The 72,089-nt window shown below is 37.5% G+C and overlaps 1 protein-coding gene and 1 non-coding gene across 2 annotated transcripts in view; both read right to left on the bottom strand.

Moving 5' to 3' along the window:
• GPR174 (G protein-coupled receptor 174) overlaps positions 1-3,782 on the bottom strand; it is a 4,662-nt gene extending 880 nt beyond the window's left edge. Inside the window, exon 1 of the mRNA XM_018044025.1 lies at positions 1-3,782. This exon is cut by the window's left edge and continues 880 nt beyond it. Within this exon, the coding sequence (XP_017899514.1) occupies positions 2,242-3,243 (1,002 nt within the window). The 5' untranslated portion in view covers positions 3,244-3,782 and the 3' untranslated portion in view covers positions 1-2,241.
• A 17,531-nt stretch (positions 3,783-21,313) lies between these two features.
• Positions 21,314-45,512, bottom strand: LOC102184043. The gene is made up of 3 exons (XR_001917579.1): positions 45,125-45,512; positions 29,748-29,840; positions 21,314-21,404 (listed from the first exon to the last, which is right to left on the bottom strand). It is a non-coding gene; the product is annotated as an uncharacterized LOC102184043 (transcript).
• Between the last annotated feature and the right edge of the window lie 26,577 nt (positions 45,513-72,089).

Raw genomic sequence — 72,089 nt, 5'->3', positions numbered from 1 at the left:
AGGGAATAGAAGACAAAGTATATTCATGGTGAAAACGGGTTAATAAAGTAAATCACAACATTAAATACAAACTTAGATGGGCAAACCTGAAGAGAAAGGGTGGTTCTTAGCTAAGCAGCATAAGAATACTGGACACTTGTTCTCTCTGTACTTTTCTCAAATGACATAAATAATTTTCAAGGACTCCTGGACTGCTTCATAAATGGGCTCTAACCTCAACATTTCCTCTAAGAAGTTCAGTAATCTCCTGGAAATATTTTTTTCCTCTTTAAGATAACAGGTATGTTTAAAGTGAAATTAATACATTAATGAAATTAAATCACAGGCCTCCCCCAAATGATCCTAAAAGTGTAGTTTATGATAATATAGAAACTAGTAAACATATATTATGTAGACAAGTCTCTCATTACAAGTATACACAAAATTATTACTTCTGATCCCATTACAATACTAAATTATGGTCAAACACAAATCACTTTAAAGCAAATAGACTAGACATAGTTACAGTTACTCATTTTAAAGCACAATTTACCACTCTTTTAGAACTCATTTAACACATCAAAATATGTACCTTACCATGAACAATTAGGAGATAGACACATACATTATTGCTATCCGTAAAAAGTCAGTCTTCTAACAGGATAATATTTTAATAACAAAATTCAAGGAAATCAACACTAGTCTAGAGAAAACATTAGAAAGTTTTCCATTCATCTAAGATATTAAAATTCATTTTGATTTTGCTAATCCCCCCAAAAGTATTAATATCAGAACTGTGTGTCTAAAATAACTCCTTTCCTGTAAATATGATGGAGCTCTTCTTTGATTTTCACGTTCCTTCCAGGCCAGAATTATCTGTGTGTTTTATACCTCACAGATTTTAGTTAAAGCATGTTTTAAAAGTTAGAGCTGTTTGCCAAAATATTTTTCAATGTATTCTAATATTTATGACCTCAGGTTTAATTGTTACTCATATTCTGGGTCTGTTTCTTGCATACTAGATCTAAACAGGTATTAGTAGGCAAAGGGTTTCAATAGGTGCCCAATGTTGCCAGTGTTAATCTTCTGCACTTTTCTCAACAGGGGAAAAGTTGACTCTCCCAGCTGCCTTGGAAGATGCTGTATTGGCCTTAGAATAGTATGACTGGAGCAAAGCTGGATCAAAAATGTTACTGAGGACTCTAGAGTCTACATGCCTGGCTGCCTCTAGACCTTACTCTGGCTTGTGAATGCAGCCTGATAGTTGCCACTTAAAAGTAAAAAATAACTTTTATCTTTTTGCTCTTGTCTAAATTTAGTTCACTGCTTCTTGTATAGGCTCAGAAAGTGCAGTAACCTCTCAGGTACCTCAGTGTCACTCTAGAAGCATAGTGGACACTTTCTTTCTTTGAAAGATATATACATCTTCAAAGGTGCTGTCTGGAAATAGTTTAAGAGAATCAGAACTGTGGTTATCACATATCTGCTTTCTCCTGGACCTTTAAAGACAATGTGGGTCACATTATATGAACTTTGACAAGCTACCTGTCCTGGATAGATTAAATATGGCAATTTATACAGTCATAGACAGTATGTGAATTAGTTTCTTGTTCTTATTTTAAACATATCAGAGGCCTGAGTTCAGATTTTCATTCTATTAATAGATGTGATAGATGCTTTTTCATACTGATACTTAAATGAAGGAAATAGCTATTTGAGTCTTCAAACTCATGAGTATAATCACATATAGGAGATCAAAATGGTCTGTGTTTATAACACTGTTTCACAAAATAATATATTACCTATCCTACTTAAAGACAACTAAAACATGATATTGGGATATAAACTGTGATTACTAGTATAAATAGACAACTATATTGTTTCTAAATACAAAGAAATTCAGTATCCATTGTAACAAAACCAAGTGCTTAAAATGAGTTCAAGTTAATTGTCTCTCTGTGTCTTAGGTTCATAGATAAAACTACTGACTCCTGCTGAAAGCATGTGAATATAGTATGTCACTGAAATTTTAGAGCTTAAATCTTAAAGACTTGATGATAAATTACTACAAGGACATCTCAACATTGATGATAGTGGAATATAATGCTCTAAATAGATTGTGTTATGAAAACGTGAAATCTTCATATAGATAAGATAGAGCATAACTGAAAAGCTTTGAGTGCTTGCTGTGATTACTTCCCAGTAGCTAGGAGTATTACAAATATGTAATAATATACTTCAGTCCACATCCATTTTTTTAATTTAACATAATTCAGTTGACAAGATAGATGTGGTATGGTTGCTCACAAGTGATTTTGCATGGAGTTTTACATTATCATGCAAATCTTGCCTTGAAAGCCGTCTTCTGAACTCATCAGTGGTAAAGTAGTATATGATTGGGTCAAGGCAGGAATTCAGACTAGCAAGACACAAGGCAACAGAATGAAATATTAGAATCACCCTTCTGGCTAGGCAGCTTTTAATTTCATTGGACTTGACCAGGAAATCTAAAGGAAAACTGAAGTGATAAGGTGCAAAGCAAATTAGGAAAACTCCTGCACAGGTTAGAATCATCTTCAAGGCTTTCTTTTTCTCTCCAAGGTCTTGTGCAACAGGATATTTATCTTGCAATGATAAAACTGTTTTCCAGGTGCAAAACAGGACGATCAGAAGAGGAGTGATAAACCCAATCAACTCGCCAATGGTCATCATGACAACAGACTGAGCTAGATTGACATTCCTGGTAGGAAGATCCACAAAGCATTTGGTTCTGTGGCTAGGGGTGTCATCATTTCTTCTGAGGAGAGGAAATAGCAGACAGGCAAGGCAGATTATCAACCAGCCAGAAATGCTGATGTATAGGTCATACTTCTGTTTGCAGTCATGGAAGCGAAAGGGGTACAGGAGAAACCAAAATCTTCGCACACTGATGCAGACCAAGAAGTAGATGCTTGCATACATGTTGACATACTTCAGATAGAAACAAAACATGCAGAGGCCAGACCCGAATGGCCAGTCATGATTCAAATAGTAAAAGATCCTCAGGGGCAAGGAGAGGACTTGTAGTAAGTCAGCAATGGCCAGGTTTATCATGAATATCACAGCCCGTTTGGTTTCTTTCATATAACCATAAAATACCCACAAGGCTAATATGTTCCCTATGAGACCTGGCACAAGAATGACAGTGTATGTCACAGCATAGATGAAGTATCGGAAATCTGTATTGTCTCTATTGATCTCATAACATGTGTCATTAGCAGTCATGCTTGTTTCTAGAGAAGCTGCCTTTGCTAAATGGTGGTTAAAAATCTAAATTTGCAATCTACTGCTGCTCTTTCTGAAAGATTGATCATCGATGGGCTGGAGAAACTGAATATAGAATAACCTCCTTTTTATTGCATTGGTCAGAGCTTCTAGACATGATTTGGGGGCTTTTCAAAGAACTATCTGCATGTTTGCTTTGAATTTATCTACATTAACTACATGGAAGTCTAATGTGCAAGCACAGATGACAAGCTGTTATAATTTCCCCTTCTTGTTACTCAGTCAAAAGGCCTTCTGAGACATCATGATGACTGATCCTCTCCCATTTGGATCATGAATGTGCCATATAGAAGCTCTTCAAATTCCCATACGATGGTAGTCATCTCTTTACTGGTGTTTGGCAGGTTGTTTTTCTCTTTTTTGGCTCACGTAGAGGAAAGGTTGACTCTAGTACTCAGTGTGTCTACACTCTTCAGAGATGATTGACTTGGATGGGTCAGCTTCCTGGGATTTTCTCAGTTATGTGTTGAAAACAAAGTCAGAACTGCAAATAAAAAAAAAAAAGTAAGCCAATTATTGTCTTGCAAAAATAATAAATTTTAAAAAATTAATTAATTTTTTAATTTAATTAAAATTAAAATTAAATTTTAAAAATCTTGTTTTTGCAAAAACAAAAAAAGCTTATGTGTAGAAAAATATATTACCATTAATGGAAAGTTCTGACATGAGTAAGGGTAATAGATACAAGTTCCATAAGGCACTTTAGAATCACAAGAGAGTATAGCTAGAAGGAATCTGAAATGTAATCTAGCTCCTTACTACTCAAAATATGATATATGAATCAGCATTAATTAAAAGTTTATTAGAAATGCAGAAGAATCTCAAGTCGCACCTGGAACCTGCTGCATAACAATCCGCAATTTAAGAACCACAAGTGATTCTTAGGCATGTTAACATTTGAGAGGCTCTGATGTAGACCACATTCAGTGGTCCACATTCAGTCTGATTGTCAGACTCACCTGGGGAAGTTTAAAAAGAAAAAATATATATAGCTTTCCTTAGACTTCCCGGTGTTTCCCCCAGAAATTCTGAGTCAGTATTTAATGCCTGGAATTTGTATTTTTAAAAGGTCTCTATATGATTAAGATATAGCCAACCCAGCATTTGTCCTTAAGCCATCATTTAGAGGCCACTGATTTGGTTCAAATATTTCCCAGATGTCTGAAAATAAGTGGGCAGCTAGCCTCTCTTTAAATACTTCCATTAACATGGGTTATTAAGACACTTTTCAATTATGCAATATAACACCAGTACAAAGATTCAAAATTTCCAGAAAGTTGACCCAGTTAGGTCCACGATCTTTGTTCTAAAACAAAATTTAGCTTAGGGGCATGGATAGTTACCTCAAGGCTGCTGAAATCCAGGAGGATGTAACTGAATTTAAAGATATGAGGGAAGAACAGAAATGAAATAGGAATTATAAAACATCCTGCTTTGGATTATCAGATCCATGTGGCTTGAAGTAGGTTTGATTCAGCCCCTGAAGGAGTTATTATTGTTATTATTTGCCTCAATTGCCTGGTAAGTAGAACAGCACATTTTGTTCAAGATATGGTGCATACTTTAATTAAACATCCTGATGAATTATATGAACTAGGCATGCAGATTGATGAGGTTAAATACGTCAGATGTCTCATAGAAGGAAATAGAGAGATGATGTTATAAAACACAGAGAAGCATGACTGTAAGAATAAAAGTTGATGCTGAAAGAGTGGTTAAAATTAGATTGTTTAGCCCCCAAACTGAAATATATCTTTGAAATATTTTCACAGGTAGTAACTTTGATTATGTGGCAGGCAAAAATAGGTGGAAGACCAAAAAATCACAAACCTTGGTTTTTCAACCTCCTTTTAACTATTTATGTATAAAAGTCATGTGTGCATGTATGCTTAATTGTGTCCAACTCTTCAACCCTATGGATTGTATCCCATCAGGCTCCTCTGTCCATGGGATTCTCCAGACAAGAATACTGGAGTGGGTTGCCATGCCCTTCTCCAGGGGATCTTCACAACCCAGGAGTTGAACTTGCATCTCCTGTGTCAAATGCATTGAAAGTGGGTTCTTTATTCACTGAGCCACTGGAGAAGCCCATATATAGAAATCATCACCTGCTAATGTCACTGATTAGAAATCAGAAGTTAAAAATATATATCTAGTAACCTCTGATGAACATTCACCTCTCCTATCACAGTCAATGGCTTTTAAATCTACATGTCAATCCTGAGCAGTAGCTCTCTTCCCAAATATATAACACCTCTTCTTTTAGACATTTTGTCATCATCTCAGAATTCAACTTAAGAAAATGAAGCAATATTTATTTATCCAAAATCCATTTCCTTCAAAGATGTGTACAAATGCACTATTTTATACATTCCTAGTGAATATTTTAGTTTCCAAGATTGACTAAAGAGCAGTCTAATTATACTTACCATCTTAAAATATTGACAGATTTTTGCTTTTGAAGCTCTTATTTCTGGGAATTGATCCTGTATGAGGACATAAATATAGGTCCTATTATAGGACCTATAGGTATTATTATAGACTGTTGTATAATGGTTCCAAATAGGAAAAGGAGTACGTCAAGGCTCTATATTGTCACCCTGCTTATTTAAGATATATGCAGAGCACATCATGAGAAACGCTGGACTGGAAGAAACACAAGCTGGAATCAAGACTGCCGGGAGAAATATCAATCACCTCAGATATGCAGATGACACCCCCTTATGGCAGAAAGTGAAGAGGAACTAAAGAGCCTCTTGATGAAAGTGAAAGTGGAGAGTGGAAAAGTTGGCTTAAAGCCCAACATTCAGAAAACTAAGATCATGGCATCCGGTCCCATCACTCCATGGGAAATTGATGGGGAAACAGTGGAAACAGTGTCAGACTTTACTTTGGGGGGCTCCAAAATCACTGCAGATAGTGACTGCAGCCATGAAATTAAAAGATGTTTGCTCTTTGGAAGAAAAGTTATGACCACCTGGATAGCATATTCAAAAGCAGAGATATTACTTTGCCGACTAAAATCCGTCTAGTCAAGGCTATGGTTTTTCCAGTAGTCATGTATGGATGTGAGAGTTGGACTTTGAAGAAGCCTGAGCGCTGAAGAATTGATGCTTTTGAACTGTGGTGTTGGAGAAAACTCTTGAGAATCCCTTGGACTACAAGGAGATCTAACCAGTCCATTCTGAAAGAGATCAGCCCTGGGATTTCTTTGGAAGGAATGATGCTAAAGCTGAAACTCCAGTCCTTTGGCCACCTCATGCTAAGAGTTGACTTATTGGAAAAGACTCTGATGCTGGGAGGGATTGAGGGCAGGAGGAGAAGGGGATGACAGAGGATGAGATGGCTGGATGGCATCACTGACTTGATAGACGTGAGTCTGAGTGAACTCTGGGAGTTGGTGATGGACAGGGAGGCCTAGCGTGCTGCGATTCATGGGGTCACAGAGTCAGAGACGACTGAGTGTCTAAACTGAACTGGTAATGTCTACAATAAACATTATATATGTAGTAAAATAAAATGAAATATGGCATATTTTGTCAGATTATGTTGTGTCTTTGATAAAAAAAAAAAAATCTTCTAATGTATTTTCATCTCACTCTGAGAAAAAAATAAAAGTCCTTACAACAAACAGCCTATTTCACCTATAGAATCTGGGCCCTGGTTACTCTTCTGACCTCACCTTCTATGATTCTCCCCTTTGAACCCTGCTCCAGCAACTCTATCATTCTCGCTGTGAGGTAAACAGACCGATAATATTTTCATCTCAAAGCATTTGAATTGGCAGTTTCCTGTGCCTGAAATGCTTTAACATAGTTATGTATGTGCTTTACTTCCTTGCCTCCTTCAGATCTTTACCCAAGTGAAACCTTTTCATGAGGCTTTCTTTCCCTTATTTTCCTATTTAAAACTGCAGCTCGGCCCCTGGCGATTATGGACCCGGCCGAGGCGGTGCTGCAAGAAAAAGCGCTCAAGTTTATGAGTGTAAAATTTTTTAAAATCTGAAGTCCATGGCCTCCATTCAATATAAACACATGGGGGAGAGTCTAGTCCTGAGCTCCGAGGCCTGATAAGGTGAGACACGGTGGGTGAAAGGCAAGGGCAGTGGTGGCTACTCATCCTCAGCAGGACTTTTCTCGCAGCGGATGGCATCAGTCCCTTGGCTCCCGTGGGGTACAGACTTGGGAAGAGCACCATCTTCGGAGTTTCTCCAGGTTTATATTTCACTCTGACTCAACAGCTGTGGGCTGTGAGTCACCCAGCATGTCCGGGTCCCAGTTTCCTCGACCATAGATCGGAGGGGAAATCAAGGTCACTCCATTGCACCCCAGAGAGAAGAAACCCAGCTCCACCCACCAAAACTCCAACACAAGCCTCCCTAACCAGGAAACCTTGACAAGCCACTGATAGAACCCCACCCAAAGTGAGGAAGCTCCATAATAAAGAGAACTCCACAAATTCCCAGAATATAAAAAGGCCACCCCAAACGCAGCAATATAACCAAGATGAAGAGACAGAGGAATACACAGCAGGTAAAGGAACAGGAGAGTTGCCCACCAAACCAAACAAAAGTGGAAGAAGTAGGGAATCTACCGGAGAAGGAATTCCGAATATTGATAGTGAAAATGATCCAAAATCTTGAAATCAAAATGGAATCACAGATAAATAGCCTAGAGACAAGGATTGAGAAGATGCAAGAAAGGTTTAACAAGGACCTAGAAGAAATAAAAAAGAGTCAAAATATAATGAATAATGCAATAAATGAGATCAGAAACACTCTGGAGGCAACAATTAGCAGAATAACGGAGGCAGAAGATAGGATTAGTGAAATAGAAGATAGAATGGTAGAAATAAATGAATCAGAGAGGAAACAAGAACAACGAATTAAAAGAAATGAGGACAATCTCAGAGACCTCCAGGACAATATGAAACGCTCCAACATTCGAATTATAGGAGTCCCAGAAGAAGAAGACAGAAAGAAAGATCATGAGAAAATCCTTGAGGAGATAATAGTTGAAAACTTCCCTAAAATGGGGAAGGAAATAATCACCCAAGTCCAAGAAACACAGAGAGTTCCAAATAGGATAAACCCAAGGCGAAACACCCCAAGACACATATTAATCAAATTAACAAAGATCAAATACAAAGAACAAATATTAAAAGCAGCAAGGGAAAAACAACAAATAACACACAAGGGGATTCCCATTAGGATAACAGCTGATCTTTCAATAGAAACTCTTCAGGCCAGGAGGGAATGGCAAGACATACTTAAAGTGATGAAAGACAATAACCTACAGCCCAGAATACTGTACCCAGCAAGGATCTCATTCAAATATGAAGGAGAAATCAAAAGCTTTACAGACAAGCAAAAGCTGAGAGAATTCAGCACCACCAAACCAGCTCTCCAACAAATTCTAAAGGATATTCTCTAGACAGGAAACACGAAAAGGGTGTATAAACTCGAACCCAAAACAATAAAGTAAATGGTAACGGGATCACACTTATCAATAATTACCTTAAACGTAAATGGGTTGAACGCCCCAACCAAAAGACAGAGACTGGCCGAATGGATACAAAAACAAGACCCCTCTATATGCTGCTTACAAGAGACCCACCTCAAAACAAGGGACACATACAGACTGAAAGTGAAGGGCTGGAAAAAGATATACCACGCAAATAGAGACCAAAAGAAAGCAGGAGTGGCAATACTCATATCCGATAAAATAGACTTTAAAACAAAGGCTGTGAAAAGAGACAAAGAAGGCCACTACATAATGATCAAAGGAACAATCCAAGAAGAAGATATAACAATTATAAATATATATGCCCCCAATATAGGAGCCCCGCAATATGTAAGACAAATGCTAACAAGTATGAAAGGGGAAATCAACAATAACACAATAATAGTGGGAGACTTTAATACCCCACTCACACCTATGGACAGATCAACTAAAGAGAAAATTAACAAAGAAACGCAAACTTTAAATGATACATTAGATCAGTTAGACCTAATTGATATCTATAGGACATTTCACCCCAAAACAATGAATTTCACTTTTTTTTCAAGTGCTCATGGAACCTTCTCCAGGATAGATCACATCCTGGGCCATAAATCTAAACTTGATAAATTCAAAAAAATCGAAATCATTCCAAGCATCTTTTCTGACCATAATGCATTAAGATTAGATCTCAATTACAGGAGAAAAACTATTAAAAATTCCAACATATGGAGGTTGAACAACACACTTCTGAATAACCAACAAATCACAGAAGAAATCAAAAAAGAAATCAAAATATGCATAGAAACTAATGAAAATGAAAACACAACAACCCAAAACCTGTGGGACACTATAAAAGCAGTGCTAAGAGGAAAGTTCATAGCAATACAGGCATACCTCAAGAAACAAGAAAAAAGTCAAATAAATAACCTAACTCCGCAACTAAAGCAACTAGAAAAGGAAGAGTTGGAGAACCCCAGAGTTAGTAGAAGGAAAGAAATCTTAAAAATTAGGGCAGAAATAAATGCAAAAGAAACAAAAGAGACCATAGCAAAAATCAACAAAGCCAAAAGCTGGTTCTTTGAAAGGATAAATAAAATTGACAAACCATTAGCCAGACTCATCAAGAAGCAAAGAGAGAAAAATCAAATCAATAAAATTAGAAATGAAAATGGAGAGATCACAACAGACAACACAGAAATACAAAGGATCATAAGAGACTACTATCAGCAGTTGTATGCCAATAAAATGGACAACGTGGAAGAAATGGACAAATTCTTAGAAAAGTACAATTTTCCAAAACTGAACCAGGAAGAAATAGAAAATCTTAACAGACCCATCACAAGCACAGAAATTGAAATGGTAATCAGAAATCTTCCAGCAAACAAAAGCCCAGGTCCAGACGGCTTCACAGCTGAATTCTACCAAAAATTTCGAGAAGAGCTAACACCTATCCTCCTCAAACTCTTCCAGAAAATTGCAGAGGAAGGTAAACTTCCAAACTCATTCTATGAGGCCACCATCACCCTAATACCAAAACCTGACAAAGATGTCACAAAAAAGGAAAACTACAGGCCAATATCACTGATGAACATAGATGCAAAAATTCTCAACAAAATTCTAGCAATCAGAATCCAACAACACATTAAAAAGATCATACACCATGACCAAGTGGGCTTTATCCCAGGGATGCAAGGATTCTTCAATATCCGCAAATCAATCAATGTAATTCACCACATTAACAAATTGAAAAATAAAAACCATATGATTATCTCAATAGATGCAGAGAAGGCTTTTGACAAAATTCAACATCCATTTATGATAAAAACTCTCCAGAAAGCAGGAATAGAAGGAATATACCTCAACATAATAAAAGCTATATATGACAAACCCACAGCAAACATTATCCTCAATGGTGAAAAATTGAAAGCATTTCCCCTAAAGTCAGGAACAAGACAAGGGTGTCCACTTTCACCGCTACTATTCAACATAGTTCTGGAAGTTTTGGCCACAGCAATCAGAGCAGAAAAAGAAATAAAAGGAATCCAAATTGGAAAAGAAGAAGTAAAACTCTCACTGTTTGCAGATGACATGATCCTCTACATGGAAAACCCTAAAGACTCCACCAGAAAATTACTAGAGCTCATCAATGAATATAGTAAAGTTGCAGGATATAAAATCAACACACAGAAATCCCTTGCATTCCTATACACGAATAATGAGAAAGTAGAAAAAGAAATTAAGGAAACAATTCCATTCACCATTGCAACGAAAAGAATAAAATACTTAGGAATATATCTACCTAAAGAAACTAAAGACCTATATATAGAAAACTATAAAACACTGATGAAAGAAATCAAAGAGGACACTAATAGATGGAGAAATATACCATGTTCATGGATTGGAAGAATCAATATAGTGAAAATGAGTATACTACCCAAAGCAATTTACAAATTCAATGCAATACCTATCAAGCTACCAGCCACATTTTTCACAGAACTAGAACAAATAATTTCAAGATTTGTATGGAAATACAAAAAACCTCGAATAGCCAAAGCAATCTTGAGAAAGAAGAATGGAACTGGAGGAATAAACTTGCCTGACTTCAGGCTCTACTACAAAGCCACAGTCATCAAGACAGTATGGTACTGGCACAAAGACAGACATATAGATCAATGGAACAAAATAGAAAGCCCAGAGATAAATCCACACACATATGGACACCTTATCTTTGACAAAGGAGGCAAGAATATACAATGGAGTAAAGACAATCTCTTTAACAAGTGGTGCTGGGAAAACTGGTCAACCACTTGTAAAAGAATGAAACTAGATCACTTTCTATCACCGTACACAAAAATAAACTCAAAATGGATTAAAGATCTAAATGTAAGATCAGAAACTATAAAACTCCTAGAGGAGAACATAGGCAAAACACTCTCAGACATAAATCACAGCAGGATCCTCTATGATCCACCTCCCAGAATTCTGGAAATAAAAGCAAAAATAAACAAATGGGATCTAATTAAAATTAAAAGCTTCTGTACAACAAAGGAAAATATAAGCAAGGTGAAAAGACAGCCTTCTGAATGGGAGAAAATAATAGCAACTGAAACAACTGACAAACAACTAATCTCAAAAATATACAAGCAACTTCTGCAGCTCAATTCCAGAAAAATAAACGACCCAATCAAAAAATGGGCCAAAGAACTAAATAGACATTTCTCCAAAGAAGACATACGGATGGCTAACAAACACATGAAAAGATGCTCAACATCACTCATTATTAGAGAAATGCAAATCAAAACCACAATGAGGTACCACTTCACACCAGTCAGAATGGCTGCGATCCAAAAATCTGCAAGCAATAAATGCTGGAGAGGGTGTGGAGAAAAGGGAACCCTCCTACACTGTTGGTGGGAATGCAAACTAGTACAGCCACTATGGAGAACAGTGTGGAGATTCCTTAAAAAATTGCAAATAGAACTACCTTATGACCCAGCAATCCCACTTCTGGGCATACACACCGAGGAAACCAGAATTGAAAGAGACACATGTACCCCAATGTTCATCGCAGCACTGTTTATAATAGCCAGGACATGGAAACAACCTAGATGTCCATCAGCAGATGAATGGATAAGAAAGCTGTGGTACATATACACAATGGAGTATTACTCAGCCGTTAAAAAGAATTCATTTGAATCAGTTCTGATGAGATGGGTGAAACTGGAGCCAATTATACAGAGTGAAGTAAGCCAGAAAGAAAAACACCAATACAGTATACTAACACATATATATGGAATTTAGGAAGATGGCAATGACAACCCTGTATGCAAGACAGGAAAAAAGACACAGATGTGTATACCAGACTTTCGGACTCAGAGGGAGAGGGAGAGGGTGGGATGATTTGGGAGAATGGGAATTATAACATGTATACTGTCATGTAAGAATTGAATCGCCAGTCCATGTCTGACGTAGGGTGCAGCTTGCTTGGGGCAGGTGCATGGGGATGACCCAGAGAGATGTTGTGGGGAGGGAGGTGGGAGGGGGGTTCATGTTTGGGAACGCATGTAAGAATTAAAGATTTTAAAATTTAAAAATAAAAATAAAAAATTAAAAAAAAAAATAAAAATAAAAAAAAATAAAAAAAATAAAAAAAAAAAAAAAAAAAAAACTGCAGCTCACCTCTAACACTTCCTATCTCCCTTTAGTATTTATTTTACTCATTTCCAGTTATAACTAACATACTCTTTGATTATTACTTATTTTCTTTTCATATATTTTCCCTACTAGAATGCAAAGTCCAAGAGAACAAGGATTCTTGTATGTTTTGTTATATATTTTGTTATATATATATATTTATATATATATTTTTTTCTTATATATTTTGTTACTTGCCTTAAAACAGCACCAAGGACTGTGGAAAACACAAGTAAGTGCTCAGTATTTATTCAATGAAATACTTTCAGTAAATAAAATCATTTGACTATAAACATCAATGTATCTTATACAAAAATCATCATCCCTCAAAACTTCAAACCAGTTTTTACTCCTGACTTCTTCATTGCTGTTAAGCTCATCTATGTTTCCCAGGTTGTCTCAAAGTCTTGGAGGCATTGACTCTTTGTCATTTATTTTCCACTTCCAAACTGACTCCTAAGGGGAAGATAGTGTACTATGAGGGAAATAACATATGTATAGGAGTCAGAATTACTTGAGTTTAAATTCTTGCTCTTTTACTTAATAGCTGTGCAACTTTGGGTGTATCATTAATCTTCCCCAATTCTTTAATTTCTCATTGATAAATGAGAATAATCATAGTACCTAACTTAGAGAGTCAATGTGAGAATTGAGCCACCTTATATAATTTATTTAGCATGGTGTATAGTACATAAGTGCTTAATAACTAACATTCTTATTATTACTACCTTCTGCAACTGCATTATTTTTCATAATCATATTATTCTTTAAATTGCATTGTTTTTACTCTAGTTCAGGGAATTATTGCTTAATTTATCTCTCTATTTCTTCCTTTATCTTTTTCCTTTAAATGAGATCTTTAAAAAGCAGTAATGGCTTCCTTTTGCCCAACAAATTACAAAATACATAGTCTGGCAATCAATGGCTTCCTTAAATAGAGTGCCATCATCATTTAAAATTTTGTCTTCCAGTGTTCTCATGTGCCAAGAACTCCGGCCAAACTGAGCTCCATACCATTCAGATTGACTTTTTCTTCCTCAACAAATAGCTTTTGCTCACTTTGTTGCCCAGCTTAGAATATCTTTTTGTTTGTTTGTTTTGCATAGCAGTCTTACATATTTATGAAGACCTCTCTCAAATTTCCAGTTCTTCATGGAAACTTTAGTGTTTAACTCAACAATGTTGTCCTAACTCCTTTAAAAATCCCCATTTATACTTCCATTCAAGCACATACTTCTGCTTTTTGGTTAGTAACTTGTTTTATTTATGTCTCTGCCTCTTTTCACCCCACTCTACCACAACAACGTCAGAAAATTCTTGAAGTCTGGGGTTTAGTCTTATGTACTTCTATATCCTCTGGAACACTTAGAACTATGTCTTGAATGTATTGAGTTCATCCAATATTTATTAAGCAAGTAGTTATTCAGCATTTATCATTTGCCAGGCAATGTGCTTGCTACTTTCACTTTTGAAAATCTTCAGAGTCAAATAGCTTACAATATTTCCAGGAAACCTGTCCAACAACAGTATCTAAGAGCTGACTACAGTTCAGTAATCAAATACTTTTAGAAAGTCTTTACCTGGTTAATTCTTCTAGAGAGAATGTTCCATCAGAATTTTTATTTTAGAAAGAGGTATTCTGTATACATACCATATCTAATCATGTTCCCAGTGTCCCTTATCTCTGTCATCTATGACTCCCCAATAGGCCAGATGTATGAAAGGAGGAACTATCTTTGTGTGGACAGACAAAGCAGTTATCTACAGTTATTATTTTACTGGAAAGTTTCACTTAGCCAAGTCTAAATGTTTCTTTTGAGGTCTGAAGCATAGTTCCTCTTCAGTAGATTTTGCATCTTGTTCCTCTGCTCTGAGTAGTGCACTTTTAATTATTTGGAGAAAGAAGGAAGGTCATCACTCAATTTCACATCACCAGTGATAATGCCCAGTCATGTTGCTTTTTCTCAGATATCCTAGTTCACAATCACTTCTCATCCAAGAGACCAGGGCATACCAACTGATATTTGGATTGGGGGACTGCAGAAGGTTTTGAAATCTGTACTGATAATTAAAAGTTAGTTTAGCCACTATCCACTTTCTTGTTTCTACCATTCATTAAAAAATTTAGTTTTTTTCTTACACAGCTCTCATGTCTCAGGGTCTTGCTCTTATCAACATGATTTATAGGTGTCTATGTTTAGTCTTTCCTTTTTTCTTAAGCAAAGCTTCTCAAAATATGGTCCCTGGGCAAACATGGTATATATGACTTTTTATTTAAAATACAAATAATCATTTTACAAAGTTCAATTCTACACATTACATTTAAAATATTTTCAGTTTTATAGAAGTGATGAGAAGATCACAAGCTGTTATGGTGGGAAAACTGTACATATTTCCTGTTCTCAGTTCTGACAGGGCTGTGGGGATTTTCCTCGGCTGTTTTGAATGTTCACCTTGTGTCTGAGGCCAGACATGAGCATTTGGGCAAGAAGTTTTTTGTTTTTTCTTTTTAAAAAGTAAAGTTATAAGCTTCCGAGCTTCCACAAAATAAACTAAGGTCCAAGATAATCAAGTCTTTCAGCAAGCCCCCCTCTTTTTTTTTTTTTTTTTTTTGTAGCTCTTTCTTGCAATTTTCTGTTTGAGAGTGTATCCAAACAAAGTATCCAATGCTTCACATGATTAATAGTCTGTGAAAGTGGATGAGTAAACAAACCTTATGAGTTCTAGTAAAAAAGGCAAGCATGAAGTGGAAAATTAAACCAGTCTCCTGGACCTCACTCCAGGGTTGGCCTTGCTTTGAGATGTAGGTAACTACCTACTGTGATGTAAATTCATGAATTGCTCAAACTCCTTGCTTTAAGAAAGAAGAAAGAAAAAGTCCTTTCCCACTTGTTGGCTGGGGTCCAAACTCCTTTTTCTTAAGGATAAGCCTTTTGCCTATACAGAGAGTTTTGGCTTGGGATATCAGCCTCCCATCTTTAAAGATCAATTCAGTTCAGTCACTCAGTCCTGTCTGACTCTTTGCGACCCCATGAATTGCAGCAGGCCAGGCCTCCCTGTCCATCACCAATCCCCAGAGTTCACTCAGATTCACATCCATCGAGTCAGTGATGCCATCCAGCCATCTCATCCTCTGCCGTTCCCTTCTTAAAGACAGAGTCCTGTAATTTAAAACTAGTAACTTTTCTTGAGGAATATCGCTACTTCATAAAAACTCAGAATTTCTGGATCATGTTGTAATAGACCTCAGAACTTTTGCATCCTTTGCCTTTCTGCTCAGTGTATCTGATGTTTCTGGTCTTGGTACTTAGTAATTTCAACTTTCCACCATTACTTGTGTTTTACTTGTAATTTGGAGCCATTTCTCCACACTCTATTATTCAAAGTGCATAGCATTTTGTTTATTAAAAGGAAAGCAAATGTGGAAGCTTCTCAGAAGACACTGGGGTCTTCAGAAACTTTACAAAAGATCCTGATGGAAAATTATTCAGAATTAAATTTTAAATACTAAAGTACAAATGACAAAAAAGGAATTAGTTAGCCCTCAGTAAAAAGCCTTAAAAGGTACTCATAGAGACTTCAGTAACTACTCTGAAAAATTACCAGGGAGCATTTGATATCCCAAGAACAAGGCAATTAATCTGACAAAGGGCAATCTTAATTTTGAATTTTAAATGGTAGATAATGTATATTGTCCAAGAAGTGACCACATACCAGGAACAATTACTGTGGTCCTACACTTCTTTCAGCAGCCAGAAACTGAGTCTTCTGGAAACTCTTGGCTCTTAGAGATATTTTTCTAATTATTGACACTGAAGTGTCACTGAAAAAGATTATTGGATTCCTTGACTAATTTTCTAACAGTGACAGAAATGTTATGACAAGTACATGTCCCTTGGCTTTAGATGGAAGTAGAGAGGGTGGCACATAACTGCTAACACATCTTCTTCCCATCTTCTTCTTTTATAAGCCACCACATTTGAGAAAAGGGTTATGAATATAAAATATTAGTAGAGTAAGTATATGTTTCCTTGGCTCTGTCTCCAAAAGGAGGAGTATGGGGGTGTTAAGTCGGGCAAGTCCCAGACTAAACTCACAGACTAAACTCATAGACTCTTGTGTCAAATCTATTCTACTCATGATCTAAGAACAAGGTAATGACATATTCACCTGGATGTCACTCTAGCCCAAATCTGGAATAAGGATGCCCCAGGTACGAAATATCAAACATCAAATTATTCTGTAGGTCCTCACCAGAACTGTTGTCATATATGTTGGAGATGGCATCATATATATGTTGATTGAAAAGAGATAGTGAAAATTGAATAATATAGGACCCTTTCATATGACACTCTTTTCATCCTACACCAGTCTTTAAAGTACTAAATTCACAAATATCCAGACATTTTACTCTTCTCTAAGACAGGGCTGAGGTGTCTTAAAAGAATCACAGACTCCATCTGAAGTTAAGCCTGGGATTATGTCAACCCCTGGAGCTTGATGCATGGCCAAGAGTTTATTGGAATTTTGTATATTTGTTTTCATCTCATAATGCTCTGTTAGTAATAAGGTAGTTTTTCAGTGAGTGGCAATATTTGTAAGATTGGTATATAATGAAGTACAAGTCAATGTCCTTCACTAATCTTATTCTTTGGTTTTAAAAGCAGATCTAGTAAGCCAGAGAGAAAAACACCAATACAGTATACTAATGCATATTTATGGAATTTAGAAAGATCGTAACGATAGCCCTGTATGTGAGACAGCAAAAGAGACACAGATGAAAAGAACAGTCTTTTGGACTCTGTGGGAGAGGGAGAGGGTGGGATGATATGGGAAAATGGCATTGAAAAATGTATAATATCATATATGAAATGAATCGCCAGTCCAGTTTAGATGCATAATACTGGATGCTTGGTGCTGGTGCACTGGGACGACCCAGAGGGATGGTACAGGGAGGGAGGAGGGAGGGGGTTTCAGGATGGGGAACATGTGTATACCTGTGGCAGATTCATGTTGATGTATGACAACCAATAATCAACCTTCAATTAAAATAAATAAATTTATATTAAAAAATAAAAATAAAAAAAGCAGATCTATATCATTCACTGTTTTCTAGCAGTCTGTAGTATGAGTTGAAAACCACAAAAAGGAAACCCTGAAAATCCCTTCTTCCAAAGTCTTTTGCAGATGTTATTACAGAAAGATAATGAGATTCTATTCTGTCTTGACTCAAAACATAGTGTTCATACCTAAAATGAATAGGTAAGCAAATAAAGAATACCCACCAACACAACAGCTGCAAACTTTTTTTACCTTTCTAGCATAGTATCAGTAGCACTTAGCAATATTTCAGGAGGAGCAAACACTCAGATTTTATCTCTGCTTACAACATTTTAGCATAAGCAATAACCCAATTTCCTTTTTATTATGTTAAATAGCACACCTTTCTTATTTTAGATGAAAATATTTCTACAGATATCTTTATCAGATTCAGGATAAAGCAAATCATGAACTTATCCAAAATCTTTCAAATATTCACACTGTGATGGTTTAAAATATCTGATATTCAAAGCTTTATTTTGTCTCTTTAGCATGAGCTTTCATTAGACTCTTCCAAATGCCTAGGCTTCCACCATGCCAGGCTGACCTTAAATATAGTGTGTACCTTTGAATGTTTTTCTCTCTCTTTCTTTTAATTTAGTCTGAAAGTTTTTTAAGGTCCAGTCCCCCATCCTCACTTTTCCACTTTGATAAAAAATCTTGATAGAAAAGAGAATTTTGATAATTTAATTTCTTCTTCCAATACTCTGAGTCATTCAGACTGGAATTAGCTCTCCTTCCCAGGTGGCGCCAGTGTCTCCTGCCAGACACAGGAGGCTCGAGTTTGACCCCATTTCTGGATTGGGAAGATCCCTGGAGTAGCAAATGGCAACTCATACCAGTATTCTTGCCTGGAGAATCCCATGGACAGAGGAGCCTGGTGAGCTCTGGTGAGTCCATAGGGTCACAAAGAGTTGGACATGACTGAAGTGACTTAGCATGCATACAAACCTTCCTTTGACTTCCCATAGCATACTGCTTGTACTTCTATTATAGTCTGATGGGGCCTGACTAATAGTATAGTTAGTTGTCTATAACTGTTAAATTGTAAGCTTTTTGAGAACAGGAACTCTGTCCTAATCATCCACATATCTCTCACAACACTTCAGTCAGTTCAGTCACTCAGTCGTGTCTGACTCTTTGAAACCCCATGAACTGCAGCATGGCAGGCTTCCCTGTCATCACCAACTCCGGGAACTTGCTCAAACTCATGTTCATCGAGTCTGTGATGCCATCCAACCATCTCACCATCTGTCGCCCCCTTCTCCTCCTGCCTTCAATATTTCTCAGCATCAGGATCTTTTCAAATGAGTCAATTCTTCACATACGGTGGCCAAAGTATTGGCGTTTCAGCTTCAGTATCAGTCCTTCCAATGAATATTCAGGACTGATTTCCTTTCGGATTGACTGGTTTTGATTTCCTTGCAGTCCAAGGGACTCTCAAGAGTCTTCTCCAACACCACAGTCCAAAAGCATCAATTCTTTGGCACTCAGCTTTCGTTATGGTCCAACTCTCACAACACTTAGACCAGTACTAAATGCTCATTGGCAGACCTTTAGTACATGCCTACTAAATTTGAATGCAAATTCCCCTGCATGGCTGTAGGATATTTTTTCCAATTATCCATTTTTGTATAATTTGTGAAGTATGTCACTTAAAGACTCTTGAAATTATAAAATCTAAAACATATTTAGTAATTTCTAGCTATTGTTTTAATAATTGATAGTGGCTACTGCAAAGCATTTGAAGATTACCAAGCCTCTTTTTAAAGAATTTCCTTTTTTTATTTACTGAGGATCACATCTGAATCTTTTAATAGCAGGAAAATTTGCTCTTCTTTCTTAGTCATCTCTCAGTGGATAAAATAAGTGCTCTGGATGCCATACCATTGAACTGACTATGATTTCATCCACGGTTTCCTCAAAACAATCAAATATATTCATATAAGTGTTTGGAAATCAGGTTGAAGAAATTTCAAAAACAATCAAAAAGAAACTCCCTCCTTCATGGCAACAGTGACCCCAATAGTCTTCCATGCTCACCTAACATTTAAAAAATAATTCAGCTGTGATGTTACCATATTTACCTGCAAGCTCTGAACTAGGGCAGAATTGTTGTTGTTATGTAGTCACTAAGTCACATCTGACTCTTTTACTACCCCATGGACTGTAGCCCACCAGGCTCCTCTGTCCATGGGATTTCCCAGGCAAGAATATTGGAGTTGGATTGGCATTCCCTAAGAAGGGAGGGGGGTTCAGGATGGGGAACACGTGTATACCTGTGGCGGATTCATGTTGATGTATGGCAAAACCAATACAATATTGAAAGTAATTAACCTCCAATTAAAATAAATAAATTTATATTTTAAAAAAAGAAAGCACATCTCCTGCATTAGCAGGCAGATTCTTTACTGCGGAGCCACAAGGGAAGCCCTGAGGCAGAGTATAGAACTCAAAACAAACTTATTGCCTTTTTAAAAAATCTCAACTTGCAGTATACATTTAAACAGCTGAATTGTATTACAATTAAAGGAAGTGCAAATAAAAGTAACTCAAGTTTAAAAAAGTATTATCCTCCTACCACACACACACACACACACACACACACACACACACACACACACACACACACACACACACACACCAGAATGGAAGAGCATACTTTTTTGTGGTAATGTGGTGCTATTTTTAATTTTTTTAAACCACCACCTGCTCAGCCATTAAAAAGAACACATATGAATCAGTTCTAATGAGGTGGATGAAACTGGAGCCTATTTTACAGAGTGAAGTAAGCCAGAAACAAAAACACCAATACAGTATACTAATGCATATATATGGAATTTAGAAAGATGGTAAGGATAACCCTGTATGAGAGAGAGCAAAAGAGACACAGATGAAAAGAACAGTCTTTTGGACTCTGTGGGAGAGGGAGAGGGTGGGGTGATTTGGAAAATGCCATTAAAACATGTATAATATCATATATGAAACGAATCTTCTGTCCAGGTTCGATGCGTGTTACTGGATGCTGGTGCACTGGGATGACCCAGAGGGATGGTATGGGGAGGGAGGAGGGAGGGGGGTTCTCATGGGGAACACGTGTATACCTGTGGTGGATTCATGTTGATGTATGGCAAAACCAATGCAATATTGTAAAGTAATTAACCTCCAATTAAAACAAATTTATATTTAAAAAAACTCACCACCTGCTGCTTTCTTTTGGCAGGAAATGACAACTCCCTCCCCCATCATACCCAGGGGACTTACCAAGTACTGAAACTGTGTTGAACAAGCACTTGTTCCCAAAACCTGCAGTTGAGAAAAGATTATATTTTTCCCTGTTACATTTACCTGCTGGCTTGCTCACTTTTATTTCTGACATGTCAATTGCTTACATTTCTGTCATTATCTAATCAGAGTACAGCTGGATTTTTGGATACCTATAGGCCTAGGGAATTAATTTAGCCTGGAGTGAGTTTAGAAGCAATTTAGACAGAAGCTTGCTATTTATTTATTTCTTATATCTTTCCCTTAAATATTTCTTATGGAAGGCTAAAGAAAGAAGGTACTTCTAATCCAAAACTGGTGACAGTAAATAAAAGGATTATTTCCAGTGAATGGTATTATTTGCAGTGCTTGGTTGGTTTGAGATGACTCTTTATATCACTGGATTGAAAACTAAGTGACTGGTCACTTCTTGATATTCATTTAAATTTAATCATTTCATTTTCTTCCTGTTTTCTTTGCAACATTTTAACAATTATGTTTCAGTGATTGACTTCAGTGACAGAGAACTGCAAATATGGGAAGTATGATTCTTTTCATTTTAAGATGTTCATCAAGTGGTAATGTGCTTCCATCATTAGTTCTATGACTGGCCTCTTATCTAACTGTGCATCAATTATTTCTACAAGACTTCACAGATAGGCTAGGAGGAAGGTTGAAACAAATGGCTAGCAAACCTAAATAGCAAATTTATCTAAAACTGGGACCCTTCTTTTTCCTTGTCCTTCTCAATACTGGGTAGATCATTGATATCATTAATAAGGCAAAATTTAAACTTTAAAGTTTTCTTTAATCCCCTTCTTCACTCTGTCCTATTTCTCTTCTCTGCCCCCTGTTTAGACTGCAAATTACTTCATCTGACCTTCTCTGTCACATTGTTATTTTGTTTTTTCTTATTTCTAGTTCTATCTGACTTTCTCATTACTTTCACATCTTCAACTGTGTTATCAACATATCCTACATACCACACACAAATATATTCATCTCTAGTAAATTTCCTTTGCCTGGGAGCATGAATGATATTCTCCATTTGATTTTATTTATCTGGGAAAAGTAACCCAAGAAACACATGCATGCTTTTAACATTTAAGACTTAGGATTCCTTGCAGTGGAAATATATTTTAAAAATAAAGTTATCACAAACAACAAAGTGTAACTATATTCAATAATTTATAATAATCTATAATAGAAAATAATTTGAAAACACACACACATGCACACACACACAGTCATTTTGCTTTACACCAGAAACTAACACAGCATTGTAAACCAATTATACTTTAATAAAAATAAAAAGTAAAGGACATCTAGGAACATCCTACAGCTAAAATTCTTATTTAATGGTGAAAGACTGAATTATTTCCTCCTAAGATTGAGAGTAAGTAAATAATGTCTGCTCTCTTTCCTTCTATACAACATTGTACAACTTGCGAATGCAACCAGGGAAGATAAATGAAAATAATGCATTCAGACTAGAATGGAAGAATCAAAATAATCTTTGTTTTTAAATGACATGATTGTCTATTTAAAAATACAGTAAAAAAAAAGAACTGCCAGTTTAAAAAAATGAATAAAGCAAGGTTTCCAGAAAACATGTCAATAAAGAGATATCCATTTATATTTTGTACTATTAATGAACAGTTGGACATTGAAACTTAGAAAATAACACTTATAATACCATCAAATTATGAAATACTTAGAAATATATCTGGCAAGTGATGTGAAAATAGCTGTACACTAATATTTACAAAATGTTGCTGAGAAATTAAAATGCTTAAATAGATGGAACAATATGTTTCAAAACAAATTTATCAGTAAGCAAGCAGCCAATTGAATTTGTCTTTCCTAGGCTGTCACTTTGAAAGGTTATATGCTTATTCCAATTACATTCCTAGTGCTCAGGAAATTTTTGGAACTCTTCCTTAGAATTACACTCGGCGTTTGCCCCACATACTTTGGAGTAATTCCTGTGGTGAAAAGTCTTTGTCTTTTAACGGTAGTTGAATTTTGGAAACAGTTAAAAGTTATTCAGAAATAAGTCTGAAGAATGAACTTTAAGGATCAAGTTAAAAGTTCCTTTTTGTGGCCAAAAACAAGATATGATCATAGTGTATTAAGACTCAGTTTTCTTAATTAGCTCAACTCAGTCTCAAAGATAATTTCAAAGAATAAGTTATAAGACTATTTGGTGAAACAGCATCATTATTAGGACTTCCCTGTTGGCTCAGACGGTTAAGCGTCTGTCTACAATGCGGGAGACCCGGATTCGATCCCTGGGTCGGGAAGATCCCCTGGAGAAGGAAAAGGCAATCCACTCCAGTATTTTTGCCTGGAAAATCCCATGGACAGAGGAGCCTGGTAGGCAACAGTCCATGGGGTCGCAAAGATTATAAGCATATAGCTTTGAAAAATGAACATCTGGAGGTGATATTCATTAAAAATATAAACAATGATATACTTCCTTAAGTTAATAATAGCAAAGGTAACTTAGTGAAATGAAAATAATATCAGATTGAGAGTGAGAAAACATCAGTTCTTGTTTCACTTCTGCCATTGAATATCTGTGTGACCTTGAGCAAGTCAATTTATCTGGGCCTCCATTTTTTTCTTTGAAATATGTAGATTAGGCCAAATAATGTTTAACAGCACTTCTAGCACTAGTATTTTGTTCTTTTAGTTCTGAATTTTATTTTATTATTATTAATTTTGGCTGCACCACATGGTTTTTGGGATTTTAGTTCCCTGAAAATGGCTTGAACTCATGCCTGTTGCATTGGAAGCACAGTATCCTAACCAGTGGACCACCAGAGAATTCCCTTACTTCTGAGTTTTAAATAGCTCTGGCATTCTATGCCATATATATACATGTTTTCATGTTAGTGTTAGTCATACCACTCAGTCATGCCTGACTCTTAGTGACCCCATGGACTGTAGCCTGCCAGGCTCCTCTGTCCATGGAATTCTCCAGGCCAGAATATTGGAGTCAGTATCCATCCCCTTTTCCAGGGGATCTTCCCAACCCAGGATTGAACCCATGTCTCCTGCATTGCAGGCAGACTCTTTACCATCTGAGCCACCAAGAAAGCTCAAGAATACTGGAGTGGATAGCCTATCCCTTCTCCAGCAGATCTTCCCAATCCAGGAATTTAACTGGGATCTTCTGCATTGCAGGCAGATTCTTTACCTGCTGAGTTATGTTTTCATGTGCATGCATATAAAATTATGGCACAATATGTAAATATTTTACAAATAATGAGGCATCATTTGTAGTTGACAAGGAAATGGACTCTGGAGCCAGTCTTCGTGTTTCCAAAATAAGGCTCTGCAACTGACTAGCTGTTGAATTTGGGCAAGTAACACAAACATTTCTACATTTCAATTGCCTCATGTGTACAATGAGATGATAACAGTGCCTTTCTCTATGGTTATGAGGACTTGATATTTCTAAGATTCTATACCAAGTGCTATATAAATATATTAAATAAAATGAACAAATTCTTAGTATTATACATGTAAAATAATTATAAATATGCATAAATGTGTGGCCAAAAACCAAATGCTAGCTAATGTCTCCAGGAGGATATCATTTAAACCAATTACATTAATTACAAGTTGCATACCTATTAATATTGCATACCTATTAATACAAATTGCAAACTACATGCCTATTAATACAAAGAATTTATTGTTATTTGTTTTGTTTAGCTTTTTGTTTGTTTGTTTGCTAATTGTGGTAGTTGAGTATTTCTCTTTTTTCTCTCTTGAGCCTGAGGTTGTATCTTGATTATGGACTTTTATGGTTATTAAGAAACGAAAATGCATTTGAATTGTCTCTAGTTAATTTGAATTTTACATCGTGACTGGAATTCAGGCTAAACCAGCACTTTCATTTTTAATACTTATGATGGAAGTATGGTCCATTAATTGAGCCAGCACATATTTATTTCACAAAAGACAATAGAAATATATCAGTAGTGGTGTAACCTACTCAACCTATCACTAGTTACCAATTTATGACTGTTACAAACATTATACATTTTGGACAGTTGCCTAAATTTTTCTCTTTGTCTTACTGAGCTCTCCAGTTATGCTCATCACCTCAGGGGGAAAGTCTCAAGTAATCTTGAGAAGAGGCTCTTCCACCTTTTATGAGAAAGTGCAAGAAGAAAGCAAGGATGGAGTGGCTTCAGGTTGGCCTTCACATATCCATAAACCCATACACTAAATACTTAAGCTAGCCATGCACACGTTAACATATAAATGATATGTTCACTACAAAGTATTATATTATTTATTAAAACACTGACCTCATGGTTAGGAATATAACTGAAAGTGACCATATTTAGGGGCTTTTTTATCCATGTTTAAGTGATCTGTGTAGTCATTTTGCTCATGATTTTGTATTATATAAGTTTCAGGTATATGGCGTTATAATCAAACATTTGGATAACTCCAAAATGTTCACCACTACAAATCTAGTTACCTTCCTTCACAATAAAGTTGACCTTCATCCATTTCAATCACTCTCCCACCCTCCTTCCCTTCTTATAACCACTAATGTTTGCTATATCTACAAGGTACAAGAATTGAACATAGACCATAGGAGCATGTGTACAAAGCCACTTCAGTCATGCCCAACTTTTTGTGACCCTATGGACTATAGCCCACCAAGCTCCTCTGTCCACGGACTTCTCCAGTCAAGAACACTGGAGTGGGTTGCCATGTCCTCCTCCAGGGGATCTTCGTGACCCAGGGATTGAAACCACATCTCTTATGTCTTTTGTATTGGCAAGCAAGTTCTTTACCACTAGGGCCACCTAGGAAGCCCATATATTTTGGATTTATTTCAGTTCAGTCACTCAGTCGTGTCTGACTCTTTGCAACTCCATGGACTGCAGCACACCAGCCTTCCCTGTCATCACCAAATCCCAGAGCTTGCTCAAACTCATGTCCATCAAACTGGTGATACCATCCAACCATCTCAACCTGTCATCCCCTTCTCCTCCTACCTTTAATCTTTCCCAGCATCAGAGTCTTTTCCTATGAGTCAGTTCTTTGCATCATGTGGCGAAAGTATGGAGCTTCAGCTTCAGCTTTAGTCCTTTCAATGAATATTCAGGACTGATTTCCTTTAGGATTGGCTGGTTTGATCTCCTTGCTATCCAAGGGACTCTCAAGAGTCTTCTCCAACACCACAATTCAAAAGCATCAGTTCTTCAGTGATCAGCCTTCTTTATGGTCCAACTCTCACATCCATACATGACAGTGGGAAAACCATAGCTTTAACTATATGGATCTTTGTCAGCAAAATATTTTGGATATTAACCCCTTATAAGATATACTGTTTGAGAATATATTCCCTCATATAGTAGGCTACATTTTTGTTTTGAGAATGGTTTCTTTAGCTGTACAGAAGCTTGTAAGCTTGATGTAGTTTCATTTGTTTACTTTTGCTTTTGTTTCCTTTGGCTTTTGGTGTCAGATCAACAAAAACACTGCTAAGACTGATGTAAATGAGATTACCACTTATGTTTTCTTCCAGGAATTTAATGATTTTAGATCTTATATTCAAGTTTTTAATTCATTTAGGGTTAATTTTGCATGTTGTGTAAGCTGGTTTCATTTGTTTGCATGTGAAAATCCAATTTTCCTACCACCATTTATTGAAGAGACTGTCATTTCTCCATTGTTTTGTTCATTTGTTGTGAATTAATTGTCCATATGTGTTAGCTTATATCTGAGCTCTCAGTTCTGTTTCATTAATCTGTGTGGCTGTTTTTACACCAGTACCATACAGTTTCAATCACTATAAATTTGTAGTACCGTTTGAAATTAGGGAGCATGATGCCTCCAGTTTTCTTCTTTCTCAAGGTTATTTTGGCTATTCAGAATCTTCTGTTATTTGATACAATTTTTAGTATTAGTTGTTGTAGTTATGTATTGTACTGCATTATTTTAGTTCTATGAGATATGCCATTGAAATTTCAACAGGAATTCCATTGAAGCTGTAGACTGCTTTGGGCAGTATGCACATTTTAACAATATTAATTCCTCCATTCCATAAGCATAGAATAACTTTTCACTTGTTTATGTCTTCTTCCACTTCTTTCATCAGTATCTTATAATTTTCAGTGTATGGATCTTTTAAGCCCTTGGTTAATTTTATTCCTAGTTTTTTTATGCATTAATAAATGAGATTGTTTTCTTAATTTATCTAGCTCATTAATAGTATATAGAAATACCACAGATTTCTATATATTGATTTTGTATCCTGTGACATTTGTGAATTCACTTATTTCCAAGAATTTTGGGGTGCAGTCTCTAGTGTTTTCTATATACAGTATAATTTCTTCTGAAAATATTAACAGCTCTAATTCTTCTTTTCCAATTTGGTTGTATTTAATTTATTTCTGTTGCCTAATTGATGTGGCTAGGACTTCTAATACTATGTAGAATAAAAGTGATGAGAATGGAATCTTGTTCCTAATCTTAGAATAAAAGCTTTCAACATTGAATATGATTTTACTTGTGGGTTTGTCATATATGGCCTTCATTGTGTTGCATTATATTCCCTTTTTTAACTATATTGTTGAGATTTTGATCACAAGTGTATGTGGATTTTTTTTTCAAATGACTCATATATCTATTGAGCTCATCATATGATTTTTATCCTTCATTTTGTTAATGTGATGTATTGCATTGATTGATTTGTATGTGTTGAGATATCCCTTAATCTCTTACATAAATCCTAATCAATCATGGTATGTAATCCTTTTAGTATATTATTGAATTAGATTCACCAATATTTTATTGAGTTTTGCATCTATGTTTATTAAAGATATTTTCCTGTAGTTTTCTTTTTCTGTTGTATCCTTGTCTGGTTGTCATATCAGGGTAATGTTCAGTTCATTAAATACATTTGGAAGGATTTCTTCCTCTTCAGTTTGTTGAAAAAGTTTGAGAAGGATAGGTATTAAATCTTCTTTTCATGCTTTGTAGAATTCATGATTAAAGGTATCTAATCTTAGACCTTTGTTTGTTGGGAATTTTTTTTAACTTTTTATTTTATGTTGGAGTATAGTTGATTAACAATGTCATGTTAATTTCAAGTGTGCAGCACAGTGATTCTGTTATACATATACATGCATCCATTCTTTTTCAAATTATTTTCCCATTTAGATTGTTACATATATTGAGCAGAGTTCTCTCTGCTATACAGTAGGTCTTTGTCAGTTATCCATTTTAATATAGCCGTGTGTACATGTCAATTCCAAAGTCCCTAACTAACCCTTCCTTTTCAGAGATTTTTTAATAATCTTTCAATTCCTTATTAGTAATATGTCTATACAGATTTTCTGTTTTCTCATGATTCAGTCTTGAAAGATGATATTTTTTCTAGGAATTTGCTATTTGTTCTCAGTTGTCCGATATTTTGAGATGCAATTTTTCATAGTAATCTCTTATGGTACTTTGTTTTTCTGTGCCATATGTTATAACTTCTCTTTCATATATTTTGAGTCCTCTCCCTTTTTTCTTGATATGTCTAGTTTAAGGTTTTATCAATTTGGTTTATACTTATGACAAACCACACCAGTATTCTTGCCTGGAGAATCCCATGGATGGAGAAGCTTGGTGGGCTACAGTCCACGGGGTCGCAAAGAGTCGGACACGACTGAGCGACTTAACTAACTTTCATGATATTTTAGAGTAATCTTAAGTATTAGATATTTTCACTTCTGATTATTAGATATCTAGGCTGATTTTTCAGTAATACTCTTAAGAATAGACATCAAGACAAAGAAGCCAATAGAAGCATACCAAACACCCCCCATCTCCAAAATCTGTTATTAGCCTAAGATTTATTGATTTTTAAGCTTACCAATCAGTGAATAGATACTTGCCTAATATGTATGTGAGTCACCTATAGCTACTATAATCTTCCTTTCCAGCAAATGGCATACCCTTTCTCAACACACACATATTATCCTCTATTGTATGACTAGTGTGGCCAATGTGTGCTGAGTAATACTATATATATATATATATATATATATATATATATATATATATATAAAATTTAAACTTATTCTTCCCTTTGTCTCAGATTCCAATATGACTCAATGGGACACTATTAATAAAAATAATATCCTACAAAATACTCTATAAACTGTGGCCTTTCATGTACTATAAAATTACATTTATTGTCTAAGATAAATGTAATTTACCTGGTCATCACCTGGTAATCTGTCAAGTGGACCAGAAAATGTGGGACAGACACTTAGTACGTTTCCAGGGCCCACAGAGTGAAAGCACACTCTTTTAAGGATGATGAAACAAGAGAAGTCAAGGTAAGGTATGAATACCTACTGTTTTCTCCAGTGTCATGAAAATTATTTAATCAGAGCAACAGGGTCTCTTGAGGAAGCCATGGGGAATCCAGCTGCTTTAATTCATTCATGCCTGAAAGAACATAGAAGAACCATGATCAAGAACAGTGGGAACAGCATTCCCACAGAAGGCTGGTAAATATCAGAAAGTGGATGCTTAGACAGAGAAGGCGATGGCACCCCACTCCAGTACTCTTGCCTGGAAAATCCCACGGATGGAGGAGCCTGGTGGGCTTCAGTCCATGGGGTTGCGAAGAATCGGACCCGACTGAGCGACTTCACTTTCACTTTTCACGCATTGGAGAAGGAAATGGCTACCCACTCCAGTGTTCTTGCCTGGAGAATCCCAGGGACGGGGGAGCCTGGTGGGCTGCTGTCTATGCGGTTGCACAGAGTCGGACACAACTGAAAGGACTTAGCAGCAGCAGCAGGATGCTTAGAACCCAGAAATAGATTGCTGTGGGCAAGTAAGAGCATGAAAAGAGTTACCTTAGCCCTTAGTGATAGCAAAGTAGAGTGAGCAGGAATCCATTTTCTACCATCTGACATCTCTTTTGGACTTAGTAGCTTTTTGAAAGGGTATAAGTGGATAAGGATGTCAGTGCTAGGTTCACAGTCCTTCCTTGGTCAAGGAGCTCTTCATTTTGATGAGCTCCCTAGGAAAATCTCAACAACTTGTAGTCAAACTCACAACACACTTGGAATGTAGAAACTGACTTTTTCTCAGTTAGTGATTTTTCTGAGTTCTCATGACCACAACTGTTTAATTAGTGAATACATATATAAGGAAACCAAACTGGCCACTGGCTGTTATTCCAGATGGTGCTAAGAAGAAAGACTAACTTGTGTGTAAAACTACCTTACGGGTATCCTTACAATGATTATAGATGACTTCCTACGTGGGGTGATTTAGGGACATCAAAAAACCACACTCCACATCTGCTCCTCTCTGCTCCACTTTACCCAGTGATCTCTTGCCCAGACTTGACACTTTGCCTTAAATACACCATTATAGATTCAATCATTTAGGGCACTTTGTCTCCAACAACCTCCTATTAAAGATGCTACAAGGAGGATTTTCACATTAACCTATTAACTATAATCAATCAGATAAGCTAGTTTTCACCATAAAAGGTGAATTGGATGAAATACAATGATATATAATTTTTTACTTGGTAGAGGAAGGAAAGTAAATGAATGCAGAGGCAGATAGCCTTACATGGTGTGATATAGTAGAATCACCTGAGAAGCCAGAATGCAGAAGTTTTAGCAGAGATTTCTACAATAGGAAAGAGAGAGCAGGAAAGACAAGAGGTAGGCAATAAACATAGCAGCTGCCACCTAAACAAGTTTGATTCAAGCTAGTTTTTTTTTCTCATCAGATTGCCAGTTCCTTCAGGAAGGGGATCCTTTCAAAGAGACTAGATATTAGAGTTCAAACACCAGGATCAGTTGGGGAATCTCTCTCTCTCTCTCTCTCTCTCTCTCTCTCTCTCTCTCTCTCTCTCTGTCTCCTTCTCTTTCTCTCTTGCCCTCTTTCTCCCTTCTATAAAATGAGTATAATAAATAATCCCTGTTCCTGGAGTATATTATTAAGATTACATGAGGTATACCAAGTAAAAGTCAGTAAGAGTATGCTTGACACACAATAGGTAGCCGATGCATGTTGTTTGTCCTTTTCTTCTTGCCTTTAAGACATAGTAATTAGGATGCTAGGCACACAGAAACTCCTCAATATAGGCCTTACAATGGCCTGATGAAGAAAATTAATAGTGTAGATAAAGTAGACTAAAGTTCTTTCTGAACTGCTTTGTGTTTAAAATAAGGTAACAATGTGAAAGAAATAGACATGAGAAGACAATGAGTAAGCTGAATGCATTCTCAGATGTCCCAGAATCCACAGAAGTCTGTCAGGTGGCTATGAACCAAAGCCCAGATAGGAAGTTACAAAGTTATGATCTCTACTGGTACTTTGTTAGAAGGTAAAACAAAAGCTCTCCAAGTTCAACTATACCACCAAAGTGGGGCAGATATCTGAGGACAAACTATAGGGACAGAATTCAGTGACTGAGCAGAGTCACAGATTAATCATAAAATCTACCAAGCAAATCTGGCTGGCTAGAAGAAGATTCTAAGATGGTAAATATTCTCAAGAACTATTTTTTTAATTCATTTAACTTATTGTATCTCATGGACAGGAGTCAGGCATGATATCAACAAGTGGATTTTGACTTTGGAGTCACTTCATCAATTACTTCTAAAAGAGCCATATACTACAGAAGTATTCTACTTTACTTGATGGCTTTTTCAACTCCAAGAACAGGTTACTTGAGCTGAAAGAAAGCAGGATGTAGGAGAATGAACACTGGCCAGGCACTGGATTCCTGATTTCTAGTTTTGGCTGTATCAGTAGTTGATGGTATAATCTTAGGAAAGTTCCTTTCATCTCTGGGACTCATCTTTTTTTGTGTGTAAAATGAAAGACTGAATTATCCCTAAGATTCTGATATTATAAGTCTAGTAGAAAATTGGATTTGGCAGATAGGCTCAATTCTAAATAAAAATTGGAAAAATATGAAGAACACTTGTGTTCTTTCTTTCCAGTACTTCATCACCTTAGTTCTGATCAAGAGGCTTCATATCACAAGCCTACCTGCCTGGATTCCACATCCAATCCTAGATATACAATCTTAGGCAGACTTTCCTGATTTGAACAAACTTATTCCCATCAAGGGGCTTCCCTGGTGGCTCAGTGATAAAAATGCACCTGTCGATGCAAGATATGAGGGTTCAATTCCTGGGTTGGGAAGATCCCCTGGAGAAGGAAATGACAACCCCTCCAGTATTCTTGATTGAGAAACCCCACTGGCAGAGGAGACTGGTGGGCTACAGTCTATGGGGTCACAAATAGGGTCACTATCTCTGCTTGTAAGCTGAGAAAGTAAGATTTAAGCTAGTGCATTAATGACAGAGAACTAGAAGACATTATCCAAGACCTTCACAAAAAGCATGCAGACAATTTCCTAGCAGTTTATTATTAAATAATTCATGGAAATTATGGCAGACCTAAGCAAAAAGAGGAGAAGGGTATGACACCCTGCTCCAGCACTCTTGCCTGGAAAAACCCATGGATGGAGGAGCCTGGTAGGCTGCAGTCCCTGGGGTCGCTAAGAGTCGGACACGACTGAGCGACTTCACTTTCGCTTTTCACTTTCATGCACTGGAGAAGGAAATGGCAGCCCACTCCAGTGTTCTTGCCTGGAGAATCCCAGAGATGGAGGAGCCTGGTGGGCTGCCGTCTGTGGGGTCGCACAGAGTCGGACACGACTGAAGCGACTTAGCAGCAGCAGCAGCAGCAAGCAAAAAGAGCGTGGTACCATAGGTGGAGAGTAAGGGAGAAATTTTAATTAGACTGTTTTTTTTGTTTAGTAGCTAAGTCGTGTCCAATTCTTTGTGCACCCATGGACAGTAGCCCACCAGGCTCCTCTTCTACACTGGCAGGCAGATTCTTAACCACTGAGACAACAGGGAAGCCTGTTAACCAGGTTAAAGCCCTTATTTCCTACACTAACACCTGTTCAGTAGCCTATACATGGAGACAACAGGGAAGCCTGTTAACCAGGTTAAAGCCCTTATTTCCTACACTAACACCTGTTCAGTAGCCTATACAAGTATTTCAGACAGCAAATACTTATTGAGCACTTGGAGCGACATGCTGTTTACATCAATACACCCAACGATGACCTAATGATTCAGTGAGCCATATTATAATTTTTAAATTGCTGGCAGGCTGAACATTTAAAATAAAGATTAGACTACTAACCTTTATTAAATATCTATTAATAACCTAATAATCCCTATTGATGATTTAGCTATTACAAACAAGGTAACTGAGGGCTAGGGAAAGTAGGGGATTCTTCCTGAGTTACATAGGAAGTTAATAACTAAGCCAAGACTAGAGCTTAAGTTTTAATTCAAAATCCGTGTGTGTGTGTGTGTGTGTGTGTGTGTGTGTTTTATCCACATCACATTTTCTCCCAACTGTGTATTCTCTAATATGTGTGTATCCACACATATTTCTCTTCCCTTCATACAGTCCAATCATTTGAATGAAAACTTTGTGTATATTATTAAGATTGCCAACTTACTAATGGTGAGTGTAAAGATCAACAGAAATAAATATCTCTCATTTTTCTTTCTGCAATGACATGGAAACCAGCGATCTTTACTATGTGCAAAAACTCAACATCTATTCTTTCCTCTCTCTCATCTCTCTCCCTATCCCACCCCTCACAAATACAGAAACACAGACATTCAGATATCCATTTCTGCTGACATACAAGACTGGAAGAAATTAACCAAAATGAGACAATTGTTCTTTTTTTCCTCTTTAGTGCCTTTCTTGATGCTATAATTTGTTAAATTATCAGTCTAAGAAAAAGGAGTTAAGTGATGAGATGAGCAATACCATAAATTAAATCAAGTCACCATGCAAGATGTCACTGGAAATAAAAAGAAACACAGTCTCTCTTCTCAAAACCTTGTAGACTGGTAGCAGTGATATGATAAACAAAACAAGAGAAATTGAGCAATTCAAATGTCAAATTATGTAAAATCTGCCGTATATTTAGGGTACAAACCCGCAATAGTTTTTAGCATGGTTAGGCCATTCCATAAGGTATTCTTCTACATCCGTGTCTCTATTTCTGATAACACAAGTAAGTAAGTAAGTGTTAGTCACTCAGTTGTGCCTAACTTTGCGACACCATGGACTGCAGCCCTCCAGGGTCCTCTATCCATGAGATTTTCCAGGTAAGGATACTGGATTGGGTTGCCATTTCCTTCTCCAGGGGATCTTCCCAACCCAGGGATCAAACCTGGATCTCCTGCACTGCAGGCAAATTCTTTACCGGCTGAGCCACAAGGGAAGCCCAAGGCATTTCTAAAAGCAGTGATTTCACCAATCCATAAAACTCATACAGTAAGTTTCCTACATATGAATCTTCAAGTTGTGAACTTTCAAAGATGCAAACATGTGTTCCAACAACATCAGGCATGAGTGAAATTGTGGTTTACCCTCCATCTTCTATTGCTGAAGATCTTTCAGCTCTGTCATATTCCACATTCTCTCCCTCCTCCAGTCAGTAACTCTTCTTAACTGTTTTCTTGATGGCAGCCCCTGTATGACAGTTACTGTACTGTCCTACTGTTCTTTCCAAGGTGCTGTATTGTAAGTCGAAAATGTCTTCTCTATCTTTTGTGTTTGTTTTTTATGTATTATTTGTGGGAAAAGTATTATAAACCTATTACAGTAAAGTACTATATAGCTAGCTGATTCTGTTAGTTGGATACCTAGGTTAACTTTGTTGAATGTATGAACAAATTGGACTTACAAACGTGCTCTCAGAAAATAACTCATTGGTATACAGGGGACTTACTACACTTCTCTTTCTCGTTTATTCTGCTCTAATGTGTATAGCTATTATCCTTCTTATAAGCATTTCAAACTGCAAACTTAACCAAATGGCTCTCATGTGCTGAAGGAAATCTGTCAGATGAAAGACAGATGCAACCTAATTTTCTCAGTGTGATTTCAATCCAAGTACACATGGCATTCTTACAAATTGTGTAGAGGAACTCTGACAAGAGGAATGCAAAGTATCTATTAAGCATTAGCATGATGATTCATACACTATAGAAAGAGATACCCTTAATCACACTGCTTTTACAGACAGAGAAACTGAAAACAGGAAATCTTGCTGCCTTGTTCAGGTTATATCCCAAACCAGTCCCAAAGGAGCACATCTTGAAGCTTATGCCTGTAAATGGTGCCTGCAGAAAGTATGATTTAGAGTTATAAATCAGGGGTAGATGTCTCAAGTTCTTTCTTTTGTTTCTTCTTGGATAAAAAAACATAGACATGGGTGGGGGATGAGGGGGCATTGCAGAGATAAGGAAGACATGAGGGGATAACCAACATTATCAGGAGATGAACTATCTTAAAACTTTGTTCCTCTGATTTTGTTTGTTTGTTTGTTTTAAACTTTTTACACAGAGTTCTGTGACCAGGTGGGTCAGATATTATACCACTGAGCTTCTAAACATATATATGTTAGATTACAACTAATTTTTTCTGTAATATAGCCATAGATTGTGCTCTGAATCTGGAACATACATCCTGTAACACCAAAGCCTTGGTCTTAAGGGAAAAAATGATTCACTAATATAAATATAGCTCTACTTTCTCTTCTGATCGTTGGTGCATGCATGTACAGTTGCTCCAGTCATGTCCGACTTTTTACAACCCTATGGATGTAGCCTGCCAGACCCATCTGTCCCTGGGATTCTCCAGGCAAGAACACTGGAGTGGGTTGCCATTTACTTCTCCAATGCATGAAAGTGAAAAGTGAAAGTGAAGTTGCTCAGTCGTGTCTGACTCCTAGGGACCCCATGGAATCCAGCCTACCAGGCTCCTCCATCCATGGATTTTGCCAGCCAAGAGTACTGGAGTGGGTTGCCATTGCCTTCTCCAGGTTTTTTTCTTTTTTTTTTTTTTTTCCTTCCTAGGAAAGACTCAGACACACAGGAATGGCCTAACCAGGCTAAAATATTTTTTTGTGTCACATCAGCTTAAATGTAAATGTGGATAGTGATTCTCTGTTTAATGCAAAACATGTCATGATGCAATGTATTTTCTAAATCTGTTTTGTATATTCAGGTTTAGTATGTGCTATTTTATCTTCCTCAAGTAAATAAGCCCCATGAGGGCAGAAGCTTTATCTTATATGACTCCTATTATTATCCATACTACACTGAAAAAGTAGTCATCACACCATATAGATTGGTTAAAGAGAATTAAAGTACTTCATCTATACTTTCTATGATCTCTTTTTTTAAATCCTTTTTTATTTCTCATTTTATGTGTTATACTCTCTTATTTCCTAGTTTACTCAGCCCAAACCTAATAAAAGGACAACCTATTTTGAACTTGATACAGCTTGATTCCTTCTGTTATAACTCTGTTGATTTCGAATGGAAAGGGTCAAAATAGTGTGATGTGACTTTATCATATAATGGAAAAGGCTTTGACAACCAACAGAATTGGGTTTGAAATTTGAACAAGACAGTTGTAAAACGTTGAATAAGTTATTTAATTTCTTTCACATTGCTTTTCCCCATCTATAAGATGGGAGGGAATAATAAAGTGGTGGGAGGGGGGTTCAGGATTGGGAACTCATGTACACCTGTGGTGGATTCATATCAATGTATCGCAAAACCAATACAGTATTGTAAAGTAAAAACATAAAATTAAAAAAAAAAAGAGTTATTGCCCAATGCTTAGTGCAAATCATAAGTGCACAATAAATAATCATTTTTATTTTTAATAATAAAGAACTCAAAACCAAAGTTAGGGCTTGTAGTAGATAGGCTTTTAAAATTGGTTAGCTTATTAATTATTTAGTAGCTTTTTCTGGAGTCATTACTAGGAAGATACATGATTTTGATTAGGGTATTAGTACTTTGGGGAGAAAACAGCTCAAGGAAAGCCCGAATTTGATGTTGACCCTTAAACCACAGAGTTCACAGCTTGATCTTTGAGGAGGATTTTGGAACCACTAAATGTATATCTAAACTCATAAATCATATTGGAAAATTCTAATTAATTTTCCTTTCTTATAAAAACTAGACTGGTCTCCAAGAATTGTAATAATAGAAGAAACAGAAGACTCAGAATTTTTCATGAGGATAATGATATCAACATGCTTAAGAGTGAGATTGAGCAAATAAAAATTAATTTATATTCCAAAATGAATTTTTCAAATCTAAAAAAGGGTAATGTGAAATTAAAATCTTATTTTGAAAACACACTATTAGACAATTCATCTTTTTTTATCTTTCTCTGTTTGACTTTTATGTTTTTTAATATAAATTTATTTACTTTATTTGGAGGTTAATTACTTTACAATATTGTATTGGTTTTGCCATACTGAAAATGTTATAACTTCATGGGAAAAGAGAATAAATTGATTATCATTACATAAGAGTATTGTCCATTCTTTGGCCCAATATTACAAGAGGGTTAATGCACGAATTCATTACAAGATTACAGTTAAAATTTCCCAGGCAGCAACATAAGTCTTTGGAGATGAGTTTACTAGGATGATTCACCTTTCATTTTTATTTCATATCAAAATATTTCCTTCAAGTTCACAAATGTGTAACTAAATGAAAAGGCTGGGGAAAAGACTGCATCTCTATCCAATATATTAAAGCATCCTGCATATTGGGGATCACACTGCATTTGGATAGGAGCCAGCATGATTAACCATAATGCCATATTTTCCAGATACTTGTTTAGCATAAGTTTTTATTCTGGCTCTATATGTTTTTCCCAAGTCCCAGTCAAGGAGCAACTTATAACCCAGGTTAATGAACCATAACATCTCTTCCTTATTGAATGATGTCACAGGGATTTTCAATTTACTGACTCCCAGAGGTCAAGCAGCTTTAAATTTCCTCAGTGATTTTTTTCCCCTAGAAAAGACTCAGACATACAGGTGACATTTATTAATGTCCAATTATTACAACTGTAATTTTGAATCAAGATGCTTATTAACAAGTAATTCTATGTAAAATATATTCCAAGCCATCCTCTGTGAATTCTGAGAAACAGCACTCTTGTCTCTGCTGATTGCAAAATGTCTTTGCAGTGCTTTGCTTAATCAAATTTCATGGTCCAAAATTGAATGAAGTTTACACTATTTTCTGTGACCAAAAGTATCTTCCAGCAAATGGCCAGAGAAAAACTGAACAGCTCAAAATCCAGAGGATGATCACACACTCTGTATAACTCAGCCCCTAAAATCTACTTTCCCTAATTAACCTGGATTGGCTATCTAGATTGATAGCTTCACAGTATGTCATATTCCTATTGTGCTTCAGCTAGGTAGAGAATAAACAGAGTGAATTTATCATATCCATTGATGTGAAATTAAAACAATTCATTTTTTTAGACCTGATAAGATTTGGAAGTCATAAACTTTCAGAGGGAAAGACATTACTGTACCTGATGTCTTGACATGGACTGTGCTTGATTTTGATAATCAAACTGGGTATTTCTATCATCAGTGGCTCTTCCACAGAGAGATTAATGCTAGGTCAAGTGATTGAAATTTCTCTTATTATATTAAATAAAACTAGTACTACCTAGTTTTATGCCTAGCATTCTTAGAAAAAAGAGGTCTACTTGTACTTTTAGAGTTAAAAAATATTAAGATGAAAGGAAAAAATGATTAACCAACAACAACAAAACAAGAAAAAAAATTAGATACCAATCAAAACTGGATCAAAAGAGATAGAAACAGATGTTATAAATATTATTATTATGGAAATATGGAGAAAATGGCAAATATATCTTTAGAATATTAAATCAGTAAAATTCTTGGTTATAAAAATTAATAAGGAACAGGATAATATAGATTTTAAAATCCCCTCTGCACATCCCTATCACCCAAGGAAAAAAAAAATTATAAATTATTGTTATACTTACAAATTTAAACTAACCAAGTATATTGGACAAAAACAATATGAGAACAACATTGTGTCTACTAAAGAAAAGTTTGCTTACTGGACCCAATTTATGCTCTTCCTTTATCAACATTAACTGAATTATTTGGATAATTACTTAACTTTCCACTGTGAGAGGCATGTATAAGCATGACTTTATATCTTAGAGTACCTCTGATAGAATTTTTTAATAAAAGTTATCTAACTTTGTCATATCACTGTGTTTAAAGATAACACCAGTCTTTTGTTTCAGATTCTTTACAAGAATGTCTAGTACATATCCTTGATCCGCTAATATCACAATATATTATTATCAAGTTGCCAAGAATGTTCATTAGTTTCAACAACTTCATTTTCCAAGAAGAAAAGAGAGAAAGAGATTTTCAAATTATTATAGTAAATTCAGGACACAATTTTTTTCTGTAGTTTGGAGCCACTGTCTTACTTATCTTTGTAATCAATATGGCTTGATTATATCCATTGAGGTGACCTTAATTACAAATATCAAGAAAGCATGTCCTTCTGCAGTTTTGAAATTGAATTTTAAAAAATGAAACATGATAGTATACATGTTAGAATGCCATTCTCAAAAAAATAATAATAATAAAAAATAAAAAAATAAAAAATGAAACAAATTGGATAAATAATAAATCAGTCTGTATTGTGAATGTCATTCGTTTTCCAGCATAACATTGGGCAGACACTTCAAAGTAGAGTAGCCACTCAGGATAACAGGATTTTAAAGATCTGATACATGGGTCACTTTGTGTCATTTAAAAAAGATTTAATACTCCAATATCTGGTACCATCTTGTTAGCTTATGAGAAATACATGAATCTGATCTGTTAGTAAAGCTGAAAGGAATTTTTGCTAAGTAATTATAAATATAACAATATTAAAACATTTCTTCTGCTGCTAATAATATGGACAAAACCTTGTCATTGTCACCTATAAATAGTATTTATTGTATTGAGTAAAAGCTCTTGGAAGAAACAAATATATTGTCAATTATTAAGAAAAGGATTTAGGGACTTTTGACTTGGTGGCAGACATTTGCATATATTTTAGGTACCTAATAGAACAGTAATCATGCTGTCTGAGGTACAACTGAGCCTGAATGGGCAGCCTTAGTTTATGCTCTGGAAATAAGTCATCCTTCTAGGTGACCCATATACTGATCATGACCAATGATTTAAATTTTGGTTTCCTTACTAGGTAATCAGTTAGTGAAGTTCTTGAAAGTGAAAGTGTTGGTTGATCAGTCCTGTCCGACTCTTTGCTACCTCATGGACTGTAGCCTGCCAGGCTCCTCTGTCCATGGAATTCTTCAGGCAAGAATACTGGAGTGGGTTGTCATGCCTACTGTCAAGGGATCTTCCTGACCCAGGGATTGAATCTGGGTCAATGGCACCCCACTCCAGTACTCTTGCCTGGAAAGTCCCATGGACGGAGAAGCCTGGTAGGCTGCAGTCCATAGGGTTGCTAAGAGTCCGATATGACTGAGAGACTTCACTTTCACTTTTCACTTTCATGCATTGGACAAGGAAATGGCAACCCACTCCAGTGTTCTTGCCTGGAGAATCCCAAGGACAGCGGGGCCTGGTGGGCTGCCGTCTGTGGGGTAGCACAGAGTTGGACACGACTGAATCAACTTAGCAGCAGCAGCTCCTGCACTGCAGGCAGATTCTTTACTATCTGAGCCACCAAGGTGCATACCCAAATCTCCAGAATCTATACAGATGATTTTGGTTAAGATTATGCACATCTGATTATTTCTCAAGAAGTTTATCTGCATCTAGCTAATGCAGCTGTTGCTGTAAATGAAAGTGATGTCAATGAAGTATGCTTTCTACTCCTAATCATCTTTCAATGACTATACCAAGAGAGCCCTCTTTAATTTTCAAATCTCAGATTATCACCCTCTTATATGATAAACATTAGTTATAGCTAAGCCATTAACATTTGCATCCTCTTTGGGATTCACATACCAACAATTCTTATAATATTTAGCTTCCTCACATTTTATCCTAAGCCCCATATATCTGTTTTTGCCAGGCAGATACACTGTAATCTTGATTTTCTTCTCAAATAAGGAATCTCCTAGACCTTGGGGCTTTCTTAGTACTCTCTAATGCCTTTAGCTTGGCCAAATTTATGCCCACCAACCTTATGGCAGAAAATGAAGAAGAACTAAAGAGCCTCTTGATGAAAGTGAAAGAAGAGAGTGAAAAAGTTGGCTTAAAGCTCAACATTCAGAAAACTAAGATCATGGCATCTGGTCCCATCACTTCATGGCAAATAGATGGGGAAACAGTGGAAACAGTGGCTGACTTTATTTTTTTGGGCTCCGAAATCACTGCAGATGGTGATTGCAGCCATGAAATTAAAAGGTTCTTACTCCTTGGAAGGAAAATTATGACCAACCTAGACAGCATATTAAAAAACATTACTTTGCCAACAAAGGTCCATCCAGTCAAGGCTATGTTTTTTCCAGTGGTCATGTATGGATGTGAGAGTTGGATTGTAAAGAAAGCTGAGCACTGAAGAAGTGATGCTTTTGAACTGTGGTGTTGGAGAAGACTCTTGAAAGTCCCTTGGACTGCAAAGAGATCCAACCAGTCCATCCTAGAGGAGATCAGTCCTGGGTGTTCATTGGAAGGACTGATGTTGAAGCTGAAACTCCAATACTTTGGCCACATGATGTGAAGAGCTGACTCATTTGAAAAGACCCTGATACAGGGAAAGATTGAGGGCAGGAGGAGAAGGGAACAACAAAGGATGAGATGGTTGGATAGCACCACCAACTCAATGGACTTGGATTTGAGTGGACTCCAGGAGTTGGTGATGGACAGGGAGGGCTGGTGTACTGTGGTTCATGGAGTTGGTGATGGACAGGGAGGGCTGGTGTACTGCGGTTCATGGAGTTGGAAAGAGTCAGACACAACTGAGCAATTGAACTGAACTGAACTCAATATAACACAAAAGTATTCAGTTCATAACCATGTCTGCGGTAGTGTTATATCATGGCACTTAGGGTATATCAATTTGCATTTTGAGATTTCTTTCTTCCCTCAGCACAGTAGGAAACAGTGCTAAACCCCAACAAATTAAGGTTTGCTATGTTATCAGGCCCTTGGGAGAAGCCTAAATTGTGACCCCAGTATTGAGAGTTTGTGAGTGATTTCAAAATGACATCTTTTTAATAGTTCCCAATGAAAAATGCATGTGTCTGTTAATCTTCAAACCTTGATAGACAGTAAAGTGAAATAAGCACTGGACAAAGTGTCACAAGACCTAGAATCCAGCATTCTCTCTGTTACAAACTCACAGTGGTACTTAACCCTTTCACCTCAACTATTTGGGGCTCAGTTTTCCCAGTTTTAAAATGCAAACTGACAATCTATGTCGCTTCTCAAAGTATAAAGCAGTCTTGATGTCGGCACTAATCCTGTGAATGACAAGATTCAAGTATGCCTCTAATAATTTCACGTTCTCTGACTAGGGTTCTGGTGACTGATTCTTGGGACCTATGGCATAAGAGGAAGCCTTTGGGGATGTCACTTTAATGAGCAAGGGAAATAAGACTGTCTATGGTTGCTCTTCCAGGATTAAGTAAAGGATCAGAAGAAGAATTTAAATTCTTTTCTCAGTTTTAGGTATCTGATTGGTGCCAAAATTGTCTATCAGAGAAAGACAAAAAGCATGCTTGTTTCTCCTTTTAATTTCAGCTATCTAGTGCAAGGAGATCAAACCAGTTAATCCAAAAGGAAATCAGTCCTGAATATTCACTGGAAGGACTGATGCTGAAGCTGAAGTTCCAATACTTTGGCCACCTGATACAAGGAACTGACTCATTAAAAAGACCCTGAGACTTGAAAAAAATTGAAGGCAGGAGGAAAAGGGGAAGACAAAAGGATGAGATGGTTAGATGGCATCACCAACTCGATGGACATGCATTTGAGCAAGCTCCAGAAGTTGGTGATGGACCAGGAAGCCTGGCGTGCTACAGTCCATGGGGTCGCCAAGAGTCAGACACAACTGAGTGACTGAACTGAACTGAACTGAACTGAACCTAGTGTTAAGGGGGATAATTGAGTTCATTCATTCCTAAGAATCCCTAGGTGGAAACTCAGTGAACTTTTTGGAAGAGTCAGTGACCCTCACGTGTTTATTCACCTTTACAACGTTCTGTACTATATTTGCTGGCCTCGACAGAATAGATACACTAGATGGTTCCTGTCTCACAGAAATGTTAGTGTAAACATTAGCAAGGCAGAGTAGTACATGTGTTCACATGTGCAAAGAAAATTTTTGTAATTAAAAAAATATCTCCCTCTGGCACAGATTTCTTGCAGGATGGCATTTATGTATTCCAAATATTCACTAGTACGGGATCTTTCCCTGGGCTAAAAAACTTAAATCCCATCTATAAGACTGGTGCTTTTGCCACCATATTTGAGATTTACAGCAACTAAAACATTCAGAAATATATACTCCTTGCTGAATGACACAAAGCTTTCTAACAAACAAATGTAGCTTTGCTAGTTGAATAAAATTATAACTTTTTCTTCCTTGGAAATATTATAACATTATAATATGAAGTCCTTGCACACAACTGTCAACAGCAGAGAAGGGAGAAGGAAAACCATTTGGAATTTAATCTTGGGTCTTGTTGCACCATAAAAATCTATCATTTCCTATCTTTTAATATTGGGATGCAGTTTCTAGTGGTTACTTGCTATTGATAGACTGATCACTTAAAATTTGGTTGTGAGTGTGTTAGTTGCTCAGTCGTGTCCAACTCTTTGTGACTCCATTGATTGGGGCCTGCCAGGCTTCTCCATCCATGGGATTTTACAGGCAAGAATACTGGTTTAGGTTGCTATTCCCTTCTCCAGGGGATCTTCCCAACCCAGGGAGTTTGAAATTTTGAAGGTATCTTCATTAAGATTTTCTCTTTGAGCACAAAAGAAAAACAGCATGCAAACCAGAAAACAATTTAACTTATATTTTGTCAAAATAAGTTGTCAATTATAGATGTATAAAACCCAAATTTAATCCAAAATTATTTTATCCATTGTTGACTTTATAAATATACCGATTATTTATTCTGATAGATACAGCTTATGTATGAGCAACTGTGTCTGTTATCTCTATTTCCTCTCTCATTAGAAACATGTGTTTTCTTACAGAAATGTTTTGTTTGAAAGATAATTCTCTATAGCTAACATTTATTATAAATTAAATTATAATTTAGAGTGAAATACGTAACTTATACAACCTAATGGGAACACACATTCATGTTGATAAGGGTCCTCTTGTTTTCTTAATTATAGCTTATTTTGAAAATGTCACAAATTTAATATTTTGGCAGGCAAAAATATAATCCCCAAAGAGTTACAGCAAAGAGTAGATAAAACCAATCCTGAACATTCATATAAGCAACTCTACTTAATACAGAGTTGATTAAATCATGAATGTTCATAAGGCTATTTTTATTCAGTATCAACTGATGGAAACACATTATGAAAAACCTCTCTATGTCAAACTTGTATTTCTCCAAGTTCAAAGATTCTTCCTCCCTCCCACCTCAGGTAGCCAACTGTAAAATTATTTTTGTTTGTGCAAATACCAAGGAAATGACATACAAGGATGATCCAGGTTTACTACATCCATGCCACCTTTAGATCTGACAGTTTGCCCAGAATATGGTGTGAGGAGGTCAATCGAAGACATCAAAGGTGAAAGGCATAGATAACAGCTAATATGAATTTAAAAACTGGAGCTTACCATTTCAACTTCTTTCTGTTTTCTCCAGAGATATCCAAATAATTCATGTATAAGCCACTCCAACATCGATGCTACTGATCAATTTAAGCTCTTTGTTCTGAGAAAAAGTAATCCAATCTCTCTTCACTGCAAATCACCCCCCCCAAAAAAAGGAAAGAAAGACAAGAGAAAGAAAGGAGGGGAAAATGTTGGAAGGAAAGAGTAAATAAAAAACTAAATGAAAGCCAAAAGAAAAATGAAGAAAGCCAGAGAAAAAAGAAAAAAAATTATCTGCATTGCCTAACCACTATCATATTGAAAAACATGATAGTGAGATGTCAGAGTGAAATATGCAACCCACTCTGAACACTGAACATTTCCGTTTTCCACGGGCAGCTTGAACTAATACTTGTGCATGTACTCTCTGTCTCTCTCTCTCTCTGTCTCTCTCTCTCTCTGTCTCTCTCTCTCTCTGTCTCTCTCTCTCTCTCTCTCTCTCTCTCTCTGTGTGTCTCTCTCTCTCTGATTAATGATGCAGGGCTAACACTATGGGCTACACATACAGTCTGCAAAGCTTTACACTTAACAGAGAAATTCTCATTTCTATTTATAGGACCACAGTGCATTGTCTTTCAATCTTGTGGTTTCACTCAGCTTTGAGATTGTGGTAATAAACAGCCTATTTGTAAATGCAGCCTCTTTCTGAAACTAGGTTTCCTTTGGCCCCATGCATAGATAGTGGATGACTGTAATCTTTACTGTTATCTTTTCTCACAGACCCTCAGTTACTGTGTTCAAGTAACAAAGTGGACACACCCTGTCTAAGGATGTCCCTTCAGTTCAGTTCAGTTCAGTCACTCACTCGTGTCCCACTCTTTGTGACCCCATGAACTGCAGCACACCAGGCCTCCCTGTCCATCACCAACACCTGGAGTCCACCCAAACCAATGGCCATTGTGTTGGTGATGCCACCCAACCATCTCATCCTCTGTCATCCCCTTCTCCTCCTGCCTTCAATCTTTCCCAGCATCAGGGTCTTTTCAAATGAGTCAGCTCTCTGCATCAGCTGGCCAAAGTACTGGAGTTTCAGTTTCAACATCAGTCCTTCCAATGACCACCCAGGACTGCTCTCCTCTAGGATCTACTGGTTGGATCTCCTTGCAGCCCAAAAGACCCTCGAGAGTCTTCTCCAACACCGGAGTTCGAAAGCATCAACTCTTTGGCACTCAGCTTTCTTTCTTTACTTTTTTTTTTTTTTAACTGTATTAACACTATAGTGTTATTATTTTTTTTTTCTTTTTGCTTTATTTTTTAATTTTTTTAATTTTTATTTTTACTTTATTTTACTTTACAATACTGTGTAGGTTTTGCCATACATTGATATGAATCCACCACGGGTGTACATGCATTCCCAAACATGAACCCCCCTCCCACCTCCCTCCCCATAACATCCCTCTGGGTCATCACCGTGCACCAGCCCGAAGCATGCTGTATCCTGCGTCGGACATAGACTGGCGATTCGATTCTTACATGATAGTATACATGTTAGAATTCCATTCTCCCAAATCATCCCACCCTCTCCCTCTCCCTCTGAGTCCAAAAGTCCGCTATACACATCTGTGTCTTTTTGGCTGTCTTGCATACAGGGTCGTCATTGCCATCTTTCTAAATTCCATATATATGTGTTAGTATACTGTATTGGTGTTTTTCTTTCTGGCTTACTTCACTCTGTATAATTGGCTCCAGTTTCATCCATGTCATCAGAACTGATTCAAATAAATTCTTTTTAACAGCTGAGTAATACTCCATTCTGTATATGTACCACTGCTTTCTTACCCATTCATCTGCTGATGGACATCTAGGTTGTTTCCATGTCCTGGCTATTATAAACAGTGCTGCGATGGACATTGGGGTACATGTGTCTTTCAATTCTGGTTTCCTTGGTGTGTATGCCCAGCAGTGGGATTGCTGGGTCATAAGGGAGTTCTAGTTGCAATTTTTTAAGGAATCTCCACACTGTTCTCCATAGTGGCTGTACTAGTTTGCATTCCCACCAACAGTGTAGGAGGGTTCCCTTTTCTCCACACCCTCTCCAGCATTTATTGCTTGCAGATTTTTGGATTGCAGCCATTCTGACTGGTGTGAAGTGGTACCTCATTGTGGTTTTGATTTGCGTTTCTCTAATAATGAGTGATGTTGAGCATCTTTTCATGTGTTAGTTAGCCATGCGTATGTCTTCTTTGGAGAAATGTCTATTTAGTTCTTTGGCCCATTTTTTGATTGGGTCGTTTATTTTTCTGGAATTGAGCTGCATAAGCTGCTTGTATATTTTTGAGATTAGTTGTTTGTCAGTTGCTTCAATTGCTATTATTTTCTCCCATTCAGAAGGCTGTCTTTTCACCTTGCTTATATTTTCCTTTGTTGTGCAGAAGCTTTTAATTTTAATTAGATCCCATTTGTTTATTTTTGCTTTTATTTTCAGAATTCTGGGAGGTGTATCATAGAGGATCCTGCTGTAATTTATGTCTGAGAGTGTTTTGCCTATGTTCTCCTCTAGGAATTTTATAGTTTTTGGTCTTACATTTAGATCTTTAATCCATTTTGAGTTTATTTTTGTGTGGGGTGTTAGAAAGTGATCTAGTTTCATTCTTTTACAGGTGGTTGACCAGTTTTCCCAGAACCACTTGTTAAAGACATTGTCTTTACTCCATTGTATGTTCTTGCCTCCTTTGTCAAAGATAAGGTGTCCATATGTGTGTGGATTTATCTCTGGGCTTTCTATTTTGTTCCATTGATCTATAGTTCTGTCTTTGTGCCAGTACCATACTGTCTTGATGACTGTGGCTTTGTAGTAGAGCCTGAAGTCAGGCAAGTTGATTCCTCCAGTTCCATTCTTCTTTCTCAAGACTGCTTTGGCTATTCAAGGTTTTTTTGTATTTCCATTCAAATCTTGAAGTTATTTGTTCTAGTTCTGTGAAAAATATCGCTGGTAGCTTGATAGGGATTACATTGAATTTGTAAATTGCTTTGGGTAGTATACTCATGTTCACTATATTGATTCTTCCGATCCATGAACATGGTATATTTCTCCATCTATTAGTGTCCTCTTTGATTTCTTTCATCAGTGTTTTATAGTTTTCGATATGTAGGTCTTTAGTTTCTTTAGGTAGATATATTCCTAAGTATTATATTCTTTTCGTTGCAATGGTGAATGGAATTGTTTCCTTGATTTCTTTTTCTACGTTCTCATTATTCGTGTATAGGAATGCAAGGGATTTCTGTGTGTTGATTTTATATCCTGCAACTTTACTATATTCATTGATGAGCTCTAGTAATTTTCTGGTGGAGTCTTTAGGGTTTTCTATGTAGAGGATCACGTCATCTGCAAACAGTGAAAGTTTTACTTCTTCTTTTCCAATTTGGATTCCTTTTATTTCTTTTTCTGCTCTGATTACTGTGGCCAAAACTTCCAGAACTATGTTGAATAGTAGCGGTGAAAGTGGGCACCCTTGTCTTGTTCCTGACTTTAGGGGAAATGCTTTCAGTTTTTCACCATTGAGGATAATGTTTGCTGTGGGTTTGTCATAGATAGCTTTTATTATGTTGAGGTATGTTCCTTCTATTCCTGCTTTCTGGAGAGTTTTTATCATAAATGGATGTTGAATTTTGTCAAAGGCCTTCTGTGCATCTATTGAGATAATCATATGGCTTTTATTTTTCAATTTGTTAATGTGGTGAATTACATTGATTGATTTGCGGATATTGAAGAATCCTTGCATCCCTGGGATAAAGCCCACTTGGTCATGGTGTATGATCTTTTTAATGTGTTGTTGGATTCTGATTGCTAGAATTTTGTTGTGGATTTTTGCATCTGTATTTATCAGTGATATTGGCCTGTAGTTTTCTTTCTTTTTTTTTTTTTTTTGTGGCATCTTTGTCAGGTTTTGGTATTAGGGTGATGGTGGCCTCGTAGAACATGTTTGGAAGTTTACCTTCCTCTGCAATTTTCTGGAAGATTTTGAGTAGGATAGGTGTTAGCTCTTCTCAAAATTTTTGGTAGAATTCAGCTGTGAAGCCGTCTGGATCTGGGCTTTTGTTTGCTGGAAGATTTCTGATTACAGTTTCAATTTCCATGCTTGTGATGGGTCTGTTAAGATTTTCTATTTCTTCCTGGTTCAGTTTTGGAAAATTGTACTTTTCTAAGAATTTGTCCATTTCTTCCACGTTGTCCATTTGATTGGCTTATAACTGCTGATAGTAGTCTCTTCTGATCCTTTGTATTTCTGTGTTGTCTGTTGTGATCTCTCCATTTTCATTTCTAATTTTATTGATTTGATTTTTCTCTCTTTGCTTCTTGATGAGTCTGGCTAGTGGTTTGTCAATTTTATTTATCCTTTCAAAGAACCAGCTTTTGGCTTTGTTGATTTTTGCTATGGTCTCTTTTGTTTCTTTTGCATTTATTTCTGCCCTAATTTTTAAGATTTCTTTCCTTCTACTAACTCTGGGGTTCTCCAATTCGTCCTTTCTAGTTGCTTTAGTTGTAGAGTTAGGTTATTTGTTTGACTTGTTTCTTGAGGTATGCCTGTATTGGTATGAACTTTCCTCTTAGCACTGCTTTTATAGTGTCCCACAGGTTTTGGGTTGTTGTGTTTTCATTTTCATTAGTTTCTATGCATATTTTGATTTCTTTTTTGATTTCTCCTGTGATTTGTTGGTTATTCAGAAGTGTGTTGTTCAACCTTCATATGTTGAAATTTTTAGTAGTTTTTCTCATGTAATTGAGATCTAATCTTAATGCATTATGGTCAGAAAAGATGCTTGGAATGATTTCGATTTTTTTGAATTTATCAAGTTTAGATTTATGGCCTAGGATGTGATCTATCCTGGAGAAGGTTCCGTGAGCACTTGAGAAAAAGGTGAAATTCATTGTTTTGGGGTGAAATGTCCTATAGATATCAATTAGGTCTAACTGATCTAATGTATCATTTAAAGTTTCCGTTTCTTTGTTAATTTTCTCTTTAGTTGATCTGTCCATGGGTGTGAGTGGGGTATTAAAGTCACCCACTATTATTGTGTTACTGTTGATTTCCCCTTTCATACTTGTTAGCATTTGTCTTACATATTGCGGTGCTCCTATATTGGGTGCATATATATTTATAATTGTTATATCTTCTTCTTGGATTGATCCTTTGATCATTATGTAGTGGCCTTCTTTGTCTCTTTTCACAGTCTTCGTTTTAAAGTCTATTTTATTGGATATGAGTATTGCCACTCCTGCTTTCTTTTGGTCTCTATTTGCATGGTATATCTGTTTCCAGCCCTTCACTTTCAGTCTGTATGTGTCCCTTGTTTTGAGGTGGGTGTCTTGTAAGCAGCATATAGAGGGGTCTTGTTTTTGTATCCATTTGGCCAGTCTTTGCCTTTTGGTTGGGGCATTCAACCCATTTATGTTTAAGGTAATTATTGATAAGTATGATCCCGTTACCATTTACTTTATTGTTTTGGGTTCAGGTTTATAGACCCTTTTTGTGTTTCCTGTCTAGAGAATATCCTTTAGAATTTGTTGGAGAGCTGGTTTGGTGGTGCTGAATTCTTTCAGCTTTTGCTTGTCTGTAAAGCTTTCGATTTCTCCTTCATATTTGAATGAGATCCTTGCTGGGTACAGTAATCTGGGCTGTAGGTTATTTTCTTTCATCACTTTAAGTATGTCCTGCCACTCCCTCCTGGCCTGAAGAGTTTCTATTGAAAGCTCAGCTGTTATCCTTATGGGAATCCCCTTGTGTGTCACTTGTTGTTTTTCCCCTTGCTGCTTTTAATATTTGTTCTTTGTGTTTGATCTTTGTTAATTTGATTAATATGTGTCTTGGGGTGTTTCGCCTTGTGTTTATCCTATTTGGAACTCTCTGGGTTTCTTGGACTTGGGTGATTATTTCCTTCCCCATTTTAGGGAAGTTTTCAACTATTATCTCCTCAAGGATTTTCTCATGATCTTTCTTTCTGTCTTCTTCTTCTGGGACTCCTATAATTCGAATGTTGGAGTGTTTCATATTGTCCTGGACATCTCTGAGATTGTCCTCATTTCTTTTAATTCGTTTTTCTTGTTTCCTCTCTGATTCATTTATTTCTACCATTCTATCTTCTATTTCACTAATCCTACCTTCTGCCTCCGTTATTCTACTATTTGTTGCCTTCAGAGTGTTTCTGATCTCATTTATTGCGTTATTCATTATATATTGACTCTTTTTTATTTCTTCTAGGTCCTTGTTAAACCTTTCTTGCATCTTCCCAATCCTTGTCTCTAGGCTATTTATCTGTGATTCCATTTTGATTTCAAGATTTTGGATCATTTTCACTATCAATATTCGGAATTCTTTCTCAGGTAGATTCCCTACTTCTTCTTCTTTTGTTTGGTTTGGTGGGCAACTCTCCTGTTCCTTTACCTGCTGAGTATTCCTCTGTCTCTTCATCTTGGTTATATTGCTGCGTTTGGGGTGGCCTTTTTATATTCTGGTAATTTGTGGAGTTCTCTTTATTATGGAGCTTCGTCACCGTGGGTGGGGTTGTATCAGTGGCCTGTCAAGGTTTCCTGGTTAGGGAGGCTTGTGTTGGAGTTCTGGTGGGTGGAGCTGGGTTTCTTCTCTCTGGAGTGCAGTGGAGTGACCATTAATGGGTTATGAGACATCAAAGGTTTTGGAATAACTTTGAGCTGCCTGTATATTGAAGCTCAGGGGAGTGTTCCTGTGTTGCTGGAGAATTTGCGTGGTATGTCTTGTTCTGGAACTTGTTGGCCCTTGGGTGGAGCTTGGTTTCAGTGTAGGTATGGAGACATTTTTGAGCTCCTATTGCTTAATGTTCCCTGAATTCAAGAGTTCTCTAATGTTTTCAGGCTTTGGACTTAAGCCTCCTGCTTCTGGTTTCCAGTTTTATTTATACAGTAGCCTCTAGACTTCTCCATCTATACAGCACCAATGATAAAACATCTAGGTTAAAGATGAAAAATTTCTCCACATTGAGGGACACTCAGAGAGGTTCACTGAGTTACAAGGAGAAGAGAAGAGGGAGGGGGTAGTTAGAGGTTACTGGAATGAGATGTGGTGAGATCAAAAGAGGAGAGAGCAAGCTAGCCAGTAGTCACTTCCTCATGTGTGTTCCGTAGTCTGGACCGCTCAGAGGTATTTATGGAGTTATACAGGGAAGAGGAGAGGGAGGAAGTAGACAGAGGTGGCCAGGAGGATAAGAGAGAGGAATGAGAAGGAGAGAGACAAATCCTGCCAGTAACAAGTTCCTTAGGTGTTCTCCACTGTCTGGAACACACAGAGATTCACAGAGTTGGATAGAGAAGAGATGGGGGAGAAAAGAGACAGAGGCCACTTGGTGGAGAAAAAGGAGAGTCCAAAGGAGGAGAGAGTGGTCAAGCCAGTAATCTCGCTCTCAGGTAAAATTGGGTAGTGAAGTTTGGGTTTTTAAATGTACAAAATTGACAACAAAAACCAAAGAGCAAAGATTAAAAATCTAGAGTAGAGGTTGGATTTTCAAAAATACAATATTAAAGAAAAGAAGCAGAAGGAAAAAGGAAGAAAGAAAAAAAAAGAGGGAGAGAGAAAAAAAAAAAAAAAAAACACCAACAACCACCCAAAAACTATATTGGTGTTTGCCTTAAAAAAAAAAAAAAAAGAGTGTTTTTTTTTTTTAAATAGTAATAGTAGGTTATAGAAATAAAAATTAGAGGAGAAATGGAAGACTTAACAATTTTTTAAAAAGTTAGAAAAAAAAGAAAAAAAAAGGAATGATTTAAAAATAGTAAAAATATAACTGGCCCTTCTCTGATGTTGTGGGCAGTGTGGGGTCACTTCCAAGGCGGTTCCCTCTGTTTAACTTCTTCTGTTTGCTGGTTTTTTAGGCTCACGAGTTCAGTCGTGCTGTGGGGAGGGGGGATGCTGCAAACAAATAGCACTGTAGTGTGCACACAGCGTCTCAGCGCCGCTTGACCTGTCCCTTCTCGAGGCGCACAAACCACTCCGGCTCTACGATGCTCAGCTGGGAACCGTCTGAGGCCGGCCCTAGGCTGCGTGCACTTCCCCAGTCTAAGCCGCTCAGGTTCGGCGCTCAGGTAGCCCTCAGAGGCACAGATCCGGTTGGGACTGCGTTTTGTGCCCTTCCCAGGTCCAAGTAGCTCAGGAGTTTGGTGAGCGCGATCGCTGCGACTTGTCGCCTTTTCTGCCTCTGCTGCTCAGTTTTCTGGGTGGACCGCTGGTGCCCCTTGTGAGGCAGATGGTGACTGTCCAGCACCCCCAGAAGTCTTAGCAAAGAAGCCTGCTTGCAGTTGGGTAAGTAAAGTCTCTCCGGGTCTGCAATTGCCCCTTTCCAGTCCTTACAGCTCTGGCTGCCTGTCCCCGGCAGGAGATGGTCTGTAGCTGGCTTTTTCTGTTCTGTCCTTTGTTCTGTGCTCGGTCCTGGTGGTGTCTTATGTTCAAGCTTTTCGTGCGGTAGCTATCCCACAGTCTGGTTTGCTAGCCCAAGTTAGATCATTCTGGTTGTGCATGGGGCGTTCCTGCCGGATTCTTACAAAGCACTGCAGCCCGCGCCTCCCATGCTTCCCTGCCCAGCCCCCACTTGCTTGTGGTGGATGCAGGCGTCTGTGCTGCTTTTCCGCTGGGGGAGTTACTGTTGGGCATGTAATCTGTTGATTTTAATTATTTCTTTATTTTTCCCTTCCTGTTATGTTGCCCTCTGTGTTTCCAAGGCTCGCCACAGACTCGGCAGGGAGAGTGTTTCCTGGTGTTTGGAAACCTCTCTTCTTAAAATTCCCTTCCCAGGACTGGCTTCCCTTCCCAGGACGGAGCTCTCTCCCCACCTCCTTTGTCTCCTTTTTCATCTTTTATATTTTTTCCTACCTGTTTTTGAAGACAACGGTCTGCTTTTCTGGTTGCCTGATGTCCTCTGCCAGCCTACAGAAGTTGTTTTGTGTAGTTTGCTCAGCGTTGAAATGTTCTTTTGAGGAATTTGTGAGGGAGAGTGGTCTTCCCATCCTATTCCTCCGCCATCTTTACAGTTCCCCTCAGCTTTCTTTATAGTCCAACTCTCACATCCATACATAACTACTGGAAAAACCATAGCCTTGACTAGACAGACCTTTGTTGGCAAAGTAATGTCTCTGCTTTTTAATATGCTGTCTATGTTGGTCATAACTTTCCTTCCAAAGAGCAAGTGTCTTTTAATTTCATGGCTGCAATCACCATCTGCAGTGATTTTGGAGCCCAGAAAAATAAAGTCAGCCACTGTTTTCACTGTTTCCCCATCTATTTGCCATTAAGTGATGGGACCAGATGCCATGATCTTAGTTTTCTGAATGTTGAGCTGTAAGCCAAAATTTTCACTCTCTTCTTTCACTTTCATCAAGGGGCTGTTTAGTTTTTCTTCACTTTCTGCCATAAGGGTGGTGCCATCTGCATATCTGAGATTATTGATATTTCTCCTGGCAATCTTGATTCCAGCTTGTGCTTCATCTAGCCCAGCATTCTCATGATGTATTCTGCATATAAGTTAAATAAGCAGGGTGACAATATACAGCCTTGATGTACTCCTTTTCCTATTTGGAACCAGTCTGTTGTTCCATGTCCAGTTCTAACTGTTGCTTCCTGACCTGTATACAGGTTTCTCAAGATGCCGGCTTAACGTTAGTACTTGGATGCAATCTCAAAAACGGACAGCATGATCTCTGTTCGTTTCCAAGGTAAACCATTCCATATCATGGTAATCCAAGTCTATGCCCCGACCAGTAATGCTGAAGAAGCTAAAGTTAAACGGTTCTATGAAGACCTACAAGACCTGATAGAACTAACACCCAATAAAGGTGTCCTTTTCGTTATAGGGGACTGAAATGCAAAAGTCAGAAGTCAAGAAACACCTGGAATAACAGGCAAATTTGCCCTTGGAGCACAGAATGAAGCAGGGCAAAGGCTAACAGATATGCCAAGACAACACACCGGTCATAGCAAACACTGTCTTCCAACAACACAGGAGAAGACTCTACACATGGACATCACCAGATGGTCAACACCAAAATCAGATTGATTCTATTCTTTGCAGCCAAAGATGGAGAAGCTCTATACAGACAGCAAAAACAAGACCAGAAGCAGACTGTGACTCAGATCATGAACTCCTTATTGCCAAATTCAGACTTAAATTGAAGAATGTAGGGAAAGCCACTAGACCATTCAGGTTTGACCTAAATCAAATCCCTTATGACTATACAGTGGAAGTGAGAAATAGATTTAAGGGCCTAGATCTGATAGACAGAGTGCCTGATGAACTATGGATGGAGGTTTGTGACATTGTACAGGAGACAGGGAGCAAAACCATCCCCAAGAAAAAAAAATGCCAAACAGCAAAATGGCTGTCTGAAGAGGCCTTACAAATAGCTGTGAAAAGAAGAGAAGTGGAAAACAAAGGAGAAAAGGAAAGATATACCCATTTGAATTCAGAGTGCCAAAGAATAGCAAGGAGTATAAGAAAGCCTTCCTCAGCGATTAATGCAAAGAAATAGAGGAAAACAATATAATGGGAAATAGTAGAGATCTCTTCAAGAGGATGTCCCTTAGATAGCTCAAAATAGCAGAGGTCAAGCTAGTGATCACCTCTGCCTAGAGTATTCTTTTATGTTTAAATCTTCAAAGTCCTAACAATGAAATAAATACCCTACTACTTAAGAGGTTTGGAGATACTTAACTCACCATATCCTGTCCACCCAATCCCCATTTCCCTCAGAACATTTGTGACCAAGAAGTGAAGGTAAGCACTCATTTCCTCTCAGTTTAGGGAGGACTGAGTGAAAAGGGGCTTGTTTCCTGTAGCTAATATTCATAACCACAACCTCTTGAAGATGGAACCTTGGAGCCCCAGAGCTTAGCACCATACTGTATTATGCACCTAATACTCTACCACTGGGCTTCCCCAGGGGCTCAGAGGTAAAGAATCTACATGCCAATGAAGGAGATACAGGACATGTGGGTTTATCCCTGGCTTGGAAAGATCCCCTAGAGGAGGAAATGGCAACCCACTCAAGTATTCTTACCTGGAGAATCCCATGGACAGAAGAGCCTGGAAAGCTGTAGTTCGTAGGGTTGCAAAGAATTCGACATGACTTAGTGAATGAACATACACACATACCTTAGCACATTACCACCATCAGAACCACTGGAAGATGAACAAGAGACAGCTAAAAGCACTTCCCAAGACTTGATCTTTAGATCAGAGAGATGGCATTTTTCATGTAGGCCATAGGAGAAAGAAGTATGTTAGTGCAGGTCCAGTCTCACACCAGGACATATCTGTGTGATATACTATATGGAGAACCTGTAGGGCTCTACTTTAAAATGCTTCCTTCACTAATGTCTGAAAGACCAGCCCTTTGGAGGTAAGCATTTCTTCTTTTTAAAGTTGATTTTCCAATCCTGATACTCACTTAAAAATATACTTACTTAAAATCTTAGTGTAAATGAGTTAATTAGAATTGAAAAGACAGAAGTAGATGGTGGGAACAAGTCATAAAGGAAAACGGAAGAGATTCCAGGATGGGAAAACTAAGCTGCCAAAAATAGTCTTTAATGACTTTGCACTAGGATAGCTATGGTGAGAATAGTCCTGAGCTAGTTGGGGAAAAATAAGTGTGTGGGCATGGGGGGAGAGCAAATTAATCTAAATTTGCCTTAAGTCAGGTATCCTTACAATAGACCAAAATATATTACCCCTGCTTTGTCTTTTTATTCTGTACTCCAAGGTCTGGCAGAATAGGGGGGTAATGCTTTGTTTGTTTATGTTAAGACAAGTTTCTATTTGCTTTGGGTTTCTTTAGAGTTATTACGATGCTCTTTCCCTCTCACACTCCATTCAGCAAATATTTATTTCAAAATTGCTAAATGAAGACCAATGGATCAAATGCAGCTTGGGAGGAGATAATAAGGGGGAAATTGTGGGAAGGGAGTGATAGCAAAGGGCAGGGTACCACGTCCAAATAAATTTTTAACATCTAGATAGCCAGATAAGACATTATGCAATTGCCACAAATATGAAGCAACATATATGTGATAAGGGTCTAATAATGTCACATTTAAGGTTGCAAGATTTCACAGCAGAAGTAAGGAAGGAGTGAGAAGTGGAAATTCAGGACGGAACTCAGGAAAGCATTACAGGGGAAGGAAAGAGTAGACCGAGTCTATTAAGAATGGCAGGATTTCAATAAGTAAATACTCTATTCAGTTCAGCCGCTCAGTCGTGTCCGACTCTTTGTGTACCCACGGACTGAAGCACCTCAGGCCTCACTGTCTATCACCAACTCCCGGAGTTTACTCAAACTCATGTCCATTTTGTCGGTGATGTCAACCAAACATTTCATCCTCTATTGTCCCATTCTCCTCCTGCTCTCAGTCTTTCCCAGCATCAGGGTCTTTTCAAATGAGTCAGCTCATCACATCAGGTGGCCAAGTTTGGAGTTTCAGCCTCACCATAAGTCCTTCCAGTGAACACCCAAGACTGATCTCCTTTAGGATGGACTGGTTGGATCTCCTTGCAGTCCAAGGGACTCTCAAGAGTCTTCTCCAACACCACAGTTCAAAAGCATCAATTCTTCAATGCTCAGCTCTCCTTACAGTCCAAATCTCACATCCATACATGACTACTGGAAAAACCACAGACTTGACTAATGTCTCTGCTTTTTAATATGCTGTCTAGGTTGATCATAACTTTCCTCCCAAGAAGTAAGTGCATTTAGTTTCATGGCGGCAGTCACCATCTGCAGTGATTTTGGAGCCCAGAAAAATAAAGTCAGCCACTGTTTCCCCATCTATTTGCCGTGAAATAATGGGACCGGGTGCCATGATCTTAGTTTTCTGAATGTTGAGCTTTAAGCCAACTTTTTCACTCTCCTCTTTCACTTTCATCAAGAGGCTCTTTGGTTCTTCTTCACTTTCTGTCATAAGGGTGGTGTCATCTGCATATCTGAAGTTACTAATATTTCTCCTGGCAATCTTGATTCGAGCTTGTGCTTCATCCAGTCCAGCATTTCTCATGATGTACTCTGCATATAAGTTAAATAAGCAGGGTGACAATATACAGCCTTGATGTTCTCCTTTCCCTATTTGGAATCATTCTGTTGTTTCACGTCCAGTTCTAACTGTTGCTTCTTTACCTGCATACAGATTTCTCAAGAGACAGGTTAGGTGGTCTGGTATTCCCATCTCTTTCAGAATTTTCCACAGTTTGTTGTGATCCACACAGTCAAAGGCCTTGGCATAGTCAATAAAACAGAAGTAGGTGGTTTTCTGGAACTCTTTTGCTTTTTCCATGATCCAATGGATGTTGGCAATTTGATCTCTGGTTTCTCTGTCTTTTCTAAATCCAACTTGAATATCTGGAATTTCACTGTTCATAGACTGTTGAAGCCTGGCTTGGAGAATTTTCAGCATAACTTTGCTAGCGTGTGAGATGAGTGCAATTGTGCAGTAGTTTGAACATTCTTTGGCATTGTTGTTGTTTAGAATTTGAATGAAAACTGACCTTTTCCAGTCCTGTGCCCACTGCTGAGTTTTCCAAATTTGTTGGCATATTGAGTGCAGTACTTTCACAGCATCATCTTTTAGGATTTGCAATAGCTCAACTGGAATTCCATCACCTCCAGTAGCTTTGTTTATAGTAATGCTTCCTACGGCCCACTTGACTTCATATTCCAGGATGCCTGGCTCTAGGTTAGTGATCATAGCATTGTGATTATCTGGATTGTAAAAATCTTTTTATATAGTTCTTCTGTGTATTCTTGCCACCTCTTCTTAATATATTCTGCTTCTGTTATGTCCATACCATTTCTCTTCTTTATTGACCACATCTTTGCATGAAATGTTCCCTTGGTATCTCTAATTTTCTTGAAGAGATCTCTAGTCTTTCCCATTCTATTCGTTTCCTCCATTTATTTGCATTGATCACTTAAGAAGACTTTTATCTCTCCTTGCTATTCTTTGGAACTCTGCATTCAAATGGGTATATCTTTCCTTTTCTCCTTTGCCTTTCTCTTCTTTTCTTTTCATAACTATTTGTAAGGCTTCCTCAGACAACCATTTTGCTCTTCTTTTTCTTGGGGATGGTCTTGATCACTGTTTCCTGTACAGTGTCACGAACCTCCATCCATAGTTCTTCAGGCACTCTATCAGATCTAATCCCTTGAATCTATTTATCACTTCCTCTGTATAATTGTAAGAGATTTGATTTAGGTCATACTTGGATTGTCTAATGGTTTTCTCCACTTTCGTCAATTTTAAGTTTGGCAATAAGGAATTCATGATCTGAGCCACAGTCAGCTTCTGGTCTTGTTTTGCCTCTCCATCTTTGGCTGCAAAGAATATAATCAATCTGATTTTGGTATTGACCATCTGGTGATGTCCATGTGGAGAGTCTTCTCTTGTGTTGTTGGAAAAGGGTGTTTGCTATGACAAGTGCATTCTCTTGCCAAAATTCTGTTAGACTTTGCCCTACTTCATTCTGTACCCCAACACCAAATTTTTCACTTACTCCAGGTGTGGAGGAGAAAATGTCAAACCATTCCAGTATTCTTGCCATAAGAACCCCGTGAACTGTATAAAAAGGCAAAAAAAAAAAAAGACACTGAAAGATGTGCCTCCCAGATAGGAAGGTGTCCAATAGACTACTGGGGAAGAGCAGAGGACAATTACTAAAAGCTCCAGAGAGGATTAAGCAGCTGGGCCAAAGCAGAAACAATGCTCAGTTGTAGATGTGCCTGATAATAAAAGTAAAATTCAATGCTGTAAGAACAGGATTGTATAGGAACCTGGAATGTTAGTTTCATGAATCAAGGTAAATTGGACATAGTCAAGCAGGAGATGATAAGAGTAAACATCAACATCTTCAGAATCAGTGAACTAAAATGGATAGGAATAGGTGATTTTAATTCAGATGACCATTATATATACTATTGTGGGCAAGAATTCCTTAGATGAAATGGAGGAGCCCTCATAATTGACAAACGAGTTTGACATACAGTACTTGGATGTAATCTCAAAAATGACAGAATAACCTCTGTTCATTTCCAAGGCAAATCATTCAGTATCACAATAATCCAAGTCTATGCCCCAACCATGGATGCTGAAGAAACTGAAGTTAATCAGGTCTATGAAGACCTACAAAACTTCCTGGAACTAACACCACAAAAGATGTCCTATTCATCATAGGGGATTGGAATGGAAAAGTACGAAGTCCAAAGATACCTGGAATAACAGGGAAGTTTGACCATGGAGTACAAAATGAGACAGGGAAAGACTAAGGGAATTCTGCTAAGAGAACACACTGGTGATAGCAAACACCTTTTTTCAACAACACAAGAAATGACTCTACCCATGGCTATCACCAAATGGTCAATACCAAAATCAGATCGATTACATTCTCTGTAGACAAAGATGGAGAAGCTGTATACACTCAGTTAAAAACAAGACCTGGAGCTGACTGTGGCTCAGATTATCAGCTCCTTATAGCAAAATTCAGGTTTAAATTAGAAAAAGCAGGGAAAATCACTAGGCCAACCATATATGACCTAAATCACATCTCCTATGAATACACAGTGGAGGTGACAAATAGATTCAAGGGATTAGATCTAGTAAACAGAGTGCCTGAAGAACAATGGAAAGAGACTCATAATATTGTATAAGAGGCAGTGAAAAAAAAAATCCCAAAGTTAAAGAAATGCAAGAAGGCAAAGTGGTTGTCTAAGGAGGCTTTACAAACAGCTGAGAATATAAGAGAAACCAAAAGAAAGAGAGAAAGGGAAAGGTAAACCCAACTGAATGCAGAGCTCCAGAGAATAGGAAGGAGTGACAATAAGCCCTTATTTAATGAACAATGCAAATAAATTCAGAGAACAACGGGGGGGGGGGACTAGAGATCTCTTCAAGAAAATTTGAGATATCAAAGTAATCATTCATCCTAAGATGGGCACAATAAAGAACAGAAATAGTAAAGACCGGATAGAAGAAGATGAGATCAAGAAGAGATGGCAAGAATACACAGAAGAACTGTACAAAACAGTCATAAAAAAAAGTTAACCTGGATAACCGGGATGACGTTGTCACTCAGCCAGAGCCAGACATTCTGGAGTGTGAAGTCAAGTGGGCCTTAGAAGGTCCTGCTGCCAGCAAAGCTAGTGGAGATGATGGAATTCCAGCAGAGCTATTTAAAATCCTAAAAGATGATGCTGGTAAAGTGCTGTACTCAGTATGCCAGTAAATTTGGAAAACTCAGCAGTGGTCACAGAACCAGAAAAGGTCAATCTTCATCCCAATTCCCAAGAAGGGCAATACGAAAGAATGTTCAAATTACCTGACAGTTTCACTCATCTCACATGCTAGTAAGGTTATGCTCAATATCCTTCCAGCTAGGCTTCAGCAGTACATGAAATGAGAACTTCCGGATGTTCAATTTGGATTTAGAAAAGGCAGAGGACCCAGAGATCAAATTGCCAACATTTGCTGTATCATAAAGAAAGCAAGGGAATTCCCCCCCCAAAAAAAAATCTACCTCTGTTTAATCGACTGTGCTAAACCCCTTGACTGTGTGGATCATAACAGACTTTTGAAGACTCTTAAACAGATGGGAATACCGGACCATCTTGCCTGTCTCCTGAGAAACCAGTATGCATATTACAAAACAAAACAACATTTAGAGCCTTATATGGAACAACTGACTGGTTCAAAATTGAGAAAAGAGTATTAGAAGACTGTTCATTGCCATCCTGTTTATTTAACTTACATGCAGGGCACATCATGCAAAATGCTGGGCTGGATGAGTTACAAGCTGGAATCCAGATTGCCAGGAGAAATATCAACCACCTCAGATACGCAAATGATACCACTTTAATGGCAGGAATTGAAGAATAACTAAGGAGCCTCTTGAAGAGAGTGAAAGAGGAGAGTGAAAAGGCCAGCTTAAAACTCAATATTAAAAAACTAAGATCATGGCATCTGGTCCCATCCCTTCACGGCAAATAGAATGGGAAAAGGTGGAAGCAGTGACAGATTCCTCTTCTTGGGCTCTAAAATCGCTGCAGATGGTAACTGCAGCCATGAAATTAGAAGACAATTACTTCTTGGCTGGGAAGCTATGACAAACCTAGACAGTGTATTGGAGAGCAAAGACATCACTTTGCTGACAAAGTTCCGTATATTTGGGGCTATGGTCCTTCCTGATGTGAAGAACTGACTCATTGGAAAAGACCCTGATGCTGGGAAATATTGAAGGCAGGAGGAGAAGGGGATGACAGAGGATGAGATGGTTAGATGGCATCACTGATTCAATGGATGTGAACTTGGGCAAACTCTGGGAGATAGTGAGTGACAGGGAGGCCTGGTGTGATGCAATTCATTGGGTCCAAGAGAGTTCGACATGACTTGTTGACTGAACAACAACTATGTATTTGTGTGTGTGTGTAAGTATGTGTGTGTGTGCGTATAAAGTGAAAGTGTTAGTCACTTAGTCATATAAGGAGTGGATATTTTAAGTCAAATTTACTTAAAGAAAGTCAAGCTCATTCAAACTAAGGATACAGATCAAGATAATTCTTTATTCATTCTAAAAATTTAATTTTGAAATATAAAATATACTAATGTGGAAGAAAGGTTTGAGCTTTTCTGATTACTTCAAGGAGGTAATTATCTTTTTAATAAATATTTCATCATGAGGTAGTTTACCTCAAAATTCTAAAATTACTGTTTTAATTTAACATTTTTGCTGTGTTGTACATAAAATATTACATGGCATAATATAGATTATCATTAATATAATATCTGTTTTTCATATCTGCAATTTTAAATACCAAGGGTTCTCCCTTTCTAAGATTTTTCACTAGCTTAAGCTTTCATTGGTTGTGATTTATTAATTGCCAGCATTTGTTTTAGCATTGTATAATCTGCAGAAAGCTTTATGCTTTTTTATGTAATTTTATAGAATTAACACATTGTCATTCATGAAAATAACACATCATCATTTATAAATGTATAAATAAAATGTGTTTTAATCTGCAATTAACAGATTAAATACATTAAAAATAGGTACCTAAATTGTTTTCCTGGGGGAGTTATCAGTTAAAATACTAATTATACTCATTCCTACTTTAAGTAAAACACTTTTTGGTGTGAAAGGAGAGGATATTTCATGATCTCAAGTTTGGCAATGTTCCAGGTCCTATAATACCTGTTTTACTTTCATTATTTATTTATCAAAACAACCGTATATTTTAGGTACTATTTGTCCCCAATTTATAATTGGAAAAAGACAGGTTCAGAGATGTTAACTAACTTTCCCCCAGTTACACGGTTTTGATAGTCAAGAAATGCTGAGGATTGATTTGGAGTTTTGAAATTAAGATTTCAGGAGAGAGTATATCATTATTAATTCTCAGGATATAGTGGTACCTGTTGGCAAAGTATAATATTTCAACCAAATTCTATTAGTCATTATAAATATAGAAACAATAAAAGTACTTATAAGTGCATATTCATGAGATGTTCAAGGCCAAAAGAAAAATTATCATAGTCTAGGTGTTATGGGATTATGGCATAAGGGAGATTCCATATTTAGGGAACTCCGAAGTAGTTCTAAATGGACTGAAATATCTCTCTAAATAACAAAATTCCAAGCAGTCTTAAGGTAGATAGTCTACTCAATTCCTTCCTTCTTTGCCAAAGTTTTCATTTATATCAGATACCTGTATCTTTGTGTTTCTTTGGGGTAGAGTCGCTTAATCATTGAAGATGGTGATAAAACAGTATTCACATTATAGCAGTTTACTCAGTCTAGCAAAAAAGTAGAGGGGAATTAGTGGAAAGTTGTTTCTATTCCAGACAAGTAAATAAAAAGATCATATTCAAGATCATACTCATTTACAAAACCAAAGTAGCAAAGTTTAATTTGTTCATTGAATTTTCATCCTTTATCTACATAATAAAGATATATGGCCCAAAACACAGTGTTAAAAGTAATAAATAGTGGTTATCATGTATTAGGACATGTTTAGAGCCTGAAGGGAAGCTATTTTATTATTTTGAAAATATCCAAGAATATTATACTAAAATCAACAGTTTAGATGTAAATGAGCATTGGATTTCCCAATAAAAACAGCACCCAAGGGAACATAGTAAAAGATCTACACACTCTAACCAGAATCCAAAGCAAAGGTGATTTTATTGTTTCTTATTTTAAGTCCTTATAATTAACATAAGTAGCTAGGAAGGGTGGGCTTCCCCGCTGGCTTGTGGTAATAAAAAAAATATCCACCTGCATTGCAGGCAACCTGGGTTCTATCCCTGGGTTAGGAAGATCTCATGGATGAGGGCACGGCAACCCACTCCTGTATTCTTGCCTGGAGAATCTCATGGACAGAAGTTGCAAAGAATCAGACATGACTGAGGAGACTGAACACACGTGCATGAAGAGTTAGGAAGGATATCTACTGTACTAGACCTTTAGTAATAAGGGATTTAGCTGAAGCCCACCAAGATCACATTATACAGCCTGCATTCAGACATACACACATGGACAATGACTAACAGAGAAAGAAACAACCTTATCCATAAACAGACTAGAAATTAATTTATCTTGCATAATGTAAAATGCAATGCAAATATTATAACACTCAAAAGCCCATTCACAACCCTGCCACCCGGTCTAATAAGTCAGTATTTCAGAAATGTTTTTTGTTGTTGTTGTTCTTCCTGTTCTGTGTCCTTTTTGCAAAAGCAAACTCTGTTGAGAAACATAACATGAATAAATAGCCTCATATTCCATACTTTGTGTAAGTTAGTCAAGTAAATCTGTTCTAAGTAGAGACTCTGGAAGGTTCAGGACAATTAACAGGAAAGGGAGACTGAAAAGGAATGAAAAGGGTGTGGGTGCCCACACATAATTTTGCCTTGGACCAAGCAGGCTGACCACTTAAGAGAAAAAGTATTGAAGTAAAAGAATTCTTAGACATCTTTCTGTGCATGAGTTTTTACTGGTGAGACATGCAGGAAATTCAGAAAGTTCTGGATTCTATGAAAGTATTTATAAAATTTTTGTGTGCAAACATATATGCAATTTTGTGGGGAGAAAGTCCATAATTTAATCTAATAATTGGATGAGACTGGGGCCACATTGGACTATCTGCTCTCAGGAACTGCAACCTGGCAGGAAAAGCTTAGTGAGCTGAGAGTTTTCAGATAGTCAGTTCAGTTCAGCCGCTCAGTTCTGTCCAACTATTTGTGACCCCATGAATCGCAGCACACCAGGCCTCCCTGTCCATCACCAACTCCCAGAGTTCACTCAGACTCACGTCCATCGAGTCAGTGATGCCATCCAGCCATCTCATCCTCTGTGGTCCCCTTCTCCTCCTGCCCCCAATGCCTCCCAGCATCAGAGTCTTTTCCAATGAGTCAACTCTTCGCATGAGGTGGCCAAAGGACTGGAGTTTCAGCTTTAGCATCATTACTTCAAAAAGAAATCTCAGGGCTGATCTCCTTCAGAATGGACTGATTGGATGTCCTTGCAGTCCAAGGGACTCTCAAGAGTCTTCTCCAACACCACACTTCAAAAGCATCAATTCTTCGGCATTCAGCCTTCTTAACAGTCCAACTCTCACATCCATACATGACTACTGGAAAAACCATAGCCTTGGCTAGACGGACCTTTGTCGGCAAAATGATCTCTCTGCTTTTGAATATGCTATCTAGGTTGGTCATAACGTTTCTGCCAAGCAGTAAGTGTCTTTTAATTTCATGGTTGCAGTCACTATCCACAGTGATTTTGGAGCCCCCCAAAATAAAGTCTGACACTGTTTCCACTGTTTCCCCATCTATTTCCCATGAAGTGATGGGACCAGAAGCCATGATCTTCGTTTTCTGAATGTTGAGCTTTAAGCCAACATTTTCAGTCTCCATATTCACTTCCAACAAGAGGCTTTTTAGTTCCTCTTCACTTTCTGCCATAAGAGTGGTGTCATCTGCATATCTCAGGTTATTGATATTTCTCCCGGCAAACTTGATTCCACCTTGTGTTTCTTCTAGTCCAGCGTTTCTCATGATGTACTCTGCATATAAGTTAAAAACCATATGATTATCTCAATAGATGCACAGAAGGCCTTTGACAAAATTCAACATCCATTTATGATAAAAACTCTCCAGAAAGCAGGAATAGAAGGAACATACCTCAACATAATAAAAGCTATATATGACAAACCCACAGCAAACATTATCCTCAATGGTGAAAAATTGAAAGCATTTACCCGAAAGTCAGGAACAAGACAAGGGTGTCCACTTTCACCGCTACTATTCAACATAGTTCTGGAAGTTTTGGCCACAGCAATCAGAGCAGAAAAAGAAATTAAAGGAATCCAAACTGGAAAAGAAGAAGTAAAACTCTCACTGTTTGCAGATGACATGATCCTCTACATGGAAAACCCTAAAGACTCCACCAGAAAATTACTAGAGCTCATCAATGAATATAGTAAAGTTGCAGGATATAAAATCAACACACAGAAATCCCTTGCATTCCTATACACGAGTAATGAGAAAGTAGAAAAAGAAATTAAGGAAACAATTCCATTCACCATTGAAACGAAAAGAATATAATACTTAGGAATATATCTACCTAAAGAAACTAAAGACCTATATATAGAAAACAATAAAACACTGATGAAAGAAATCAAAGAGGACACTAATAGATGGAGAAATATACCATGTTCATGGATAGGAAGAATCAACATAGTGAAAATGAGTATACTACCTAAAGCAATTTACAAATTCAATGCAATCCCTATCAAGCTACCAGCCACATTTTTCACAGAACTAGAACAAATAATTTCAAGATTTGTGTGGAAATACAAAAAACCTCGAATAGCCAAAGCAATCTTGAGAAAGAAGAATGGAACTGGAGGAATCAACTTGCCTGACTTCAGGCTCTACTACAAAGCCACAGTTATCAAGACAGTATGGTACTGGCACAAAGACAGACATATAGATCATTGGAACAAAATAGAAAGCCCAGAGATAAATCCACACACATATGGACACCTTATCTTTGACAAAGGAGGCAAGAATATACAATGGATTAAAGACAATCTCTTTAACAAGTGGTGCTGGGAAAACTGGTCAACCACTTGTAAAAGAATGAAACTAGATCACTTTCTAACACCGCACACAAAAATAAACTCAAAATGGATTAAAGATCTAAATGTAAGACCAAAAACTATAAAACTCCTAGAGGAGAACATAGGCAAAACACTTTCTGACATAAATCACAGCAGGATCCTCTATGATCCACCATCCCAGAATTCTGGAAATAAAAGCAAAAATAAACAAATGGGATCTAATTAAAATTAAAAGCTTCTGCACAACAAAGGAAAATATAAGCAAGGTGAAAAGACAGCCTTCTGAATGGGAGAAAATAATAGCAAATGAAGCAACTGACAAACAACTAATCTCAAAAATATACAAGCAACTCCTGCAGCTCAATTCCAGAAAAATAAACGACCCAATCAAAAAATGGGCCAAAGAACTGAATAGACATTTCTCCAAAGAAGACATACGGATGGCTAACAAACACATGAAAAGATGCTCAACATCACTCATTATTAGAGAAATGCAAATCAAAACCACAATGAGGTACCACTTCACACCAGTCAGAATGGCTGCAATCCAAAAATCTGCAAGCAATAAATGCTGGAGAGGGTGTGGAGAAAAGGGAACCCTCCTACACTGTTGGTGGGAATGCAAACTAGTACAGCCACTATGGAGAACAGTGTGGAGATTCCTTAAAAAATTGCAACTAGAACTCCCTTATGACCCAGCAATCCCACTGCTGGGCATACACACCGAGGAAACCAGAATTGAAAGAGACACATGTACCCCAATGTTCATCGCAGCACTGTTTATAATAGCCAGGACATGGAAACCACCTAGATGTCCATCAGCAGATGAATGGATAAGAAAGCTGTGGTACATATACACAATGGAGTATTACTCAGCCATTAAAAAGAATTCATTTGAATCAGTTCTGATGAGATGGATGAAACTGGAGCCAATTATACAGAGTGAAGTAAGCCAGAAAGAAAAACACCAATACAGTATACTAACACATATATATGGAATTTAGGAAGATGGCAATGACGACCCTGTATGCAAGACAGGAAAAAGGACACAGATGTGTATAATGGACTTTTGGACTCTTAGGGAGAGGGAGAGGGTGGGATGATTTGGGAGAATGGCATTCTAACATGTACACTATCATGTAAGAATTGAATTGCCAGTCTATGTCTGACGCAGGGTGCAGCATGCTTGGGGCTGGTGCATGGGGATGACCCAGAGGGATGTTGTGGGGAGGGAGGTGGGAGGGGGGTTCATGTTTGGGAACGCATGTAAGAATTAAAGATTTTAAAATTTTAAAAATAAAACAAAAATTAATTAAAAAAAAAAGCAGGGTGACAATATACAGCCTTGACATACTCCTTTTCTTATTTGAAACCAGTCTGTTGTTCCATGTCCAGTTCTAACTGTTGCTTCCTGACCTGCATACGGATTTCTCAAAAGGCAGGTCAGGTGGTCTGGTATTCCCATCTCTTGAAGAATTTTCCACAGTTCATTTTTGATCCACACAGTCAAAGGCTTTGCCATAGTCAATAAAGCAGAAATAGATGTTTTTCTGGAACTCTCCTGCTTTATTCATGATCCAGCAGATGTTGGCAATTTGATCTCTGGTTCCTCTGCCTTTTCTAAAACCAGCTTGAACATTAGGAAGTTCATGGTTCATGTATTGCTGAAACCTGGCTTGGAAAACTTTGAGCACTACTTTACTAGCATGTGAGGTGAGTGCAATTGTGCAGTAGTTTGAGCATTCTTTGGCATTGTCTTTCTTTGGAATTGGAATGAAAATGGGCCTTTTCCAGTCCTGTGGCCACTGCTGAGTTTTCCAAATTTGCTGGCATATTGAGTGCAGCACTTTCACAACATCATCTTTCAGAATCTGAAATAGCTCAACTGGAATTCCATCACCTCCACTAGCTTTGTTCATAGTGATGCTTTCTAAGGCCCACTTGACTTCACATTCCAGGATGTCTGGCTCTTGGTGAGTAATCACACCATCATGATTATCTGGGTCATGAAGATCTTTTTTGTACAGTTCTGTGTATTCTTACCATCTCTACTTAATATCTTCTTCTTCCGTTAGGTCTCTACCATTTCTGTCCTTTATCGAGCCCATCTTTACACGAAATGTTCCCTTGGTATCTCTAATTTTCTTGAAGAGATCTCTAGTCTTTCTCATTCTGTTCTTTTCCTCTATTTCTTTGCATTGATCGCTGAATAAGGCTTTCTTACCTCTTCTTGCTCTCCTTTGGAACTCTGCATTCAGATGGTTATATCTTTCCTTTTCTCCTTGTTTTTCTCCTCTCTTCTTTTCACAGCTATTTGTAAGGCCTCCCCAGACAGCCATTTTTCTTTTTTGTGTTTCTTTTCCATGGGTATTGTCTTGATCCCTGTCTCTTGTACAATGTCACAAACCTCATTCCATAGTTCATCAGGCACTCTATCTATCAGATCTAGGCCCTTAAATCTATTTCTCACTTCCACTGTATAATCATAAGGATTTGATTTAGGTCAGACCTGAATGGTCTAGCAGTTTTCCCTACTTTCTTCAATTTAAGTCTGAATTTGGTAATAAGGAGTTCATGATCTGAGCCACAGTCAGCTCCTGGTCTTGTTTTTGTTGACTGTATAGAGCTTTTCCATCTTTGGCTGCAAAAAAATATAGTCAGTCTGATTTCTGTGTTGACCATCTGGTGATGTCGATGTGTAGAGTCTTCTCTTGTGTTGTTGCAAGAGCATGTTTGCTATGACCAGTGCATTTTCTTGGCAAAACTCTATTAGTCTTTGCCCTGCTTCATTCTGCATTCCAGGGCCAAATTTGCCTGTTACTCCAGGTGTTTCTTGACTTCCTACTTTTGCATTCCAGTCCCCTATAATGAAAAGGACATCTTTTTTGGGTGTTAGTTCTAAAAGGTCTTGTAGGTCTTCATAGAACCATTCAACTTCAGCTTCTTCAGTATTACTGTTTGGGGCATAGAGTTGGAGTACTGTGATATTGAATTGTTGCCTCAGAAATGAACAGAGATCATTCTGTCGTTTTTGAGATTGCATCCAAGTACTGCATTTCGGACTCTTGTTGACCATGATGGCTACTCCATTTCTTCTGAGGGATTCCTGCCCACAGTAGTCGATATAATGGTCATCTGAGTTAAATTCACCCATTCCAGTCCATTTTAGTTTGCTGATTCCTAGAATGTTGACATTCACTCTTGCCATCTCTTGTTTGACCACTTCCAATTTTCCTTGATTCAGGGACCTGACATTCCAGGTTCCTATGCAATATTGCTCTTTACAGCATTGGACCTTGATTCTATCACCAGTCACATCCACAGCTATATATTGTTTTTGCTTTGGCTCCATCCCTTCATTCTTTCTGGAGTTATTTTTCTACTGATCTCCAGTAGCATATTGGGCACCTACTGACCTGGGAAGTTCCTCTTTCAGTATCCTATCATTTTGCCTTTTCATACTGTTCATGGGGTTCTCAAGGCAAGAATACTGAACTGGTTTGCCATTCCCTTCTCCATTAGACCACATTCTGTCAGACCTCTCCACCATGACCCACTTGTCTTGGGTTGCCCTGTGGACATGATTTAGTTTCACTGAGTTAGACAAGGCTGTGGTCCTAGTGTGATAGATTGACTAGTTTTCTGTAAGTATGGTTTCAGTGTGTCTGCCCTCTGATGCCCTCTTGCAACACCTACAATCTAACTTGGGTTTCTCTTACCTTGGGAGTGGGGTATCTCTTCACAGCTGCTCCAGCAATGCACAGCCACTGCTCCTTACCTTTGACGAAGGGTATCTCCTCATCACCACCCTTCCTGACCTTTGTGGCATAGCTTCTGTAGGCCCTCCTGCTTCCCAAATTGTTACAAGCCACTAAACCGTCCAATCTCCTCATTTTACAGGTGAGGAAATTAAAGCCAAGAGAGTTAAAAATTTCATCCAATACAGTATAATCAGGATGAGCTCCATGGAAATTATTTTCAGTCTAATGAGAAATAAATCTCTCTTAATCTCTATCTCCCTCAATGTTATCTTTGTGGGGGTCACTGTGGGTGGAAAAAAAGATACTCAGTGTGTTGAATTCAGGTTTATGCTGGTACTTTCAGATATGAGTAATGGCAGAAGAGAAAAGATGGCAAAAAGGGAACGTAAATGTTGATTAAAGCACAGATTCTTCAACCTAGAGAATGTTCCATTCTATATGAAAATGTTAGCTTAGTAAAATGTAAATGATGTAGCAGTGAAAAGCTACTCCCCTCGCCACTATGTAGGGAGAAGGTGAATCCCTGGCTCCCTGTCCTAAAAGGCCATCCTCTCTCTCGAGTAATTAATAGAATACTCAATAGATGAATTCAAAGTCATTTCCCCCTTTTTGGAGCCTCCACATGCGTCTCATTGCTATTCCTTTCCTCTACTTTCCTTATGCCTTGACTAAGGAAAAGAAGCATAGACACTTGAACTCTCAGGGATTATCATCTCAATTATCATTTCAATTATTATCTCAATCAAATCATCCTCTGCCCTACCCTACATGTTTTAGTCAGGACACTTTCATATGTAAGGGACAGAAACCCAATTAAACTGGATTTTTAAGAAATGCATTAGCTTATGTACCTGGAATTTCCAGGACTTCAACATTGCTGTACTTAGGTTCTCAGACTATCAAAGCAGATATATATATTTTTGTCATATCTTAACTCTTATTTCCTCTAATTTGGCTTAATTCTTAGGTAGGCTATCCACAGGTGGTGATATGCTATATTCATAATAGTCCTGAAAGATAAGTAGAGTAGGTATTACTATTTGTTGTT

The sequence above is a fragment of the Capra hircus genome, assembly GCF_001704415.2.
Source record: "Capra hircus breed San Clemente chromosome X unlocalized genomic scaffold, ASM170441v1, whole genome shotgun sequence".
NCBI classification, from domain to species: Eukaryota; Metazoa; Chordata; class Mammalia; order Artiodactyla; family Bovidae; genus Capra; species Capra hircus.
The sequence above is the reverse complement of the archived record's forward strand: the minus strand, read 5'-3'. Positions and strand labels throughout refer to the sequence as shown.